At 56.6% G+C, this 69,245-nt stretch overlaps 2 protein-coding genes across 11 annotated transcripts in view; one reads left to right on the top strand and one right to left on the bottom strand.

Annotated features, from left to right (window-relative positions):
- The window catches only part of KRT80 (keratin 80), a 20,298-nt gene extending 475 nt beyond the window's left edge, over positions 1–19,823 (top strand). Inside the window, exons 2-9 of one of the 3 annotated variants that reach the window (XM_060024815.1) lie at positions 5,749–5,957; positions 10,467–10,527; positions 10,806–10,901; positions 17,375–17,539; positions 17,945–18,070; positions 18,699–18,919; positions 19,401–19,456; positions 19,588–19,823. In XM_060024815.1, the coding sequence (XP_059880798.1) occupies positions 5,749–5,957; positions 10,467–10,527; positions 10,806–10,901; positions 17,375–17,539; positions 17,945–18,070; positions 18,699–18,919; positions 19,401–19,456; positions 19,588–19,712 (1,059 nt within the window). In that variant the 3' untranslated portion in view covers positions 19,713–19,823. Of the gene's footprint in view, positions 1–5,748; positions 5,958–10,466; positions 10,528–10,805; positions 10,902–17,374; positions 17,540–17,944; positions 18,071–18,698; positions 18,920–19,400; positions 19,457–19,552 lie in introns of all 3 variants that reach the window. The other 2 variants (XM_060024817.1, XM_060024816.1) reach the window with 2 other exon arrangements.
- Positions 19,824–24,952: 5,129 nt separating this feature from the next.
- Positions 24,953–68,936, bottom strand: SMIM41 (small integral membrane protein 41). Of its 8 annotated transcripts, none has more exons than XR_009521320.1 (3): positions 54,454–54,906; positions 25,282–25,416; positions 24,953–25,190 (listed from the first exon to the last, which is right to left on the bottom strand). XR_009521320.1 is itself a non-coding variant. In XM_060026232.1 (3 exons), exon 1 carries the CDS (start codon positions 68,934–68,936, stop codon positions 68,661–68,663), a length of 276 nt encoding a protein of 91 aa, XP_059882215.1. In that variant the 3' UTR covers positions 24,953–25,190; positions 25,282–25,416; positions 68,521–68,660. The 8 variants fall into 8 exon arrangements, 3 of the variants coding, with proteins under 3 accessions (XP_059882215.1, XP_059882217.1, XP_059882216.1); XR_009521317.1 differs by lacking the exon at positions 54,454–54,906 and adding an exon at positions 41,621–41,674; XR_009521319.1 differs by lacking the exon at positions 54,454–54,906 and adding an exon at positions 41,573–41,645.
- Positions 68,937–69,245: the final 309 nt, after the last annotated feature.

The following is a 69,245-nucleotide window of genomic DNA, read 5'->3' as shown; positions in this document are numbered from 1 at the left end:
CCACGCCCGCCCCCAGCCAATGGGAAGTCGGCACTGCTAACTCCGCAGGCTCTGAGCGGAGAGATGGGGAGGGGAGTGCCTGCACCACCCTGATGTGGGGGAGAGAGGGACCCCGGAATGGCCTCTGAGGGGTGTCAGGATAATAATGTGCTGCGTGGCCTGGGCTCACCCTCCCTCCCAGGCGTGGACTAGGGAGGGGCTCTGAGTGTGACCACGAGGATGCCCCCTCATAAGAATGGCCGATGGGGGCATGGGCTACATGCAGTCCGACTCCAAGGCAGATGGACAGGGCCCACCTTCCTGTCCACGCTGCTGGCTCTGTTCGGCTTCCAGGGTCAGAAACACCGGCAAGGGCTGGGGGCGGGGGGGGGGCAGCACATGTGGGGAGGCCAGAAGGAGGCTGCAGAATGGGGCTGCAGCTGTGGCTTGTCAGGAGATAGGAATGCAAGGGGTGGACGCTGCGAGTCAGAAACAGGTGGCCAGCCGGTCCTCCCTGCACCCACCTGAGTAGAGGGATTGAGTCCCTGGCACCCCACTTCCTGGACCCCACTGCCATGGCCAGCATGCCGGTCTGGGCACTGGCATCCATCTCCGGCCCAGGGCAAGGGCTTCAAGGGCTCCAAGGAAGTCCTGTCTACCTCCCAAAGCCGGTCCTCACTCACCTCCTCCAAGGACCTCCCCTAACCAGCCCTCCCAGCTCTGCTCCCTGCTGCCCTGCCCGAGAATAGTAGCCAGATGGTAACAGCTACTGATCATTAACAGCTCACCATGTGCCAGGAACTGTGCTGGGTACTTTACATATTTATCTCAATTTCCCTCAACCTTAGGAAAGAAGTCATTTTCATGCCCATTTTACAGATAAGGAAAACTCAACTTTCTTGCCCCCCACCCCTCATCCTTCTGCCCCTGGCTGGGTCCTTCTCTTCCCCTTGCTCTCCCAGCCTGTGTCCCTCTGTACTTCCCCTAGGTGGGCACTCACAGAGAGGGGAAGAGGGAAGAAAGTAACTTCTGGAGCACCGGCTTGTGCTCTGCCCACACCACCCGGCGCTCCACAGTGGCTAGTTCCCCTCCTGTGTAGACAGAGCAGCCCAGGGGTGAAGTACCTTGCCCAAGGTCACACAACCGGCAAGGGTACGGTCTGGACTTGAACTCAGGTCTGTGAGACACGAAGCCAGTAGCCTCCGAGGTGGGAGTCATTTCTCCCCGGCCCCCTCTCCCGCATTCATGCGTCCAGACCAGCATTCCTGCACCCACACCTGGGGTGCCTGGGGTAGGGGTGTGGAGGGGAAGTGACAACTGGAGGACAACCAGAGCCTAGGAGAAGAGCCCGCTGCCCTGGGAAGGCAGGTCCCTGCAGGGCCACCTCCTCTCCAAATACAGCTTAATCCCTTAAAAGGAATGTTTCATGAGCTACGTAATTTGTAATTCGGCGCGGATGGGTGGCTTTCTCCCTGGACGCCAGGGCTGGTATCACCCTGTGCCTCTCCGCCATGGGGACAGAGGGGTGTGTAGGCACAGGGAGGGGCCCGAGGGGTCTGGGTTCTGTTCCCAGGGCCAGGGCGATGCCCTCTAAGAGCTTCAGAAGAACTGGAGCTTCCCAATCCGCAGTTCAAGACTTGGCCTTGAGGAGGGTGCTCTTCAGGGTGGGACGCAGGCAGCCGGGGTGCCAGCCCCTTGGGGAAGCTGATCGCTGGGGCTCTGCCCAAGGAGTCCCAGCCGATCCACCAACTCTATGGAGAAGGTCTGTTATTAGCTCGAATCCCTCCTTGTAAAGACCGTGAGGGCCCAAGGGGAAGCAAGCAGAGGTTAAGAACGTGAAACCTGGAGTCGCGTTGCAGGGTTTGCATCCTGGCCTCACCTCTGACCGGCCGCATAACCTCAGGCAAATTGTTTAGCCTCTCTGTGCCTCATTACACATCGGTGTAATGAGCTTGTCAAACGGGATCATTTTTGAAAAGCATTTATAAAGCCCTTACCACGTACCAGGTGCATTCTGTTTGTTATATTAAAAATACCATAAATGGGCCTGGCCCAGGGAACTCCTGAACCCATTTAGTCCCTTCCAGGCAGAAGGGAGCCTGGTAAGAGGGAAGGAAGGGCCCTGATGGAGGGAGGGGGGCGGGAGCTTCGTGGGTAGGTGTGCAGCATGGGGCTGGATAGAGATGCATGAGCCAGGGGGTAAGACGCCATCACCAGTGGAGGGGTGGGCTCTAGGCAAAGAGAAGAGACAGGCAGGGCCACCCTCCAGCTCCACATCCCCTTCTGGGCCCTCTGAGGCACCGAGAGAAATCAGAGAGCACTGAGGAAGAGGAGGAAGAGGGAGAGGGTCGGCGGGGAGACCCCCAGGAGTCCACCAAGGGGCCCTGGAGCGATGCTAATTCTTCCACTTGGAGGCTGTGTTTCCTTGGGCAAGGCACTTACCCTCTCTGTGCTTCAGACTCCACTTCCCTGCTCTGCTCCTGCTCTGAGGGTAGCCCTGAGCTCATGCCAGTGGAAGGACTGGTACAGCTGCAGCCATGAAGTAGGGGAGGCCGAGGGAGGAAGGGAGAGGGCAATGCCAACATCCAGCAGAGGCTGCTGGCTGGGCCCTCTCACCCTCACACGCAGACACCAGAGGGGATGGAGGTGGGACAAGAGGGAGGACTCTACCAGTGGCGCCCAAGGAGGCTATAGAGGGGGAATCCCAGAGGGGTGTTAAAATGGCTGGGGACAGAGAGTCGGGCACAGGGTCTTCCCTTGGTGTGTGTGGCCTCTGGAAGTCACCAGAGCCATTGGGCACCTGCACGAGGGAAGGCACAAACCAGCCCTTCCTGACGAAGAGACCCTGAGGCTCCTTAGGCAAAGCCAAGTTCTGGCTGGAGGCAGAGGATGTGACACCACCCCCACCTGAGGAATAGGACCTGCAAGCCCCAGAGGCATCGCTCCGAACGCTCATGGGCACGGACTGTGGGCCATGGGCTGGGGACGTGAAGCCTCCCAGGCGGTCAGCCCCCCCTCCTCAGAGGGGGGTCCCAGCCCAGCCCAGGCTGCTCAGCTCCCTCCACAGAAAGCACATCTCTCCCCACCCTCATCTGGGCCTGCTTTTCAACAGGGCGGCCCGGGACCCTGGAGTTGGGTCACAGTGAGTTCTGTGCTTCTGAGCCTGTTCCTTCATCTGTAAAATGGGAAGCAGGTAGACCAGGGGCTTGCTCTCTGACGCTCCTCTAGAGCTGCCGCCTGTGATCTAAGGGCAGGGGTCAGCCAGGACGGGGAGGAAGGGGAATGAGAGGGGGGTGCTCGGCAGCCTTGACAGGTTGGAAGCAGTTAACCCTGCACCTCACAGGGTGCCAGGATTTCCTGCCCTCCCAAGGCCTTTGTTCCGAGAGAGGGAGGAGCCCTTCTGCAGGGAAGGTTCTGGGTGGGGGATGAGTTTCCATCCCCACCCACTGAGACAACAAGCAACTCCCCCAAGGGCAACAGGGAGAGGGGGCTTCCCGGGATCCCCCAGAGGCAAAAGTGCCCTTGGACTGGCTGGCCAAATGCACCCCGTCTCCCAGCAGGCAAGTACTAAAGCATAGGGGATCGAGGTTAGACTAAGGGAAGGACTTCCTGGTCTAAAGGGTTTTTTGGTTGCTTATGGGTGGAGGAAGGAGCCTCACATCTCTCCTCCCACCCCACCCCCAGTATAAACATGGGGCTCTTACTTGTCAAAACACAGGGAAGGTGGAGTGAGCAGAAACCTGCCCTCACCCCCACCCAGCAATCCCTCACACACACAAGGAGGACAGAAACTCTCTCGACTGCATCCCTACTGAACCTGTTTGATGGCGATGACATCAAACTGTAGGCTTAAAGTCAGCTTCAAGCAGAATTTACCGGTCCCAGTGGGAGTTAAGGAGGGGAATGACAGCCCACAAATGCCATTGTCCAGTGTTCCCGCTGGTGTTGTCCGCCGCAAGGGTCAAAGGGGCCTTCCGCAGAGCAGCAGAGTATCTCAGGGAAACCCGGGAACGTGGGCAGGACAGAAAGAGAGGCGAGCCCACCTGGCACCCAAATTCAGGAGGAAGAGGACCACGAATGTCCAGCGCGGCAGCTGCCGTCAGATGGGCCTGTGTGTGCAGCTTGGCCACCGAGTTGCTGTAGACATCCTGGACACGTGACCTGACTGCCCTGGGCCCCTATCTCCTCCTCTGTATATGAAGGGTATAGACCCGCTGATCCAAAAGGCTCCTGGCTGTGGTTCTGGCTTTTCAGGATGTGATTCTGGGAGCTGATGCCAGCCGTGGACGGGAGGAGGTCCAGCTACTTGCCTGTGGTCATAGGGAACCTCACCAGGCTCGTTGTCACAACATCCTCATGACAACAACAGCCTGCACTGTCCAGGCGCCTAGCCCCAGCCACCCGTCTCGCCTCGATGGCTTACCCGCGTCCCGGGCTCTGATGCGCTAGGGACCCCAAGAGGCAAGCAGATGGCTCTCAGTCTGATAGGGTGCGTGGGGGATCAGGACAAACGAGCGCCAAATACTGGAGGGAAGAGGGGAGGCGGCTGGGAGCACGTGGAGGACGGCCTGGGATGGTGGGAAGGAGAGTGAGTGCCCGAGAAAGGTCGGGCCTGGAGAGGACAGGCGGGGTGGGGAAGAGGCAGGGGGAGCCCCCAGGCTGTGCTGGGCTGAACTGGGTGGAGGGAAGGAGAAGACTCAGGAGGGACCCTGCCAATCTGCCGGTGGCTGGGGTGGGAGCTGTAGGAGCCCCTGCAGAAGTCTGAGCAGGAGAGTGTGAAGAGGACGCAGAGTTTGAAAGGAGCCCTGGGCCCAGAGCCCTCCCAGTCTCTGTTCTCAAGGCAAGACAGGCCCTAACTAGAGGCAGAAGCCAGCCCAGCAATGGCAGCTTGGTCCCAGGGCCTGCAGAGACCTTGCAGCCAACTGGAGGCCTATGCTGCTGCGGTTCAAACATTCTAAACCCAAACTGCCTGGATTCCGCACCTGGCCCTGCCACTTGCTAATTGTGTGACCTTGGGCGAGCTACTTCACCTCCCTGTACCCTGTTCCGTTGTCTGTAAAGTGCAGCTGAAAATAACACCTACCCCGTCGGGTTGTTTGGGGGTTTAGTGCGTTAAAGATGTCCAGCAGGTAGGAAAAGGCCCGGTGCACAGTGGGAGCTAGAGCAGAGTTTGCTATTTGCTGCCTCAAATCACATCCCCGGGTTCCTCTCTCTGCAGGTGGGCAGGGCAGGTGACATCATCCCTGACTTCTAGCTGGGGAAACTGAGGCTTGGAGGGGCTACAAGTCCAGGGTTGTCGGGAGGATTAGCATTTAAGAACTAACCAGGCCCTACCCTGCTGAGTTTCCGAGGCAAGATGAGACCGGGCTTGCCGAGGTGGGTGGCAGACAGGCCTCTGACACCCCACGTTCCGTGGGGTCTCCCACCCAAGCCCCAGGCAGGCCTGGAGAGCCTGTCACATGTGGGCAGTTCACAGCTTAGGCCCCCTTCCCTCATCTCCTTGGCCCCGGCCCTCCCGTAGGAAACCTTCGCTAATCGTCTCCACCTCCCTGGGATTCTCAGATTCCATCCTTATTTCACCATCTGCAGTTTGAACAATCAGTAATTGGAGATGCCACCTGAAGGCTCTGAGTGAGGGCCCGGGGTGGGTGTGCTCCGCGGGTGTGCTCCGGACAGATGAGCTGCCACTTCGCATGGAGGCCCCCGGAAGGGGCGTGGGCTGGCTGGGCCGCACCTGGCCCTCTCACGGCAGCCCTCCCGCTCTCCCAGGTGCGAGCCCTGGAGCATCGCAACCAGCTGCTGGAAACCCGATGGCGCTTCCTGCAGAGCCGGGACTCGGCAGCCTTTGACCTTGGACACCTCTACGAGGAGCACCAGGGCCGACTGCGGGAGAAACTGCGCGAAGTGAACCAGGAAGGGGGCCAGCTTGAGACCAAACTGCGGCAGGAGCTTGAGACGGTGAAGGCGTTTCAGATCAGGTAGGGGCGCCCTATGGGCATGTGGGCCGGGACTGAGGCTGGGGACCAAGCTGCGCTCAGGTGGGTCTGGGAGCCCAGGCCAGAAAAAGAGGAAACTTCTTTAGAAAACAATTCTTTAGTCCACAGTTGCTTATTCAAGACCTGCAAGGTGCTAGCGGTACTCTATAAATACTGGGAGGATGTGACAGTGAAGCTACAGTGACCCCCCAAATAGTGACCCTTATGACGAAGCCAGTCTCATGCTGGCTGACGGCCAAGCCCTGTGCTTGCTGGCCCCTGGGCACTGTCACAGCTCGCATCCCCATTGTGCCCATAAACACACTGGCTCTCGGCCGCACGACCCTCTGGCAATGGGAAGTTGTGTCACTAGCTAGAGCAACAGATGGGCTCCTGCTTTGAACGTAGCCTGGGATGTTGACCTCTCTTGGGCTGGCAAGGAGCAGAAATGATGGGGTCTGTTTGCACAAGGAAACAGTCCCCTAGAGGTAATGCGTGCCTGACCTCAATAGTGGACTTGGGATCTAGAGAGAGATGAGAACAGCCCCAGCCTTCAGGATGCTTTTGTCACCTAATGGGACACACAGACAGGGGGACAAGCGGCTGGCAAGCAGTATGGCCCAGTGGTTAAGGGCCCAGGCTTGGGCATGACTATGTCCTGTGGGAGGGGGTTACTCCCTGCCCACACCCCTCATTAGCTCTGTGACCTCGGGCAAGTCGCCTCACACGTGAACCCCAGTCTCCTCCCGTGTGGAGGGGGAACGCTGATGGTTGACGCCAAGGCAAGGCTGGTGTGAGGAGGAAGTCGAGAGTTCAGCGTGGTGCCCGGGGCTGATAAACGGCCCCTTTTCTGACCCCTAAAAGGCTGAGTGCCCAGCACACAGCGGTCCTTGACTCGGGCTTGCTGAGCTGATTCAGCCAGTCTAGAAAAGCAGACCAGTTACCCTGGTAGCTCAGAGGACAGGTGACCCTTTCTGACCGGAAAACGGCCACGGCTTCAAGGACAAGGAGGCTGGGCAGAGCAGAGAGGCCGGTCTCCTTGCAAGGAGGCCCCCGGCCAGGGTGAGGGGAGGACAGGGTGCGGTTGAGCCCGCACCCTCCTCTGGCAGGGCTTGGGCCGGACCCCCGGCCAGGGATCTGAGGCAAGGCCCAAAGCCTCCAGAGTCAGAGGGTGGAGGCAGCCTGTCAGGAGTCCAGGGACCTGGCTGGGCTTTTGCCCACCGCCTCTCCGCATGGCCTCCCCTGCTCAGACCACATGCAGAGGGGAGGGTCACACAGAGAGCTCTCCCCTCTCTGGGGACCTCAGTTTCCTCATCTGTGGATCTGGCTGGGACTTCCCAGCCAACTGGCATGATCTACAGCCCTGGCCTGGGCTGGTCCTCGAGGCTGGGCCCCTTTCTGACCTGGGGGCCACCTTTCCCCCGAGCCCTGCCCTCCCAGGTCCTAGGGGAACACACAGGGAATCTGATTGCCCATTCTGACGGTGACGAGGCAAATCATATTGGCGCACCAGAGCCCACGACTCATTTCACTGATACCGAGCAGGTCTTTGGCCCTCAAAGGAGCAGAGGATGGCAGAGCTGGATGGCAACTTGGATCCTCCTTTTATGGGGAAGGAAACAGAGGCCCAGAGAGGGCGGGGGCTTGTCCTCAGTCACGTGGCCGTGCATACTAAGTCCCATCCCTAACCTCACAAGCTCCCGGGGGAAGCCGCTCCCGTGAGAGCAGCAAGATCACATCCACAGAGGCCCTTTGTAACTGGAAATTCTGTACAAACACTACCTGTTGTCTTAATCTGGCTCAGCCCCCCTCGTTTGGCCTGCTGCCTGGTTTTACTATTTAGGCTCAGGGCCTCTCTTCCCCTCTCTGGGTAGGGAACACACCTGAGTTGGGGGAGGTAAGGCTGGAGGGTTTCTGGGTCTGCGGGCCAGAGCCACAGAAGCTGCAGCCTGGCTGTGCAAAGCCCGGGGCCCCCAGGAGCCAGGAGGCGCCAGACCAAGCCCTGACAGGGAGGGGTGTGCCTTGAGCCTACAAGGCCGATGAGATCAGCTTCACTCCTAGAAATAAACAAGTTTGGTTGGGGGAGGTATGGGTGTGACGAGCTGAAAAGGGCTAAGAATGGTTTCGGGAGCCGGTGGCTGACAGACTGGCAAGGGATTGGTGGTGAATAGGGGGACATGGCATCACGTAAGCCTCTATGGGAATGGAGACTTCCGAAAGCTTTGATGTAGCAGGGACCCCAAGGATCAGCTAGCTAACCCCTCTATTTACTAAGGATGAAGCAGAGGCCCAGCAAGGGGAAGCAACTTGCCCAAGCCCACACAGCAAGTGACTCAGGAATGTCGCATACGATTTTGTAAGCTGTCTGGTGCACAAGAGCATCTGTTTGAGGGGGTGAACTGGAATTGAAATGCAGTGGAGTCAACGAGAAGGGGGCTGGAAGGCTGCACAGAAGGCTGGGAAGGGCAGTGAGGGGTAAAAAGGAGGTTTGGCACCTCGGAGGGCTCCCCACTGGACAGTTCTCCCCAAGGTCCTGCACCCAGGCTGGCAGAACTCTGCTATCCAGAGAAGAGGGGTGGGGGGAGGGGAGAGGCTGGACACAGGGCGTGCGTGGGGAAGGCCAGTCAGTGGGAGCTGCTCAGCTTGGGGCTCCCCAGACCCCTGTCCCCAACTCAGGAGGCCCCCAGATTCCAGAGGGAAGCCTCTTCAAGTCAGATTTGTGAAGGATGTGCAGAGAACTGCCCCCTCCCTCGCCTGCAATGAGGGCTCCCGTGGTTTCTTTCTGGAAATGCTGAGACAGAGGGGCCGAGGGCCGGGGTCTGGTGTTGGAGAGGAGGGAGCTTGGGTAATAATAATAGCAGTCGCTTTAGTGGGTGTCACGCACCGTTGTGAACACTTTATGTATGAACTTATTTAATCCGCGCAACATCAACATCATCATGACAAAGGCACACAGAAGCAGCCTGTCCAAGGTCACACAGCTAGTTAGCAAGGCAGTGAGGAATTGAACCCAAATAGTCTGGCTCCGGAGCCCCATGCTTAACCAGCCTGCTGCACGAGCCTCCAAGCCCCTCTCTGTGCCTCGATTTCCTCATCTGTGAAATGGGACCAATAGGCCATCCCTGGCTAGCAGCTCTGAGGGTCACAGGAGGGGGTGCAAGTAAAGCTTCTTGGGCATTTTGTTTGCCCTGGCAGGCCCCAGATTGCAGACCAGTCTCCCTGGCCCTCCCCACCACCCTGCCCCCATGACCCGTACTCTCAGAGTCCCTCCAAACTCTCCGAAGCCGAGGTAGTGACCGGGGAGAGTGCAGGCCCTCAGCACACTGAGTTCCAGAGGCCCAAGTGCCCCATGGGCTCTCACCCCCTGGGGCCTGCTCCCCTGAGTCCCTCAGGGAGGCTGGGGGAAAAGAAGGCCTAGGGGATGGCAGGTCCAGCTAGTCGACGTGGGCGATGGGTGACGCTGCCCCATCTGTGAGGTCAGGGACTGGGGCAGGCGGGTGGCTGTAATTAGAGCTGCCAGTGATTCAGGCATTCCCTGAAGAGGAGGGGAGAAAACAGGAAGCCACAGGATCCCCACATCCGCTGGGGCAGGCAGGGCTGCAGGTGGGAAGCGTGCAGCTGGCCGACACCAACCCCGGGGGCCAAGAATGTAAGGTCAAGGATCCAGGGAGCCCGTCTCCCCATCCAACAGCGTTCTTGTTCTGAAAACGAGGTGGACTGAGTAAGGAAGAGGCACATCTGAGGAGAGAGGGAACCCACCTTTGTGGAATGCTGGTGGGCTTCAGCTCCCACGCACACACGCATGCACCCATGCACATGCACACACGCACGCACCCATGCACATGCACCCGTGCATACCGCGAAAGACAAGCGGGGGGTGGAGTTACCTGCCCCCAAACACACCGGGGGCCCATCTGACTGCAAAGTCCATGCCCTTCCTGTCCTCCCTCTGCGGGGAAGATGGCCTGGTGTCCTGCTGTCTAGCAAAGCAGTGGGGATAAGGGTGGGGCTGCAGGGACAGGGAGAGTTAGGAGAGGATAACGTGCGAGGCAGATGCTCAGAGCAGACTCAACCGAAGACAGCTCGTTTGAAACTGAGACTCTCCGGGGAGGAGATGGGAAAACGATGAGGGAACAAAACGTCAGGGTGAAAGGGCTGCACAATCAGGAGGGGTTTCCTGGAGGAGGTGAATGTGAAGCACAGCCAGGAAGGGGCAGATGCCGCTGGGAGAGGAAAGGCTGCTCATCAAGGAGTGAGCCTGGGAAGTGGGCTGCCTGCTGCCCCAGAGCCAGCACTAGGGTATCGTGGAGGAGCGGGGCTGCATCCACCTGAAGAAAGGGACGACGTTTTCCTAACCGGCACAAGGCACCAAATGGGGCTACAGAGGCCCTGAGCCCCACCCAAGGAGGGTTAAACAAACCCTCGCGGAGTCCCACCACACCCAGCTGAGCAGCGCCTCTCTCTCTCTCTGTCTCTCCCTGCCTCCCCCTTCCCTCCCTCCCCACCTCCCAGGTATGAGGACGAGATCTCCAAGCGCACGGACATGGAGTTCACCTTTGCGCAGCTGAAGAAGGTAGCCTCCCCAGCCTGCCCCGGGGGCTCCTTTCTCATGGACACTCTGCCCTCTTTCGCTCAGGATCCCCAAGCAAAGCCCCCAGAGGCTGAGTCCCAGGACCACAGGCAGAGAGACATGAACCTGTCCCCACCCTTCTCCTTCTGCCAGGCTCTGAGCCAGGTCTCCTCTGGGACTCACCCCCATCTCACCCAGGAAGCAAAGTTCCCCCTACCCCACCCCTGCCCTGGGACCCCTCCGTTCCCTCCCCCATCATTCACAGCTGCTCCCACCCCCAGGACCTGGATGCAGAGTGTCTTCAACGGACAGGACTAGAGAACAAGTTAAAAGGCCTGAAGAGCTTTGTGGTCCTGATGAAAAGCATCTACGAGCAGGTGAGAAGATGGGGCCAGGGTCCCGCTGAGCCGTGGGTAAGGGATGCAGGGGAGGCAGAGGTGTCCAGTGGGTCGTGGAAACTTCAGCAGGCACTCACTGTTGGCAGCCACAGGTGTAACAGTTTCCTAAACCCCTTGCACGCTGCTGTCAATAATCCAGCATGTCCCCTCGTCACTCATTTCATGGGGTGCGGCAGGTTCCCACAAAGCCTCTCTCAGGGAGAGCCCTGCTTTCATGTGTGCTGGAGCGCTGAGGGCATGCAGGGGACCAGGTACATCGAGGGTCAGGAGGTGGCCTCAGGCAGGGAACCAGGAGGCCTTGAACAACCGTTCTAATTGAACTAACCTCTCTCTCATCCCCGTAGCCTAAATTACAGACACCCACAGTTCTAGCTGTGATAGGCCTTCAGTGCACCCCCCTCCATTTTGGGGTGAGGCAGGGAAGACCTATAGTCAGATCCTCTGGTTCCCAGACAACACTAGCTTCTGCCAGACAGAAATGATGCAGTAAGAACTTCCCTGGCAGTCCAGTGGTTAAGACTCTGCACTTCCACTGCAGGGGGCATGGGTTCGATCCCTGGGGAACTAAGATCCCACATGCTGCGTGGGGCAGCCAAAAACAGAGACCCAGTAAATGTAGACAGAGGAGCCTCCAGACACGTTCTCATATGTCCTCAGCTGAGCCTGGGGGAACAGCGGCCCAGCAAGGCCTGTCCCACTGCCAGTGCCGCCAGCAGATGAGCGCTGCCGCTGGACTCCACCCCTCAGCGCCACTCTGCCTCCTGGGCATCCTTTGGGACGTGTGTTCTCCTCTCTACATCCCCCGTCTCAGGGGTGAGGAGGCTGATGGGGCGAGGCTTCAGTTCATCTACAAGCAGGCAGGACCCTCGTTGGGGATGATGGTGCAGCAGCCTGTGCGCCGCAAACCGCTGGCGCCAAGCTACGGCAACGCAGCCCAGGGCAGAGCAGGGGTCAAAGTCGCCACCGCAGTCAGAAAGGTCCGCTGAAATGCCCTAGGGCTGCTGACCACGGCTTCAGGGCTCGCCCTGTGGAGACGAGACTGGGCCTCGTGGCCGCACGTGGGCCTCGCTACTCTCCGGCGGCTCAGCCCCGAGAGGGGCTTCCGTGGGCCTGAGACCCGCCTGCAGCCATGGGAGGCAGCAGAACTGAGAGAACACCCCAACCCTCGCCAACAGCAGGGAGGCAGCCCTCGCGGGCAGGCCGCTCCAATGCCCACCGAGTGGTGTGGGGAGCGGGTGCCCAGGCGCAACAGACTGGGATGGGATAGATCCGTTCATTCACTGAACGAATGTTTACGGCAGGCCCGCTAGATGCCAGCGCTGATATCACAGCAGTGAGCCAGGCGGGCGAGTTCCCTGCTCTCAGGAGGGCACAACTTAGCTAAGAGGGGACAGGCTAATAAGCACCTATGTGGACAAGATCATTTTGGAGGGTGAAAAGTTGCTGATATGCAAAGAAACAGGGTGATGCCTTACTGCAAGAGGGCAGGGAGGCTTCCGCCCCCGAGTCCGAGTGTTGACAGGGGTGCATCTCAGAGGAGACCCAAGCGTGTGAAGGCCCAAACCAGGAAGATCCAGCTCAGCGGAGACTTGAGGTGGCTTCCGCCAAAGGAAGAGCCGTGTGAAGCACCTGAGGCAGGAATGATTTGATCCTGGGAGGGAGAGAAAGCAGCAGCTGTGGGCAAGGGCCAGCTCATGCAGGGTCTGGGGCCCAGGATGGGCTGTGGGCCTTATTCTAAGCATGATGGGTAGCCCATGGTAGGGACCAGCGTGGGTGCTACAGACGGGGTAAAGGTATGGCTTGTGCTGCTGGAGGACTGCTGTGGAGAAAGGGCCACTGTGAACGCAGAAGTGCATTTATTATTATTTATATTATATTATAAATACGATCATGTATTATATTATAACATAATATATTTATAATATATTATTATTACATGTTATATATAATATATATAATAACAGCAGTTATTATTGCTTTGGGAGGCAGTGAGGTGGCAGGTTGACATCGGGCCGTGAGGTTTGAGTTTCTCTCCACACACCTCGTAGGCTGAGAAGGCAACACTGACCCATTGCTAAAAAGATTCCCCACACCAGCGGGTCTCTAAGCTGGCACCGCCTAGTAGAAATATAATGCAAGCCACATAGGTAATTGTAAGTTTCCTAGTAGCCACATTGTTTTAAAAAGCAAAGAAATGGAAAAAAATAATTTTAATGTATTCTATTTAGCCCAGTATATCCAAAATATGATTATTCAACATGTAATCCTTATAAAAAATGAATGGGCTATTTCACATTCTTTTTCCCGTTCTAAATCTTCAAAACCTGGTCTGTATTTTACACGTCCAGCTCATCTCAGTTCTGACTGGCCACGTTTCAAGTGCTCGTGACCTCAGAGAGCTAGTGGCTACTGCATCAGACAGAGCAGGTCCAAGCACAGGCAGGTGCCAGCCATGGCCAGCTCAGGTAGAAGGAAAACATGGCGGGATGTGAGTAGCTCCAGGTGAGGCCAGACTCTCTGGTTTCAACTTTGGAGCAGACATCAGAAAAGCACGGCTATATAGGCCCACCCCAGGGTCCCAGGAAAGAGCCCTCCCCTCTCCCCAAAACACACACACACACCACACACACACACACCCAGGATAAGTTGTGGAAGGCCTTTCCCAGAAGCCAATGGCCATAGGCTGCTCAGGGCCTCATCTACACACTGCAGCCTCCCAGGCAACCCCTTTACTCCTCATCTCCGGGAATACAGGCTGTGAGAGGACCCTGGGGCCCCCATCTCCCCTCAGCTTCCAGGGTACACCCCAGCTCCCAAGTGCATGGGGGCCCGGCTGCATCCAGCCAGAATGCCACCTGCCCCACCCACACACTCTGGTTCCAGGGAGATTAGCTACGGAATCCACTGACAACCCCCTGCCCCCAGGCACACCTCCTAGGGTGCTGATGCCTGCAGAGGACCTGGCATGACTAAGCTGCTTTGGCACCTGCCTTCGCGGTGCCTCGGGAGGTTGCTAGGCCCTGGACACCTCCTCCCGGCTCCATCACCGTTACCAATCACAACAATAGTTTCCTTAGCTGTTGCTTATTGAGCACCTACTACATTCCAGGCACCAGGCTGAGTGCTTTCCAGATGTAATCTCATTTACTCTTCCCAATAACCCTATAAAGTAGGGATAAAGATTAAGAAATCACGAACTTTAGAGCAGCTGGGATTTGAATCCTGGCTTGGCGATTATGTGAACTGGAGCAGGTTCCTTTATTTCTCTATGCCTCAATTTCCCCATCTGTAAAATGGGGAGAACAATAGCACCTAGCTCACTGGCCTGTTGAGAGGATTTATTTTGCTAATATGTCCTAAAACACTTAGAACAGTGTCTGACACATGGTATTTGTTAAATGTTAGCTGTGTTCAGTTCCATAATTATACACATTTTTCAAATGAGAAAACTGAGGCTCGGCTAAGTTTACAGACTTGGCCAGGGTTGCTCAGGTAATAAGATGTGCTGGTACTCAGAGCTCAGTTCCCTTTTCTTTTGGCCGCACCACGCAGCACACAGGATCTTAGTTCCCCAAGCAGGGATCGAAACCGTGCCCCCTGCAGTGGAAGCGCGGAGTCTTAACCACTGGACCACTGGGGAAGTCCCCCACTGCCATTAAACACTGCATTTTACCAAGCAGTACTGGTACCCCCTCAGAGTCACCATCTTCCCGGACCTGGGGGACCACAACGAGAGTGGTCATACGCATGGCAGCCTCCTCAGACTCTGGCTCCTAAGCGAAGCTCTGAACTGTACCCCGGCTCAATTCTTGCCAACTTGAAGGTACCCATCCCATGGTGGCACTCCCACACCACACAAGTCAGCATTGTTATGCCCTCTGCAGCCCGGCAGGGGCTGGCCTGTCTGAACAGGTCTGCAGATGCTCTAAGCCCTCCACTTCCTGCTGCTGTGTACCATGCTCATGCTTACGCTGCCTCTTTCCAGAAAGGATCCGAGGCTGCCCCATCAACTGTGTTTCTCCCATCCTTTTGCCCCGGTGGCGCCCTGTGTTCTGAAGCGCCCTAGCCTTTTCCTCGTCCACAACAAACGCTACCCTAGGCCCGGGCTGGAAGTGTCCCTGGAGAGCTTTGTCTGAAACACCCCAAGTCCACCCACCTACACAACATGGTGACTGAGGGAGCCCCAAGCTACATCTCTGAAACGGTTCACAGCCAAGCTCCGGCAGGGATGTCCGTTCCATCTGGGAGATGCCAGTCTCCAAAGATGACCCAAGGCAGCAGAGCTGGGGCATGAATCCGTAGGCACCGTCAACCTTATTCTGGCATGGGTCGGGGCCTCCTGCTGCCTCTGCTCCGAGATCTCTGTTAAGTCCATCTGCAGATCAGCTAAAACCCTCCATCGGGGAACCCCCTAAAGGGCAGCTGGCCACTGAGCTCAGAGTCCCGCGGGCTCCAGGGTGGAGACAGGCTCCTGCCACTGCCCAAGCTGCCTTTTCCAGGAGGCGATCCCGATCACCAGAGATGCTAGTGGGCGGGGTCAGGCAGCAAGCGGACAGGGGAGGGGCGGCCTTCCTCTGCAGGCCTCGCAGCTGCCCGACCCCGCGGTCTACAGCCACAGGGATACGAGCTGCAGGTCAGCAGCATCCGCAGGTCCAGACGCCAGAGCCTCAGCCACAGCCTCGCTGAGCAGAAAGACAGATGAGCGTCGGGAGGGGGCCCAAAATCAGGAACCAAAATCAGAATGCGGTCACGAGCCAAAACCAAAACCTGGATCTGAGCAGGCCTCCTGATCCAACTGCCACTTTTCAGGAAACGCAGGGGCCAGAGGGAGCGTGTTAAACACCGACACGCAGGGCAGTCGGTCAAGTTCAGACTATGGGCGAGCAACTCGGTGTTTTCAATAAGAAAAAGAAAAAAATAATAACAGAGACAGAGAGAGATGGAGATGGTAGCTACAAAATAAGAGAGACTTAGAGACTTACGGACCAATGACAGTGTATGGACCTTGTTTGGATCCTGAATCAAACAAAGTTTGATCCGGCAGGAGTGACTATGCCGTCCCTGTCCCACCCCCTCCCTCCCCCGGGCTGAGCCCCGCCCCACCTCCCAGGGTGCCCGGCCCCCTTCCCTGCCTCTCTGAGACTCCCCGGCCACCTGCCTCGCTCTGTCTGTAAGATGCTGGCCACGGACACTCTGCTTATGCCCACTCACTCCTCCCCACACGGGCCCCACACGGGCCCAGGTTGTTAATCAGCACCTCCAGGGAAAGCAGCCCAGGGCCCTGGAGGTGACACCTTGCAGCCCCTACAAAGACACCCCTCCCCACCTGCCTTTCTAAACACCCCTGAACCTTCAGGCCAGAAAGCTGTCAGGCTGCGGGGCATGACAGAAAGCAGATCTGGGGCTTCAGCGCCTGTGTCCACCCCACGATGTGAGCTTAGCAGGAGCCGCAAAGGCTCTGGAGTCCAGCCCTGCACTCACAGCTGTTTCCATCAACTCTGTGCGCTGCAGTCTCCTTCCTCTCTGTAATCTGGGACTAACAATCGTGCCAACCTGATGAGGAGGAGATGTGAGGATGCCTGGAGAGCCCTTAGCACACACACAGCCTGGGCTATCATGAGCCCCCAGGGAAATGGGAGCTTTTAACGCTTCCGGGGTCTCTGAGAACATAGGCTAGCATTTTCTGGGCAGAGAAGAGGACAGAGAAGAGGGGGAAGGCAGGATCCCAAAGGACAGAGAGAAGAGAAGATGTTGAGGCTAAATCCTGCTGTGGCCGGGCAAGCCCCTCAGCTAGATGGGGAGGGGCACTGAGCCCCCAGGGCGACCCTGGAGTCACCTCTGCCTTGGCCACTGGCAGGGGAGTGGGGACGCTCAACTGTCAGCCTCTGGTCTACTCCTGCCCTCATCATTCACGGGCTTCCATCCCAACATGTGTTCAACAGAGACATTCCCCTGCCAGATATGGAGGCCTGGAGGGGAAAACGGCTCATCCAGGCCCTCGGGGAGTTCCCGTCCTGGGAGGGCAGGGGTAGGGGAGGCCAAGCTGCCCAATGGTAGAATTCCCTCAGGCCCAGAGGTCCTGGGCCCTTTCCTCCCCCGCCAGGAGAGGAGGAAGGTGGTCTGCCCTAGGAGTGGACAACAGTGTAGACGGGGGGAAACAAGAGGGATAAGGCTTGTAGGGTGGGCCTCTGGAGTCAAGGGTCCCTCCCTGCCCTCACAGAGAGGAAGACCAACAGGTGAGTGGGGGGGGGGGGGCCAAGAGCTGCTTCCCAAGAGTCCAAGCTGGCGAGGCGGGGCAGGGAGGCATCTATCCTCTGAGCATCTCTCCCGGGAGACAGGGAGGAGCGCGCCCTCCCCTCGCCCGGGGGATGAATGCACAATGGGGACTATGTCTGGCTGAGGGTCTGGTGCCCCCCTACCAGCCCTGAGCCCCCAAGTCTGTGCCCCGCCAGGAGCTGAAGGACCTGGCAGCCCAAGTGAAGGATGTGTCGGTGACCGTGAGTATGGACAGCCGCTGCCACGTTGACCTGAGCGGCATCATGGAGGAGGTGATGGCCCAGTATGACGCCGTCGCGGCTCGCAGCCTGGAAGAGGGCAAGGCGTACTCCCAGAGCCAGGTTCGGGGCTCACGAAACTCTGGGAGAGGGGAATGGGGAAACACGGGGGGACGGAGCCCACGGCAGTGAGTTCACAGGCAGAAAGGAGAATGTGAGAGCCCAGCGCTGTGCCCGGCTCCAGGGGTGATGGGGACCGGGCAGGCCCACAGTCTGCACTCTTCAGAGGCTCACGTTGTGCTGCCAGCCAGCAATGCCAGGCCAGGTGTGGGCACGGCCCGTGGGGCTCAGTCTAGGGCAGCCAGGAGAGGCCATCCAGAGACGGATGTGGTGGGGGGAGGAGGGGCAGTGGTGGGCCACAGAGGAGGAGGTGGCGCGGGGGTGAGGAAGAAGAAGAGGCCAGGGGCCAGGGTGCCGGGGGGGACACACTGAGCGGCCCCTCACTGCCGCCTCCTCCACAACCTCCAGGTGGAAGAGCGGGCTGCCTGCTCAGCCGAGGCTGGGAACAGCCTCCAGAGAAGCCGCGGCGAGATCGCTGACCTCAAAGTGCACATCCAGAAGCTCCGGTCCCAGATCCTCTCCACCAAGAGCCACGTGAGCGTCCGAAGTGCCCACCTGGGGGTGGAGCAGGGAGGGGCGCGGGACACACGCTCTCGCCCACTCTCACGCACGCACACAGTCACACATGCGGAGTCCAAGCAAGCCCTGGCCGAGTGACCCTGGGCAAGTCACTTAGCATCCCTGGACCGCAGTTTCCTCATCCGTCCTCCTAAGATGGCTCTGCAGATCACATGAGCCTTGCAGATAGAAGTGCTCTGTAAACTGGCCGGGGCTGTTGGCACGCTGGAGGGCCCAGCCACATACACCCAGAGCCCACTGCCTCCCTCCAGGCCTCCTACCAGCTACACGGAGAGAAGGGAGGGGAGGCCTAAGCCCCAGCTTCCAGCCAGAGAAGTGTCATCCCTTAAGGACAGTTGAGACAGGCTCCTCTGGGGGCCTGCTGTGCTTCCCCCTTTGGTGGCCTTGGGAAAGCGTCTCCGTAGGTCTAGCTGAATGCCCTCTTGCTGCAAGGCAACCCACTACCACGCTCAGGAATGCCGTGCTAGGTCCTCCCTCCCCATGCACACCCCCACCAAGGACAGAGGTGGGCTCCTGGCCCTGGCCCGGTCTCTCTCTCCCACCTTTGCTCACTGACCCCTTCCCTCTGTCCTCCTGGCTGCAGTGCATGAAACTGGAGGAGAACATCAAGGCAGCCGAGAGCCACGGTGAGCTGACCCTCCAGGACGCCAAGGCTAAGCTGGCCCAGCTGGAGGCCGCCCTGCAGCAGGCCAAGCAGGACATGGCGCGGCAGCTGCGTGATTACCAGGAGCTGATGAGCACCAAGCTGGCCCTGGACGTGGAGATCGCCACCTACCACAAGCTGGTGGAGGGCGAGGAGAGCCGGTAGGAGCTGGACCAGCGGGGTGGGGCTGGGAGCGCGGGAGGACTGTAGGACCAGCCCCATAGAAGGCCGGCCCTCTCCACCCCCTCCCCGCCCACAGCATGATTCTATGAGCCTGGCACGCCTGGATTCATATCCTGGCTCAGCCACTGAAACAAACTGGTACCTCGGCCCGGTTCATTAAATTCTCAGCTTTCCCATCTGGAAGATGGACCGATCATAAGCATGGCGCGCGTGTGGTGCAGAGGATTAATACGATCCTGCGAGCAAATGCCTGTCACAAATTAGTGCTCAGTAAATCACAGCCATTCATGCAGAGCCCAGAGAGGACAAGCTGGCTAGCCAGGCTCACACAAAAGGGCAGCCCAGAGCTGGGAGTGACAGCTAAGAATCGCCCTCCTCATGCCAGTCCCCAGGCCCCCAATCCCAGGGGAGCTTAAGCCACAGGCTCCCTTCACATCCCACCATTTCCTCCTCCCCCAGGATGGACTTGCCCTCAGCCACTATGATCAGATCCATGCAGTCCAGCTCTAGAACTGGTGAGCCCGCTTGGCCCAAGAACCCATGGTGGGAGGTGGACAGCGGGGGGATCGTGGCCCTAAAGGCATCATACTAAATGGCTCCCAAACCTCCAGCCCGTACCCTGCCCCACCCCTTATGTTCCCTGTAGCTGCCTCCAAGCATGGCCTCTCGAGAGCCCCCTCCTGGAAAAAGAAGACCAGGGGAGACCTCGTGATCAAAATCACCGAGACCTCGGAAGAGTTCCTCTCGCAGGAGTCAGAGCTCTCACAGTAAGGCTGCTGCCCGGACCCCAGGAGCCCCACGTCATTCCCCTGCGGCAGGAGGAATACAAGCTAGACTCAAGAAAGCAGCTTGGAGCCTCTAGGTCGGGAAGGAAGGCAAACCTGACCCTGAACTAGGAAGAGGAGGGTTGGAAACAGTGACTGCCTTTCTGTGGGTTGCCAGGGATCCGACAGGACTGTCACCAGCTATTCAAAGTCACTGGGCTCCACATCAATATCTCACAGTCCCACCCTTCCAACCTCTGGCCAGAGGTTTTCCTGACTGGGTAAACTGGGATCGGGCGTCTGTTTTTCCTGCACCTCCTCGCTCCTCCCCACGACAGAGGGCTCTGAACCAAGGTCCCCCTGACCCTTTGCCCAACCCTTGCCCTAAGCTCACGTCTCAGGTCTTGCCTTGCCTCTGCCTCGGAACCGAGGCGATGCCCTTTTTCCCCCAGCCCTGGCCAGCCACGGACCAGGGGCTGATGGGACTGCCTGGGCACCCTCCGCATCTGGAGTTCCTGGGGAGGCTGGGTGCTGAGGACCCCGGGCTTTCCTGCACCACCTGGGCTCCCTGGAGACCTGACAGTATCAGGAAGGGAGGGGAAGAGGCTCCCTGGGTGTTTGGGACCTGAGCCCGGACCTCTGAGGTCAGCGCAGACACCTGTGCCCCTTCCCTCCTCCTGTGGGTCCCTCCCAGCAGGTCACAGTCAGACGTGGACAGGCTGCCCAGCCAGCTCCCAAGCCCCTTCTCTAGAAGTTATTCTTGCCGTGACGAACTCCCTGGCGGGGAGGTGGGAAGCGGGGAGGCCACATGGCAACCGGAGATCAGGCAGGAGAACTGGACCCTCCTTTCTCCTCCCTGCCATCCTGGGGTTCACCACCTTGCCTGGGATCTGAGCTCTCTGCCTCCCACCCAGGTGTTTCCCAGCCTGAAACCTGGCTTCGGTGCACCAGGCCCTTGAGACCCCTAGCCCCACCCCTGCCATGAAACCCCAGGCCCATTTCCCGTGAACCCCACTCCTGGGCGTCTCTGTTCTCTGCATGGGGCCAAGCAGCCTGGCCCTCGCCTCCTCTGCACCCACACCTGTGGGTTAGAGCTCCTTCCCTTCTCCCCACTCCGTGCCTCCTCCCTCCATGCCCGCCCCCGTGCCACCGGGGCGGGAGGGTAGATGGGTCATGAAGAAGGCACTTTCCACTCGGGTCTGGGAGCTGCTGAGCCCTTGAGGTCGGGCGGGAGGGCCCCGATAACAACCAAAGAGAGATTGTGCAGCGATCCAACAAGAAGATTTGGGGCTCCTCTTTCCTCCCCTTGGCTCTCACCTTCGGGGGCTCCAGCCTGCCACTCCATAAGCCACCTTCCTTCCCTACCTGCCCCTTGCCTCACCTCCTCTTCTAGCCCCAGTTTTGATTCATTCATCTTGTTTTCCAGGAGAGGGTGGCCCAAGGCTCTGGCCCCCTCCTAGGTCTCAGGGTCCTCCAGGCCTGTGGGGGGCACTGAAGGGCAATGACTCTCAGGCTTGAGGGAACTCAGACATACACTCATCCCTCAAGTCCCAAAAGGGTGCTGATTGCTGTTTTTCTCTGCCTATTTATTGGTTTCCAAGGGAGCAAATCCTCAGTGGGGATACAAGATACAAAAAGTATATATATATATATATTATTTTTTCATAACTTATACATCTTTTAACTTATTGCTTCTCTTCCTGTTTCTGCATAATCAGTGCTATGTATTATACTATCTGGAGAGAAAACACATCAGCCACCCCACCTGACTGGCTGACTATAATGGGGCAATGCCCCCTTCTCCCCGCCAAGGGATGAATAAAGTGCTGAGATTTGTCCATGGATAAAGCTGTGTGTCTGTTTTTATCTCCCCTCTCAGGATTGGTCAGTCACTGGTCAATCAGGTTGACCACAGGACTTTGGAAATTCTCCAGTTATGGGGAAAGGAGTCCAGGGACCTAGTTATACCTTCAAACCAATGCAACTTGGACACAAAAAGTTCTCCTGCCCCACCATCCGACAAGGAGGCTGTACCGGTGTGACCTATGTTCCCAGCGCCTCCCGATATGCCCAGGCACCACGTGGCCGCCTCAGTAAGCACAGACACAGGGGATTCCCTATGTGACGGCGTTTCCCCCTCAAGCACGTCCGTCTGATCGTGCTGGTTGGCACAGCCCAGAATATTTTCTGATAGGTACAGGCCTAATCCTGCCCAATCAAATTCGAGATCAACAAACAAGGATTGAGGGCCTTATCCAAGCCCAGCCCCGTGGTAGGACACCTATGAGCATTCCCCACCCCGCCACCTCGAGAAGCTCGCTGTCAGGTCAAGAGAGGTACTATCTGCTCACGGCAGCCAGCCGAACTTCCTCTCCAAGTGAAGAAAGCAGGGGAGAGGGGCTTGTTCAGGGAACCCGGGGATAGGAAGAAGAGATGTCTCAAGGACAGGAATCTTGGGGGTGAAGAAGGGCCTTTGAAGCATTCGTGTCCTGGCTCACCCACTCACTGGAATGAAGCCTCAAACAGAGCCTCACTTTTCCCATCTGTAAAATGAGCATACAGCTTCCCTACTTACCTAAAAGGGTGTTTGGGGATCTGACAAGATGGCTGGGTTCACTCCTACCAGGAATAGCACATGTCTTGCTTGAGCACTCCGAACAGCTCAACAGAGGTAAAGGATTATTAGTGATGTCGTTATAGTTATTACAGCGGACGTTATGGCTTAAAGACAACCCCCTAGTCGAGAGACTAAAATCAGGCGAACAGGCCTGAGGCTGGCTCTCTCAGGGCACAGCACAGCCATGCCCTTGGGCTGGAAGACTAGAGACTTCCATTCAGGGTTTATCCATTCTCCTGGGGCCCCTGAGGGATGGGCTCCACTCTCAAAGCTCAGAAGAGACGGTGGATAAACCCCATTCCTATTCAGGAAGGGCCTGGGAACTGAGACCAGCTCTCTTACTTATATCATCTTTGTTTTTTATTGTATTAATTTCTGAATTACTACTTATCTTTGTTTTCTATTCTGTTAATTTCTGAATTATGGATTTCTGAATACTAATTTGAATTTCTGAAACTGAATTCATAATATTTATAACATAAAAAATGACCTATCGTTATTTCCTTTCTTCTACTTTCTTTGAATTTATTATTTTTATCAGTTTTTGACTTGTTGAGTTGAATCTTTAGTTTTCCATCTTTCTTCTTTTTCAATATAAGATTGTCTAAAGACCATAAATTTCCTTTTATGTACTATTTTGACTGCTTCATAGTAGCATTTTTTATTAGCATTTAGTTAAAACGGTTTTATTCTTTGACTCATAAGCTGTTTAGAAAGCTCCCCACACGAGGGTCACGTATTTCACGTTTACTGAGCACATACTTGGTCTGTGCCTGGCCCTGCTCTGCATGCTTAGGGAGACATTAAATCCAGCCAGCATTTATCTCTGTATCCTGGCCTCCCTAATCCTCTACTTTAGCCATGCTTCCATTGCCTACTTTTGTGCCTTTTATCCTCTAAACTCCTTGTGGGCAGGGATTGCACCCCATTACGTCCCCAGGGCCTTGCACAGTGCCTGACCCGTAGCAGGTTTTCAATAAAAGTAAAATTAATGAAAGAATGAATGAATGATGTACCTCCCCAACCGAGGTCTCCTAGCCTAAAAGTCCCATGAAGGGAAGGGCACATCTCCTCAGCCTTTGTGTCCCTGGTGCAAATGTAATGCCTGGCAAGTTGAGTGAGCACAGTTAGTGCACAAAGACAGAGAGAGAAGGGAGAGGGATAAAGAGAGAGAAAGAGGAGGAGGAGTGCAGAGAGGGAGGGAGGGACAGAGGGGAGGGAAATAATGACTTCCCTACCCAAACGAGGACAATCTCCTGCCCCGCTCCTGCCAGCGGAGGATCCTGATGAGTTGCCAGGAAGGCTGGAGTCTGACTCCCCCTCCTCGTGCAAGCTCCCTCCTTCCTCCTCCTTCCCACTCCCGGCTCCAGAGTGATTCAGTGAACACCTAGCCAAGGGCACAACCCCTGGGGCTTCCCTGGTGGCGCAGTGGTTGAGAGTCCGCCTGCCGATGCAGGGGACACGGGTTCGTGCCCCCGTCCGGGAAGATCCCACATGCCGCGGAGCGGCTGGGCCCGTGAGCCATGGCCGCTGAGCCTGCGCGTCCGGAGACAGTGCTCCGTAACGGGAGAGGCCACAACAGTGACAGGCCTGCGTACCACAAAAAAAAAAAAAAAAAAAAAAAAAGGGCACAACCCCTGCTCTGAGTACAACAACAAAAATAAGCCCCTACCTGGGCTTGGCTCCTTGGTCTCTGGTCCTCCCAACTACCTGTGAGATGGGCTGGACAGGTATCATTAGCAGAGGCCCAGAGAAGCCTAGCACTGTAACTTTGGTCACCCAGAAGATAAGAGGCAGCATGTTGGTTCCCTGGAACCATTTTTCACCTGTAGACTACCTGCCACAGGGACAGTAAAATGGCCAAGCCCGGGAGTTGGTGAAGTGCAGACTGAAGGTCCCCATCTTCAAACACAAAAGGTGCTGGGGCTGAGTAGGTACCCAACAGCTGGTGCCCAGCCTGAGCCCCCAGGCACAGTGTGGAAGATCAGGGCTCAGGGGTCTTGGGCCAAGACTAAGTCAGTGCCCTGGTAGTCGCAGAGAGATCTTCCTCTAAGGGGCTCCTGGGACCAGGGCCTAAGGCAGGCCCTGTGTGCTGGGAGCTGACTACACGACCTCCCTTCCTGCCTCTTCTGGTCTATGTAGGCCTGAGGAAAAACAGCTGGAGGGGAGGCAGTCTCTGTGTTTGGGAAGCTCCAGAGGCTGATGGGGGGAAACAGAAACAGAGAGACGGAACCAGAGATACCCGGGCAGAGCTCAAGACCTCAGCACTGGGGCCTGCAGAGCAGCTGGGGGACTTAGTCAAAGAGGGCTTCCTGGAGGAGGGGAGGGAGGCGGCTTGGGAGGAAGGGTTGTCTGGTCTGGCAAAGAAGAAGGCAGTGGGAATGGCCTGGGGGCGGGAGTGGAGCAGGCTGCCAGTACCAGGCTGAGCAGAGGAATGAGGAAAACTATGGGGGCACGGGTCATAACGTGGGGTAACCCCTGAAACCCCCACCAGGAGATAAGCCAACAGGGGCAGGCACTGTGCCTTATTCAACTGTGCGTCCCAGCGCCCAGTAGGGTGCCAAGCACACAGTCAGCGCTTACTAAATGCTGAATAAATGAATGACGGCGAGAACGGCAGGCGACTGCAGCTACCGAGGGATGCAAGATTTACTCGTGAAGGACTTTTCGAGCACCCGCTATATGCTGTGCCCTGTGCTAGGTACAGCAGGGAGGAATGGGGTAAAATGGGGTCCTTGCCCTCAAGGGGCTTCTGGCTTCTGGCCAGGATCCAACTCGTGGTCCCCTGTCATGGGGAATCCTCTGTTGTGGCCGACCACGTGACTGATCCCCGTGGGACCTCGGGCAACGCTGGAGTTGTTTCTTCATCTGCAAAATAAAGGAGTAGATGAGTACTGCTACAGATCCCTCAGGGTCAGCACCTTGATGGTCCCCTTCTGCTCACCCGCTGCACACTCACCTCAGTTCCCTGGGCAACACGCCCTCCTTGGAGGCCGCAGTCAGAGGAATTGAGAAGCGGCCAGCAGAGCAAATCCTGGTTCAGGCTGTGTGGTCTTGGGCAAGCTCTGGGAGACAGAGTACCTGTCTCGTAGATCTGGTGTGAAGAGATGATGCATGATAAAAGAACTTAGCGCTGTGCCTGGTACATGCTAAACGCTTAAAAATAACAATATAGCAAATATGCTAACTGTGGGAGCCTTTCCCCTTATCCCAATGGAGTTGGAACTTGGCCAGGAGTGGTTAGGCAAGATCTGCCCAGCCTCCCTCGCATCTCCCTCCCCCCAAACCCGCAAGGAGAGGCCAGGGGCTCAGAGATGTGTTGGAGGGCGGCTGAGGATTAGACGAGGGAAGGGAAGGGGAGGGGCCCAACCGTCCCGCTCCCGGCAGAAGCTGACCGGCCACATTCCGCTAGGGAAAGGTCAGCGCCCGCCCGACTTGCGCGCACCTCGGCAACCACTGCCCTCTGCCGGCCGCGGCGAGACCAGCACGTCTTAGGAACCTGAGCCTGCAGAGGCTTCCGCTCCCCTGGGGAGGGTGAGGCGGGAAGCAGGGAGGGGGTATGCGGTTCCCAGCGCTGAATCCATAACCCAGATCCCCGCACATTTAGCGCAAATCTCAGGCCTCAATGCTCAGAGGCTCCCGGGGCTGAGCCCTCAATCTGGGGCCACAGACTAAGCCATCTCCTCTCCCCACCACCACGCCCCCGATCATCGCCCGCCCGCAGGAGCAGGCTCAGCACCTTCCACAGAGAGGCTGCCGCAGCCCACAGGCCTCAGAGACCCTGATCCCACCTGGAGTACTCAGCCCCCAGGTGTGGCGCCTTCTCATTTGTCAACCCAAACATCACCTCCTCAGAGAGGCCTGCCCATGTGAAAGAGCCCTCACCCCCACTACCTGCACACTGCTTGTTATTTTCTATTTCATGGTTACCCTGTGCTGTGTTCTTCAGAGCATTTAGCGCAACCTGCTTTGTCTGTCGATTTTCCCTTCTTTAATGTATCAGCTGGGATCTGGTCAGGAAAAGAGAAACCAGGCTAGGCATTTCAAACAGAGAGGATTCAACGCAAGGAACTGAAAGTGTGGGTATTGAAGGTGTAAAGAACAAAGGAGGAAAGCAGAGGTATTCTAGAAATCAGTAAACACTGAGGCGACATCATCCCTAGGGCTGAAAAGGCGGCCTTACCCAAACCCAGGAGTCCCCAGGGGGCTGGTTCTTGCACGTGGGGCAGGGAATGGATGGGTAAAACATTTTCCTTCTACTGGGAACAGTTGGGACTTAAAGACCGGGTGATTATTCTGACGAGATGGCCAAGGCCCATGTGGGCTTCCAGAAGGTGTACTGCACGTGCGTCCTGGTGGAGAATGTGTAACCCCTGCGAACCCCCGCTGGAACCCTCTGTTCAGAAACACAAACATCTCCCAAGAATAAACAAGTGAGACGACATCAAACTGAAAAGTTTCTGCACGGCAAAGGAAACCGTCAACGAAATGAAAAGGCAACCTACGGAATGGGAGAAAATATTTGCAAATCATATCCTTGTTAAGGGGTTAATATCCAAACTATGTAAAGAACACATATAACTCAATAGCAAATAGCAATAATAACTAATAATGACCTACTGTATAGCACAGGGAACTCTACTCTGTACTGGCCTATAAGGGAAAAGAAAAAGCGTGGATATATGTATATGTATAACAGATTCACTTTGCTGTACACCTGAAACTAACACAACATTGTAAATCAACTATACCCCAATAAAACGTTTTAAAACTAGCAAATAACAATCATCATCATCATCATCATCCAATTTAAAAGGGAGCATTGGAACTGAGTAGACATTTTTCCAAAGAAGACATATAGACGGCCAACAGGCACATGAAAAGATGCTCAACGTCACTCATCATCACGGAAATGCAAATCAAAACCACAATGCGATATCATCTCACACCTGTCTGAATGGCTGTCATCAGAAAGACAAGAGGTAACAAGTGTTGGCGAGGGTGTGGAGAAAAGGGAAACTTGTGCACTGCTGGTGGGAATGTAAATTGGTGCAGCCACAATTGGTGTAAATTGGTGGAAAACAGTATGGAAGTTCCTCCAAAAGTTAAAAATAGAACTACCCTATGATCCACTTCTGGGTATTTATCTGAAGGAAACAAAATCACTATCGTGAAGAGATATCTGCAGTCCCATCTTTATTGCAGCCAAGATATGGAAATAACCTAAGTATCCAACTATGGCTGCGTGGATAAAGTTGTGGTATATACACTACTTAGCCATAAAAAGAAGGAAATCTTGCCATTTGCGACGACATGGATGGACCTTGAGGATATTATGCTAAGTGAAAGAAGTCAGACAGAAAGGCAAATACTGTATGATCTCACTTACACGAGGAATCCAAGAAAATCAGACTTCCAGAAACAGAGAACAGATTGGTGGTTGTTGGAGATGGGGCGGGTAGTTGAGGAAAAAGGAAAGAGAGAAAGAAAGAAAGAAAAAAAAGAAAGGGAGAGAGAGAGAGAGAAAGAAAGAAAGGGAAAAAGAAAGGGAGGAAGTGGGGAGGAATGAGAGAGAGAGAAGCAACACCTCCCCCACTTTGATTGGTATATTTTTGTACGATAATCATTTTTTTCAAAGGGAGAAACCTGCCTCTCCCTCTCCCAACTAAGGCACAAGAGTTTGGCGGATATTACCGTAGCCACTCAACTTCTGTCCCAAAGAGAGCAAGAAAGAACCAGAACACTCCTGCCATCTCCTCCTCCCCGCCCCCAGGCCTCCAGCCCTTGACAGGTTTACGGCAGCTGCGGCCCAGCTGAGGCCTAAAAGTCAGGGACCCCCCTGTCATCAGCCCCCATCACCAAGGGATGCGTGCCACTCAGAGCCAGCACTCAGCATTCACTTGACAAATATTTATTGACGCCTACAGTTCACCAGGCATGTTGCAGGCTCTGGGGAGCACGAACAAATGTGCCCAAACTCCTGCTCACATGGAGTTTACATTCTCATGGGGAGAGACAGATGAGAAAGAAACATGTTATAAAAGATACAGTTGGCCAGATGGCAATAATAAATGGTATGGAGAAAACTTAGGTCGCAGTGTGCATAGGGAATATTGGGGGTGGGGGGAGTCATAGGAGGTCAGGGAAAGCCTCACTGAGAAGGAGACATTTCATCAAAGCCCAGACAGGGGTGAAGCAGAGAGCCACATGGACGCTTGGGGAAGAGCATTCTAGCAGAGGAAACAGCAAGGGCAAAGGCCCTGAGGCAGGACCCTGCCTGGCACATTTGAGGACCTGCAAGGAGGCCAGTGTAGCAGCAGCAGTGGAGGGACAAGGCGGAGAATGGGAGGAGACTGGTCAAGCTGGGGGCCAGGCTGTGCCCGGCCTCGTGGGCATTACTGGACTCCAGCTTCAACTGAGTGAGACGGAGTGTTCGGGATGGAGAGTCAGATCCTGACTCCTGTGTTAAGAGGCAGAGGACCAGAGCAGAACAGTTAAATCTGGAATTTTCCCAGCCCAGTATTTGACAAGAAATAAGAGAGAGAAAGAGCCTTCTCTGCCAGCCTTTCCTTTACCCCGTAATTTCCATTTTGGAGAATCAAAGGACAAGCCGTAGGACACCTGCCCCCATTAGAACCTAAGCTCCTGGAGGCAGGTGCCACCTTGTGTGACGTGCTCATCACTGCACCCAGAGGGTCTCACAAAAGGGCCTGGCATTCAGCGGGTGCTCATTAAAGATCTGGGGAAGAAATGTGCAGACGTACCGTGAGGGAACCTCCGGAAACTTGTAATAGGCTCCACGGCCAAGGTGTGTGTCAAGGACGGTGCTGGGCACCCAGCCGACATCGCCCCCTTTTCAGGAGAGCTTGAGTGCCTTGCCCAGGGTCACCCGGAGGCCGAACGGGAATCAGTCGGCAAATCTGCCTGACTGCAGGGCCCTCGCCCCCTTCTCACTGCCACAGAGGCCCAGCACACCCTGTCAGGCCAGTGGGTCACGCCCAGCTCCCTCTGGCTCGCCCAGGGCCTTCGAACACCAGCCCAGAAGGCTCCAGAGGGGGAGGGGGCGTCCCTTTGCCTGTCCCTCTGAGGGTCTGTGAGTCTATGGGTGGGGGGGGTGGGAGTCTGACCCTCCGTGGAGAGGGTGTATTTCTGTCCCACTGGGAATCTGGCCCTCCTGGCGCAAGGTCGGTCCTCCGGATCCCACCTCCACCCGCCCTGCTGGTGGGACTGTACCTGTGTTTCACCCCCGCCCGGCCAGTTCCCATCCCGGCGGACCTGTCTCGCATCTCCATCCGCGGGCCCCGAGCGCCCCCAGCCGACCGCTGCTCCGCCTGCACGTCCACGGCCAGCAGGAGCCCGAGGGTGTCGGTGCAAAGGGGCGGTGCAATGGGAAGTTCCCCGACACCCAGGAACCACAGGGGAGTCCCATCTTGGATTGAGGGGGGATTGCCTGCCACACACAGTAAGGGGACAGGGCACAGACCTCACAGATGCATCCTCCCGGCCCTGGGACTCTCCTGCAGGCTCCCGGGAGCATTTTCCGGGGTATTGGGGGTCTGGGCCTTGAGAGAGGTGGATAGAGAACACCAGGGGGTGGGGCAGGACCGAGGCTCCCGGCTCCAGACCGCAGAGGGTCCTCTGCCCCTGCCTGGGACTGAAGAAAACCCAGGCTGACCCCCACCCCCAGGCTTAATCGCTCTTATCCCCTGCGTCTTCCTCTTGTCCAACCCCTTGCCAATCCTATCCCCCCCCAAAACGGCTTTCCTTCCAAATTCTCAGAAGTCCCAGCGCCATCAACAAGGCCGTCGCACAGCCCATCTTGGCACTGAGTCAGGAGCTTGAGAAGGGGACAGGAGGTGGGTGAGCAGCAGGGCAAGGTCAGCCTTTGGAGAGGACGACATACGCACAGGCTCACAGCGGTGTGCACACGTGAACGCATGTACACAGCATGTGCACGTGGGTACTTATGTGAGTCACATGCTCACACACGAGCGTTGCACGCACACCTCCATGCCTGGGCCCAGGTATCCACACCTACAAGCAGGCGTCCTTAGATAAACACAGACTGATACAGGTCTGCCATCGAAGCCCACAACTGCACACTTGGGTACACACACAGCCCTCAGTCGATACTCATGTGCACACACGTCTACACGTGCCTGGAGGAGAACCAGACTCTGGAGACAGAAAGGCCTCAGTTTGCACTCTGGCTTGGCTTCCCGCTCTCTTGCTCTGTGATCTTTTGTGTGTGCAGCTTTTCAAAGCCTCAGTATCTCTGTCCATAAAGTGGGTAATAAGGATGCCTGTCTATCGGGTTGTAAGGGTTAAAGGAGCTAATGAATGCATCAGGCCCGACACGTAGTAAGCGCTCAGCAGTGGCAGCAGACAGACCCCCATCCTCGGGCCTGCGTGTGACGGTGACTACAGGGTAACCAGAAGGGTTCCCATCTAGGGATTGAGGCAAGGAGGCCCCCAGCACAGGCACATACGTGTGCACACACGCGGGGCTGCTCTGTGTTCCTGCTGTTTGTGCGGGCTGCCTAGCGACGAGCTGTGCTGAGGAGGGCGTGGGCCCACACGGGAGCCTGGCCCTCCCACCCCAGCCTGTTGGGACAGGGCCTGCCCAGGATTCATTCCTGCATTCCTGCTGCCTTCCCTCTTCCTCTTGGCCACAGACAGTTGGGGTACAAAATGGAGGATTTAGGGAGCCAGTCACCCTCCAACCCACCATAGGCTTTGCCCTGCCCACAGTGAGTTAGGGGTGCTGCAGGGTTCCTCCCTGACACAGAGGGAGCCTGGGGTCCCCCTTGGGGCTCTCCAGCTTGCCTGACACCCCCTCTCCATCTCCTCACAAGCCCAAGGCTGCTGAGACTATACCCCTGGTGGGGTGAGAGGTGGCAGGCCCTGCCCCCCACACACACACATGCCCCCCCTTGGCCTCCTGGGAAAAGGAAGCTGGCCAGTATCCCTGTGAGCTCCTTTCCCAAGGACTCTAAGTCCCCTCACAAAACCCTGCCCCCCAGGCCACTCCCATGGCCACCCTAGTGCCCGGGGCTGGTAGGGAGAGGAGCTCCGTCACCTGGGTCCAGAGCAGAGAACAAGCTGGGCTCATAGGCCGGCTCTGCAGACCACACAGCAGGTCACCCCTTGAAAGTGTGCCTTTCCATCGCCAAGCCCCCAAACTATCAGGCCCCAAAGGGATGACTGGGACTCTTCCCCTTGCCTGTCTTCACCCCCAGGTGGGCAGGGAGAACCTGGCAGGAACCACTGCCACACTCCATACAGTGACAGTGGCGTACATGCTGCCATGCTGCAGACAGTAAGAGCCCCTTTCTTTGGTAAACTGGCCCAAAGGTAGCGGGTGCCACCCACCCAGGCCCTTCCCCTTCCAGGTCCCTTCAAAACAGGTCAGGGCACCTCACACCTCAGGTGTAGGGTTGTATGACAGTAGCACAGGCATCCCAGGGGTGACACCCAGCCGCAGAAGTGTAGCCAACCACCTTATTTCACAGATGGAGAGACTGAGGCCCAGAGAGAGGAGGGGCCTTGCCCTAGGCCCGCCGTGGAGCTGGGCCTCCTGACGCCTTGCCACCCTCTTTAGAGACAGCCGGGGCTCTAGCAAATCTCCCACTCGGAGCTTTGCTCTGTGTCCTGGGACTGCCTAACTGGTCGGGTAGAAAGAGAAAGAGGGGATGCACACCCCCAAGTCAGCTGATCTTCTATTGCGAGGAGCAGGCTTCAGGAGGCGTCTTCGCAGGGCCCAGCCTTAGGGCTGACAGGAGTATCAGTGCCCAGACAGGCTCCCTTCTGGAACTCCAGGGGCCTAGAGCATGCCAGAATGAAGCGGTCACTGGTGTGACCACAAACAGGCCTGGGTGTGGAAAGGGGAATCCTGAACATGTTCTGAGACCCATACCCTCTCCACCACTGCGGCCCTGCAGTTGTAAACCCCAAAAAATGTGGAGATAAGAAAACGGAAAAAGAGCGCTGGACTGGGAATTAGGGGCTCTGGGCCTGGTCCTGTTTCTGTCACTAACTCATGGGGGGAAGTTGAGCCTCAGTTTACCCATCTGTCAACTGGCATTGGGATCTGTGCTCTCCCTGCTTCCGCCACCCCACACTGCCAGAGCCGGCCCCTCTGGGATGGGATGGGGTGCAGGCGACCACGAGGCCCCTCCCTGGGGAGTGTTGCCAGTCTGACTGGGGAGGTGGGCAGGGACGTTCTTTAGCACTGTCCCGGGCCACTGTCCATGAGCCTCTCCTATGGTCAGCGCTCACGACAGTACTGGGAGGTCGGGTCATCGCTTTCGTTTACAGATGAGCAAACTGAGGCCAGAGCCGGGACTCCAGCACAGCTCTGGCTGCCTCCAGCAGGACAGGGGGAGGCCACCGGAGAGGGGGGGCCCAGGGCCCTAGCCACCCACCATCAGAGCAGGTGTGTCATGCCGCTGCGGGCGGGGGGGGGGGGTCCCCTGGGCCCAGAAACTCAGGAACTCGGGATCTGTGTCTCCCGCACCGTTCCACGCCCACCCCCACGGCGCCCGACGGGGACAGGACCCGGTGTGGCGCCAGATACCGGGGAGGGGCTCCGAAACCTCTGTTCTCGTGGCGCCAACAACTGGTGTCCGCCCGCCCGCGGGTCAGCGTGTCTGGGCAGGGAGGCGGCTCGGGGCCGCCCGGACCGGACGGGACGCGACGCGGGCGGCGACGCCACATCTGAGCCCCGCCGCCTTCAGGGGCGCCCCGCCCGGGGCAGGGGAGGAGAAGCTTCCCAAAGCCGGTCGGGCCCCGCCCCCTGGCGGCCGCCGCAGGTGGATGCAGGTCAGGGAGAAGGCACCGCCTCTCGGGTCCCACTACCCCGATCAGTCACTCATCAAACACTTCCTGCTGGGGGTCCTGCAGAGGAGAAAGCTAGAGCCTGGTAGAGAGGCCTTGCCTTCTACCGTCTTTGACCTGCCAAGCCTCTCAGCTAGCCCGGCAACACCCCCTAGGCCACACCTGCGAAACCCTCTGCACACCCTGCAGCCAGGCTGCAGAAGTGGCCTCCAGTTTCTGGACTCCCCTTGCCCAGAAAGTGGGCAGAGCTGGAGCCCCCTCTTCCTGACTCCGAGCTGCTCACACAGCCTCCAAGCACACCTGTCATGCTACCCTTGATGCCCACCCCTCCTCCTGCCTACAACCCAGCCGGGAATGTCCACCCAGTCTTTGCCTGCCTGCTCTAAGACCCCTCAAATACCAACAGCAAAATGCTTATGTAGCAATTACTATGGGCGAACACTTCTTCCTGCTTTATAAACATCATACATTTAACAAGCCTGCCCAGAACAAATGCTGCACCGCCCCTGCCACACACACACACACACACACACACACACACACACACACACACACACACACATTTTGTGACTGTCAGGAACTCCATGTTCCCAGGTCTGGGCTCATGTGGCTTTCCTATCCGCCCCCCCCACCCCCCGCCGCCCACCACTGCCCCGCACTGGCAGCTGTGCTTCAGAACATTGAGCACTGCCTGTCCTTCCCTCTGCTGAAGCCCCCTCCGCCGCCACTGTGCCCCATCCTCAGGCAGCTCTGTGGGCAGCAGGTGCTGGGGAAGGAACAGAGACTCTAGTCCCAGCCACTATGCACCGCTGTGCGACCCAGGGCGGCACAGGACCCTCTCTACGCCTCAGGTTTCTGAGCTGCAGGAAGAGGTCATTTCTAAGGCCACGTCAGACCCCATACAAATGTGGGGTTTTGTATACAGTAAGTGCTCACTAAATGCATGAACAGCTGTTCACAGATTGTGACCCTGCTCTCAGCCCCCCTTTGAGTCCAGGACCTGGGAGGAACCGTGCCCTCTGCCTCCCACGCCCTGGCCTTCCTGGCTTCTAGAACTTCCTGATAGATCTTGGTCCAGGCCCAGAGGAGTCCATGACAGGAGAGGGTGATGATCTGTGAACAGGCCTGGCAGTCTCCTCTGCCCCCTAACCCTCTTCAGGGCCTGGCACCAGCACACAGGCCAGAAGAGAAAGCTAGTCCAAGTTCACATGTGTTCAGAATCCCCCATTAGAGCTCTATGAGCCAAAGGTCCCCATGGGTTGGACCTACAGGGTCTACCCTGGAGTTTCCCATCTGTAAAATCAGGAAAAGTCAGCTGACCATGGTTTTCAGCATGTACTTGAAGAGCTGCCCTTAACAAGCTCGTAACACTTATTGAGCACCGACTGGTGACAGGCACTGCCCAAGGCATTGGAAAGACAGGCTGCTGTGGGACGCAGAGAAGATGCTGGCAACCAGCTCAGATGCAGAGGCAAGGACAGAACCTGAGGCAGCAGGTTCTCTTCCAGGAGAGGGGAGCACACACAAGGTGTGAAAGGCGAGGGCAAGGCCAGCTGGCTGGGGAGGGGCAAGGAGAAGGGCCTCCCTGTGGGGATTCAGAACGGAGCCTCGGGTTTCCCCAAACCCCACAGGTGGAGGACAGGAGAGAGCATCTGCAGTCCTGACCTCCAACTTACTGTGGCCTAAGCACCGAACAGTCACATCCTCCAGCGGACAGGACAAGAAAAGAGGGGGTTAAACACACAGCAGAAGAGACCAGAGCCAGGCACCAGGCAGAACTTCCTGCTAGAACTGTCTGAATTCCAAACTGGCAAGAGACTGAGGGGTTCCCTGATCCCCAGGGTTTTCAAGAAGGGGTGTCACCAAGGGGCTTCAGGAGGGTCCTTTCTACACCACGGTAGAGGGCTGGGGGAAGACCTCTCAGGGCCGCTCCACGCAGGGGAGGCTGGGAATAGGACAGCAAGGTTCAGCCATTCCCACATGTCTGGCCTTGTTTTCTTCACACGCAGAAGTTACTTCGTCAGCTTCCTGGAAAACCTCTGTGCAATCACTGATGGAGAAGCCCTGCCCCAGGCCTCTCTCTCTCTCTCCCTCCACCCTCTGTTCTGATGCAGGAGCACAGACCCGACCGCTCCCAGCACAGGCTTGGGACCTGGCCCTCACCCTGTCCTCTCCCAGCTGGGCCACCAAGATGCATTCGCCAGCACAAAACCCAATGCACCCCCAGGCCCAGGCCCAGCCATATGGGGAGGGAGTGGGGAGAGCGCACAGCCTGTGCCCAGGAAGTGGGGCAGGGCTGGGGGTCAGCAGTCCCGGGCTCTAGTCCCGGCTCTGGGCCTCAGTTCCGCAAGCTGCACAGTGAGGGGCTGAACTAGATAATATCCAAGGATACTCCCAGCTCCGACTGTTCTAGGACCAACAGGAAGACACACTCCCTTCCTTCACCTCGCCCACAAGGGGGCCAGGGCCAGAGCAGGGGCTGCCTCCAGACTCTGCCCCGACCAAGCTGTGTAACCTCTCTGTTGAACTCACTTGCCAAAGTGTCCTGGCAGAGGGGCTGTTGCTAGGGTCAAATGAGATAATGCTGGAAAACTGCCCTGGGAGCATGGAGTCGGCGCTCCCACCTTTCATCTCCAGGGTGAAATTCCAAGATGGTGCATCTGGCGCACACAGGATGACCAGCACAGAAAGATACAAAACACAGTGCACTCAAGGGCTGGGGAGAGCATGGCCAGGGGGTAGGCTGGGGGCTTCCAGGGAAGGGCTGCTTCTCAAGGGAGGTGCTGGTCGGGAGCTGGAGATGCGAGCTTTACAGACAGGGAGACGGGTCTAAGGAGGGGGCACCTGCTTCCTCAGGCCGTCTCCTCGCTGGGAATCAGGCAGGCTGAGCCAGACCGCCCCACCTGGAGAACTGACCAGGAGAACTGCCCTGCGACCCCAGCTCCCTTGAACAGAGAGGGCGGCCCTTGCCAAGGGAGCCCAGCAAAGTCTCCTGGGCTTGGAGAAGGGAGCCAGGGCTGTGCGGTGTGGCCTTGGCTGTTAAGAGTCTATAAGTGAAGGGACGCTCCATGGGGCTTAAGATCCTTGGGGGAATTCACGACCCCTAGCCCACCTCCCTCAGTGTGCAGAGGAGGAAACAGACTTGGAAAGGAGAGCTCGCTTAGCCAAGGCCACACAGCAGCGAGCTCCGCCTCTGAGCCCTGACTGCCTTTTCTGCCCGCCAGGAGGGGCGGGCCAGGCCTCCCGACTCCAGCCGCCCTTACCCGGGTCTGGGGAAGGTGTCAGTGTCTCCATGGAGGCCAGGGGGTCACTGTTGGGCTCAAGGCCAGGACTGGGATACCGCAGAAGCCAGCTTCTTCCTGAGAAGGGCGGGGAGGCCCGGAAGCAGGGAGGTAGCCTGGCCCCCACCTGGCAGACAGCATTTGTTACCTTGTAAGGTACTTTCTCTTCTCCCTCAAACAGCTTCTGACCAAACTAGGTGGGGCTGTGGGTGGAGGAGGTGAGGCTTGTTCTTGGAGCCGTGCCTACTCACCCACCCAAGGACACCTGAATAGCCCTCCCTGGGAGCAGCAGGGTCCCAAGCAGCCCCCTGGCCTGTCAGAGAGCCAGACAGCATACAGGCACGTCTGAGGACCCAAGCCTGGCCTGGGAACCACGATCCCTGGGTTCCCACCCTCGCCCCTCCGGGGGTGGGGGGGGGTGTCTACCTGCGCTTAACCTGCGCTGCTTCCCCCTCACCTCTGACTTACAGCCAGTCTGGCTCTCCTGCTCTCTCGCACTCACACCCAGACACACACACAGAACCTGCAGGGGGAGGTGGGGGGCAGGAGGCGGGAGGTTGGTGGCTGTGTGGGAACCGTACTTTCTATCCCTCCCTGAGGGCAGTGAGGCCTGGTTCCCCAAGGAGGGAGCTGCCCATCAAGGGCCCAGGGCCTCCTGCCTCTTGCCCAGAGGAAGCAGGCTGGGCACGGCCCGGGAGTCCAGCAGGGCCATGTCTGTCTCCACCTTCGGAGGCATGGAGGGATGCAGGACCCAGGGCCGGTGGCTGGGAGGGGCAACAGGGCTGCTCACTCACCGGGCCCTGTGGGGCCCCTGCCTGACTCTGAGTGAGGAGTGGTGTCCGGGGGTCCCAGTGACAAACTGGACGAAAGTGGAGGACCGGGACCAGGCCCCCATCACTGATGTCCCACACCTGGCACAGGGCAGGCCCCACTGATCACCCGATGAGGGGCCTTAAGGCCGGCTGGCCTCTCACTAGCTCTGTGACTTTGGGCATCTATGAGCCTCTCTAATCCCCGGTTTTGTCTCTGTAACGTGGGAGTGATGGTTTCCTCCTCCCGGAGTTGTTTTAAGGGCCCGCTGGGCTGACAGTTTGGGTAGTACCACATGATGGCCTGCCAATGGCCTTTACTGGGCAGCTGAGGAAGGGTCAGTGTGCTCCCCAGGGTCTCTGGCTGTGTCTGCGGACACCAAACCACTTCAGCCCCTCCAGGCCCTAACCGGACGGAGCCCCAGGGCTACAGGGCACTTGGTCACCGAGGAGCACCTCAGGAGGGGCTCACAGCACCACCGGGGAGAAAGCACTGAGGACAGGGCCCATGCCAGGCAGGGCCCTCCGCCCCCCAGGTCGGCATGTCCTGGCCCCAGTGCCATCTGTGTGTCCGAAGTGCCACCAGGCCCGCTGGGCCACACCCTGGTGACTCAGGGCTATGCCATGGACCCTACCCAGCCAGTGCGAGAACAAAGCCACCAGCTCAGAGCCTCGGCATCCAGGATGAGTCACACGCAAACACACCCAGCCAGGTACCCACATGCCTCCCAGCTGGCCCCACCCCAAGGGATCTGCAGTGGAGAGCAGAGGCAGCCTCTCCCGCTGATGAGGGAGGGAGGGGGCTTGGGGTCAGGGGGTAGGGTTAGGGGCATGCCTGGGTGCAGCTGACTGACAGACAGACAGGCCTCGGGTCTAGACCAGGACCATCAGCCCACCTCTGGGCCCCCAGACTTCACTCACCCCAGGGAGCAGACTCACAGGCCTGACCCTGGGATCCCAAGTCTGGCCCTGAAATGTGTGGGAACTGTGACAAGGTGAGACGGCCAGGCCTTCCAACTATCACTCTGGTTAAGGCCAGGTGAGGAGTGGTTTCCCCACCTTAGCCTGGGAGTCAGGGTGGTCAGGAAAGGGGCCAGGGCTCACCCTGATAAGACCCTCCATCTCCCCGACCACCAGTGGCTCAAAGAAGGAACAGAGGTTCCCAGACAAGTGTCCAGAGTGAGGGAAGACGCCCAGGCAGGAGGGCAGGGAGCAGGTGGGTGGCCTTCACGGGCAGGGAGGAGCCCCAAACCCCAGGCCAGCCCAGTGTGGCATGGGGCCCCTGCTTCAGCTAACACCCAGGCCCTAGAGAGTCTGGGGCTCAGGTGCAGAATGCCACCTCCTTGGGCCCCCGCCCGAGCACAAACGGTGGAGGAGGTCCTGCCACCACCTGGAGTCTCCAGCTGAGGCCTTAGCCGAGCGCAGTTCACCGGAAAGGGAGAGGACAGACCCAGCAGGACACCACAGGGCAGACAACCAAATCCCTAAAACCCTCAACCAGCTGCGGCCATGCCCGACCCCAACGCAGCCCAAAGTAACCCCAAACTGTGCGCGACGCTCACCCGGGCTTGCCCCACCCCCACCCTGGACCCATGGCCGGATTGACACTGCGCTTACCCCAACCCTAAGGCCAAGTGTGACCCGCACCCAACCTTACCCCCAATCAACTTCACTCCAAACCTGGGTGCTTCCTTATGCCCAAAACTTACCCCCTTTGCAAAACTCAGCCCTAAAGCAATCCCATCCCAAACCCCGGCTCTGACCTGCACCCACTCTCAGACTTTTGCCCGAAATTCCAATGTCAGCCCAACTGCAGCCCCAAACCTACCACATTCCTCCAAACTCTGCCTTCCCAGGCCCTCCCTTAATCCCAGTAGCACCCCACGCCCTGTCTCTACTCTCACCACCGACCCTACCCCAAGATCCCCAAACCCCAAGCTCTCCACAAGCCCACTTCCACCCCACCCGCCCCCATTAAGCCCACCCTGTGTCCATTTTCTGACAATCAGAGACCCCTGCTGAGCCCTGGAGTGTCAGGTGGGGCATACATCCAGGGTAGTGGGTCAGGTCCCACATGCCCAGGCTGGGAGTCGAGGTAAAAGGGCAGGGGCTGTGGACAGGACGTGCCCCCAGTAAGAACGGCAAGCACTCTGCCAGTACCGTGAGCCCTGCACCCAGTGGCCCCATGTGAGGACTTGTGTGGGGTGGGGAGGGCGTCATTCAGACTCTGGGCCTGCCCTAGCACGCCTGTCCTCCCAGCTGAAGTGGGGGCTCTGCTCAGAGCAGTCCAAGGGCTCACTGTGCCCACCTGGCCCAGAAACCCGCCGCAGTACAGCCCCCAGCCCACTCCTCTACCCCAGACCCTGGGGTACCCACACCTCGGGGAAGGGAGTCAAACCCAGGCCCCTGAGACTTGTGCCAGCACCCCTACCCCCTGTCCCTGGTCTATAGGCCCAGTAGGCTGAGTTCGAGGCCCTCCCTCTGCAGTCGGGGGGAGAGGGAGCAGGGATGCCTGGCTGGTATCAGCCGCCACCTCCTGCCCCCAGGCCCAGGCCGCATTCCCAGCAAGCCAGGACCTGCCACCCGGTAAACAAGCGCGCTCAGCACCTCCCAGACTCCAAGGTCGCTGCTGCGGCCAGATGAGGTCTCTCCCTCAGCTCCAGCCTGAGGCCTTCATGCTGCAGTTCCTGCCACGAGACTCCCCAGGACGTCTCTCAAGCAGGCCCAAGCACCCCGAACCCCTCAGGCCGCCACAGCCTTCTCTCACCCACTCAGCCCTGCACCCCAGAGACCCTGCACCCATGGTGGCAGCATGATCCTGAGTGGGTCCTTTCCTTAGCCTGCCACTCCCTGTCAGAAGACCTGGCCCTGAGTGGGCCCGTCAGGAGCTGCGGCTCCACGTCCCCCACCACAGTGGGCAAGGGAGACCCTGAGAGGTCGTAAGGCATCACACCTCACCTAGGAGGGTTAGGGGGTAAATTCCTTGCCCCACGTCAGGCCTCAGCCGGTCCAGGGTTCGCTCCAGAAGCCTGGATGAGCGTGCGGGGCCTCTGGAAGCAGTGGGAGCTAGAAGACGCAGGGGACTCAGGGATGGGGAAGGCAGGACAGGCCCCCCGGGACAGGGCCTCCCCAGACCTCGGCCCTGGAAGCTCTTGCAGTCATCCAACCTGATTCCCTATAACGCAGTCCAAGGGGAGAAGGAGCTTCTCCTCCTCTCCGTCCCTCCGAGCACCAGCCAGGTCTGGACCCAGGCGCCTCTGGCCTGGCGCCCACTCTTTCCCACCCCTGCTGCTCTCACTGGCTCTGACCCTGCCCTTCCCGTGCTCAGCAGAGGAACCCAGCCCTCCCTTGCCTGGGGGTCCGGGCTACCCAGAGTCTCCCCACAGCTCCCCTGCTGCCCGTGGAATTCACGCCAGGACTCCCACAGAGTGTCAACCCACCCATCCCAGCAACCAGACCCCTGCTGCTCTCCACCTGCCCCTGCCCGGGCCACGCTGGCCCCTTTCGCTCTCCAGAGAGGCCATGCGGTGTCAGCCTCCTGGCTTTGCTCAGTTGCCCCACAGCCTGGAGAGCCCCCCCTCCGCTTCCAGACAGGAAGCAAACCCTATCTGTCCCTCAAGCACCAGCTCAAAGGCAGCCAGGACTCGTCTCAAGCAGGCCCATCTCCTGCCTGCCGCGCCAGGGACAGAAAGCTGTGGCCGGATGGTCTGTGCCCTTGGGAAGCAGGAGATCAGGGGTGGCAAAGACCCAGCACAAAGCTGCAGGACAGGGGAGGTGGACGTGCCCTCAGAGACTGAGCACAGTGGTCTGGGCCTGGGCTTCCCGGAAGGGGACTCCTCTTGGAGGAGATGGGGCTGTGATTTCACGGTGGTCTTGTCTGACACCTCCATCCCTCCCCACCCGGCTTCAGGCCACTGGGTGGCAGCTGGGGGCTAGCGCTTCCCACCTGGAGCTCCAGTTGTCACGACAGTTTTGTGACATTGATGTTACTGTCCCCATTTTACTTACTGGGACACTGAGGCTACAACAAGGTAAGGGACTGCCTACGTGGCAGAGTGGGAATTAGATCTCAAAGCCCACCCTCCAAAGAACTAAAGACTTGCCACAAGTGGGTGTGAGTAGGGTCCCCGGGGGAAGGGCCAGGAGGGTGGCAGAGCCGAGGCCAGACTTTCACCTAAATCGTTGAAACCCGACAGCGGGGTCCCCGGGCCTGGGGGAGCAGCCAGTACCCCAGGGCACCTCCACAGCCCGTAAGCGACTGATGCCCCGCCCCACCCCTCACATTCCAAGTGTCAACCCAGCACCGCGGAACGCACCCACGCACCTCAAACCCGCCCCCGCTTCCGCCCCCACTGTCCACATGCAGACCAACCAGACCGGCCGCACCAGCCCCGTCGCCACCGAGAGAGGCTCCAGCGTCTCCCCGCCCCCACTCGGAGCCGGCGTGAAAATATTCCGTGGCGCACTAGCGCCCCCAGCTGACCATTGTGGGACAGGCAGGGCACAGGGACCCAATCCAGGCACCAGGCCAGAAGGAGGAGTCCTGCGTGCCCCAGGATCCCTGCCCGCCCACCATTCCTCGACCTCGCTGAGCGCCCAGGGTCAAGTCGGAGGGGGTGAGCAAGGAGCAGAGAAGAGGAAAGGGCGGGCCTGGGGACCGCATTAGCACAAACATGGAGGGGAGAACAGCAGGGCCTGAGGCTGATGGGTGGGTGGAGTGTGGGTTTCTGCCTTGGACTTGGTGATGAATCAGGGCCGGGGTGGAGAAGGGAGAGTCGAATGGGCCTCCCGGATTTCTGGCACCGGCTGGATGATGGTCAGAGCTACAGGTGAGAACAGGTCTGGGACAGTGGCTGAAGGACTTGTCTTGGTCTTGTAGGCCTTGAGGGACCTGAGCGCCATCCTGTGGAGACCAGCAGGAGGTGGTCTGGAGAGTCCGTGGACATGGCAGGGAGGCAGGGACATTCATTACAGCGCTGGTCCCCTCTCTGGCTTCTGACCCATCCTTGGGCAAGTCTCTCAATGGGCTTGGTGTGGATTAGCTGCTCCTAGGGTCCCTTCCTGTTCTTGTACTTGTCATTACCTGCCCAGCCTCCCTCTGCCTGGGCCTCAGTCCCCTGCAGAGCCCTCCTAAGAACACACTGAGGACACAGATAGTATTAACTCCGTTTATTGAGCACTTACTAAGTGCTAGGCACTGCGCTAGGTGGCCTCACCAGCCTGGGGGTGAAAACTGGCCACTTTGACATCAGTGCCCAAATCAGAGGGGCTCCTGGGCCCCACCCATGTGGTCCCCAAGGTACTTCCAGGGCCCCCAGGGATGCTGCCTTCCCCACAGACAGGCACATGTAAAGGCACCCTGCCTCAGTGGCCAGTGTCATCCGTGAGAACGCTGCTCTGGAGAGCTCTCCGTCCCCCACCCGTGGGCCGCTGAGTCTCAGACCTCAGAGCCTTACGTGGGTCTGCGGCAGGGTGCTGAGGACGAATAATTGGGGGCGGGAGGCAACGCTTCCCTCTCTAACCATCACACTCCCCAGGCCTCAAGGTCACACTGTTTAGGCCCAGAACCTCAGAGGCCTTCAAAAAAATGAGGCTCCAGGCTTCCCTGCTGGTGCAGTGGTTAAGAATCCGCCTGCCGATGCAGGGAACACGGGTTCGATCCCTGGTCCGGGAAGATCCCACGTGCCGCGGAGCAACTAAGCCCGTGAGCCACAACTACTGAGCCTGCGCTCTAGAGCCCGTGTGCCATAACTACTGAGCCGGCGTGCCGCAACTACTAAAGCCCACACGCCTAGAGCCCAGGCTCCGCAACAAAAGAAGCCCCCGCAATGAGAAGCCCCTGCACCACAACCAAGAGTAGCCCCCGCTCGCCGCAACTAGAGAAAAGCCCGCGCGCAGCAACAAAAACCCAACGCGGCCAAAAAAAAAAAAAAAAAAAAAACGAGGCTCCTTCATCCCCTGAACCCCTCTCTCTGAAGGGACCCCACAGCAGCCCTCCAGGCTGGTGCGACTGGCCCTGAGCCTGCTCCATCCACTGTCTCCCTCCCCCCCTCTTGCCAGACACCTCGTACACAGACCTCCATCCTCTTGCCAGCCCAGACACCAAATACACCCTATACTATCATTACTATGCCCTATACTGTACCATGTCCTCTATGCTATACTATATTCTATATTATTCCTATCATAGTAGGAGGTGGAGACTGAGGGTCAGAGAGGTTAAATTATCCGCCCAGGGTCAGACAGATAGATTGGAACAGAGGCACATCCCACCCCGACCACTCAGGGTAATGCCTGGCATAGTACGAGGCCCTTTGTGAGCTGACTCCTGCCTGCTGGCCTTTGCAGACCTGGCTCCCAGGTGCCTTCTCGGTGAGGCCGAGTGAGGTGCCCCTTCTCTGTGCTGACCCCACATGTAACACTTTTCATTCATTCATTTAATAAACAATTATGGAGCAACCACTACGTTCTAGATGCTGTGGGGAGTATAAAAACCTGGCCCTGGCCCTCCCTTCTCTCCCCTCTCCCTCACCCCTCCCACCCTTGACGAGGGAGCTTCTCCTGTTGCCCTCAGGCCTCCCCAGCCCTTCCTGTCTCTCTTACAACCTCAGGGAGGTGAGGGCTTCAGCAATACTTAATTTGCATTTCACTTAGAAACGTGACCACCAGGCAGGGCCACCAAGTCCAGCCTTCAACCAGGGTCCCCTCTGCTGCATCCTGTGTAGCAGGTGCCCTCAGCTTTCATATCTCCAGGGCTCAGGAGCTCACCCTCTCACCAGGAAGCCCAGCCCATGCTTGGACAGCTTAGCCAGACACCATTCACCTCCCTGTTAGTCCCTGCCTGGACTTCTCTGAAGCCACGTGGAACACAGCGTCTCCCTCCTCCATGAGATGGGGGCAGGGGGGGACAGAAATGGTTTACTAAGCACCTGCTCTGTGCCAGGCACTTGGGGTGCAGAGGCAAACAGTATGCTCGGTTCCTTGCCCTTCGGTCACGTGACAAGTCCCTGCAATACAAATTGAAAAGGAAAAGAACAGCGAATTTTATTGAGCACTTACTATGTGCCAATGTTCCAGTGCACTTTATGTGTAATAAAATCATTTAGTTGCCCCAAAAGCCCTCAAAGCTGGGCTCTGTTAATTACATTCACCTATGCATTGGCCCAAAGTCCTGCAGACCCTATGGTGAACCAGAGTTCATGCTCAGAGGAGCAGGCTGCTGGAGTTAGCAACTAACTGCCTGTTTTAACTGTTGGCCAGAGTTTCGCTTCTCGGTTTAAAGGGTTTCTCTCTTCCATCATCTCCAAAATACAAAATGCCTCTTCTCCCCAAAATGGCCCGCGCAGGTGGGAAGAGGCACAGTCCTCTGGCGCCATCTAGGGGCAGAAACATGCATTGCAGAGGCTTAAGTGCCGCCGAGGTGGGCGCCCCCTCCTGGTAGGGACCCAGAGGGACTAACTGCAAAAAAAAAGATCCTATTAGGACGTCAGGCACCTCCCACCTCCCACCACGTGGGTTGAGTACTGTAATGATGACTGCACACCTGCTTCATCTAGTTGCCAATCAGAAGTCGGCTCCCTGTAGAACTGTGTCCCTAAAACGTTATTGTTTCTTTGCGGGGGGGTGGGGGGGTGGTCCCAAGCCCTTTTTATATGAACACAGGTGACTTTAAGAGTTCTGCAATCTGATGCTCTGACAGACAGCTTCATACAGTCCCTGAGCACTGTTAGATTGTCCCTGATTCTGGAGTTAGGTAGACTTGAAACAGAGACCTTACTGGGGGATGCATGTAAGGGGGTATCACTCACAATACTGGCAACATTCTTTTCCTTAGGATGGGGGTGGGTACATGGATGTTCATTTTACTATTTGTTAAACTTTGTCTATAATTTTTTATAGATATGAAATATTTTATTTAAAACGTATTAATTCTTTTAGACAAACTTCCCAATGTTTGAAACCAACTCTATTATCACCCAGTTGTACCCACAATGAACCAAGTGAAACAACCCTGGAGGGAGGCCCCCAGGGAAATTTCAGTTTCTGACCCCCACACCAGCCACCCAGAGAATAAAACCAAGCCCCGAGGCCAGGAAGCTGCATGCAGCTCTACCCTGAGAACTCTGCCCCTTGAGCTACCGAAGCTTAATGTGAAAGAACTACAATGGGTGTTTCACTCATTTGAAAAATAGTTAGTAAGCACTTACTATGAGCTAAACATCGTGTGAGGTGCTGGGAATCCAAAAGTGAGCTAGGCATGGCTCCTTCCAGCAAAGAGATGACCCTTTCAGAAATGAGTTCTGACCATAAACAACAACAGGACAAGATGGGGAGTGGGAGCTGCCATAAGAGGGAAGGAGGAATACAAAATGATCACCTCTACCTTGGAAAATCTGGGAGGGCTGCCAGGAGGAAGAGGCATAGAGCTGGGCCTTTAAGAGCACTAGAGGTTGGCTGCTGGAAGGAAGAGACTCATTCCAGAAGGAGGGAACAGGGTCAGGAAAAGCCCAGAGGGAGAGGATCCAGGGGTAGGTTTAGGGAACAGCAAGAAAAAGATGGATTTTAGAAAAAGAATCCTGGATTCTCAGGCGGGACAGGTAGTTTGGTTTGCCATAGTGGCAGGCCTGGAGTGGGTCTAGACTTGACTCAGGAGGAGTGGGGAGCCATGGCAGGTGTTTGAGCAGGAGAGTGCCCCATCAGAGTTGCAGCTGTGTGCTAGGTGCTCGGAGCAGGGAGCAACTGAAGCTGATCAGTGAGCTGGCGGCGTAGGCCTGTGCTGGGAGGGGCGAGCAGAGGGAGAAAGGATTGCCCCTTCGGGTCTGTCTCTGTCAGTGAGTCTGTGCAGGGTCAGGAGTCATGTGGCTGACCCTCCCGCCCGCCCACCCACCCCACCAGAGGAGGTGGGAGTTAACCAGCCCAAAGCAGTGTGTGCGCAGCACCCACTGGGCCCTGAGGGGCCACAAGAGATGCAGGACAAGAAGCCCAAGCCCGCCCATAGGAGCCAGGGCAGCTCCCTGGAAAGCTGCCTCTTCGAGGTGGAGCTTTTAGGAGCCCACTGAGCCCTTTCTTGCCACCCAAAAAATCCCCCCCACCCATCTACTCGCTAAGGACTGTTCTCACCACAAAAGATGCATTGCTTAGATCCAAACTTTAGTCCTTGTGGTAGATTGAATGGTGGCCCCCAAAAGACATGCGAATCTGTGAATGTGACCTTATTTGGCAAAAGTGTCTTTGCAGATATAATTAAGGATCTTAAAGTGAGATCATCCTGGATTATCCAGGTGGACTCTAAAGCCGACGACAACTGTCCTGATAAGATACAGAAGAGAAGGGCCTTCCACAGCGGTCAGGTGGTTAAGACACTGTGCTTCCACTGCAGGGGGCGCAGGTTCGATCCCTGGTTGGGGAACTAAGATCCCGCATACTGCGTGGTGCAAAAATAAAAATTAAACGAAAAAAATGTTTTTTAAAGTTTCGGTAAAGGAGGCATGGATACATAGAGAAGGATAAGGTGATATGAAGGCAGAAGCAGAGATCGAAGCAATGCAACAAGAAGCCAGCTGTTATTGTTATTATACTGATGCACAGAGAGGTTAAGTGATTTGCCAAGGGTCACACAGCTTCTGAGTGATGGAGCTGAGATCAGTAGCCAGGTTCCTGCCCACACCCTGAACCATTACAGGAGCCTCTCCCATCAGCTAAGTGCTCCCTGCTTTGCTTCTCTCACAACACTGCTCTGTTTCCTTCTTTCTGAGGACAGCCTTGTAACCAACGTCTTTCTGCCCCAGCTGCTGGGAAAATCGAGTCAACACTAACACCCAAGTACAGCAATGGGACTACCCTCCATAGTCCCACCAGCTTTGTTTTCTTCCCAATTAAGGGGCCCTATTTTTCTATTTTATCATTAATGATAGCCTGCTTCTTTCTAGAGAGAATGCGGAAGGCATTCTTAAAGACGTGTATTAAAGCATGTATTAAAGACGTAGCAGTAAGATCAACACAGAGAACTAAAACGCTGGGCCCGCAGGAAACAGAGATTATACAAGGCTGACCGAGTGGCCACAGATGCTGTGATTAAGCGTCCGGGCAGCCAGGGCGGAAGAGGAAAGCTGGTCTGTTACTATCTGCAGGAAGCAGCCTCCTTTCTCAGTGGGAACAGAGATTTTCCCTTATAATAAACTCAAGTGAAAGTTGCTCACATGGTCCTTGGTACAGGGAACGCTGAGTGATGTGATCCACTGACTACGTCCTGAAATACTATTTTTGCAGCAAAAGGAAAGTGTATTTCGTGTGACTCTTGGCCAACGCCAAGGGCACCGCACTGAGCCACACTCAGGGAGGGAGAGTTATCCAAGAGAGAGACCAGCATGGTCCAAGGACAGACTGGCCAGAACTCGGAGCCCCAGGCCCGGATGGATGGCTCAGCCCTTCAAAGCCGTGCCCTAAACATCCTCCACGGGCTTCGGTTTGTGAAAAACCGTGTTCCCCGAGAGCAGGGTCTAGTCTTCCCGTGTCCGCAGTGCCGCTCCTGGCTCACTGCCCTCAACAGCTGAGCCGGTTGGAAAGGTGGGCAGAAGGCTGGTTGGGGTCGGCACCACGCCCCCTTGCCTAGTGCGGCCACGCCCCCTTGCCTAGTGCGGCGGACACTTCCTTCGCCCCCCCAGGTCTGCTCTCCCCTTCTGCAGAAGCAGTGGAGCCCTGATTTGTCACTGGGCACATGGGCGCCCTGGTGTTTCCCAGCACCCCGGGCAGCTGGCCGTGGTCGTGCAATAGGACAGCCAACAGGATGTGAGTGGAGGTCATGAGTCCAGCCTCCACTTTGGGGAGACACCCTCTCCCTGTCTCGTCCCCTCCCGCTGGCTGGAAGCCAGACGTGGGGTTGGCAAGTCAGCGTGGATGGAGCTCGCCTATCAGTGTGTAGAGCAGCAAGACAGAAAAAGCCTGAGACCTGATGCTGTGCAGCTGCTATGCCGGTCCTCGATGTTCCTACCAGGACGGTTCGGGACAGAAAGCCAAGCTCCATCTGCTTAAGTCACTGACATTTTGAGTCTCTGATGCATGGAGAATGGATAGCCCAACTAATACCCCAGGGAACCTGGGAACTCGGGTGAAAAGCCACCGTCTTTTGTCCCTGGGTGCTGGGTTCAACCAAGCAGTCTCCCTGAGGCTGGTTCCCAAGGAGAAGGATGGCTGTTCCCACTGAGGCTTTTCACGCATTACCTCATCCTCACAGCAACCTTGCAAGGACCTACACGCTGTCCCTGTTTGGCAGATGGGGAAACTGAGGCTCAGAGACATGACCAAACCTGCACAAGGGCTCAGAGGCACTGAGAGGGGGAGCCAGTCTCAAATCCAGGTCTGCCTGCTCCAGAGTCTTTGCTGCCCTGACAGAAATGAGAATTGTTCACCACTGAACCAAATGCAGACACGCTGTTCTCTGAGCGGGAGAGACCCGTGTCTGCAGGAAATGCCTTGGTAAGCCTGCCTGTCGTCTGAGCTCAGATCCCCCAGGTCTGCGTGACGGGTTGTGACAGTCGGTCGGCAGGGCTCACCAAGCACGGTGGGGCTTCGCAGCCCTACTGAGGCCTGGTTCCCCCAAAAACCCACTGAGTGCGGGGCGTGGCGGGGACCCCACGGGAGAAGGGCCCTCGTGTGGGCAGTGACCCAGGCTGCAGTCAGCTGCCGCAACGTTTCAACTTAGTAGCATAAATAGCACCCGGTTTATTGTGCTTACAGAGTCCAGGGGTCAGGGCGCTGGGACAGGGTGTGTTGGGGGTGGAGGCTGCGGCCTCAGTGTGGAGGACCCGAGGGGCCGAGGGTGACTCAGATGGACGTCCGGGGCTAGAATCATCCTCACTCCAGCTTCTTTCTTCACGTGTCTGGACCAGACGATTCAAAAACTGACCTGGGCTGCCACTGTCAACTGGAGGGTCCACGCAGGCCTCTCCACGTGGCTGTTCACAGCAGGACAGCTGGGTCCCGAGAGGAAGTGTCTGGAGAGGGTCATCGGGAAAGCAGCGTTCCCAGAGGCCCAGGCCAGCGCTGCCTGGTTTTTATGACCTAACCTTAGTTGTCATATGGCATTGCGTCCACTGTGCCTGTTGGTGAAGTGTTCCCAAGCCTACCCAGTTTTAGGGAGGGGACATAGACCCCACGTCAACGGCAGGAGTGTCAAAGAACTGGGGGCCAACATCACTAATCATTAGAGAAATGCAAATCAAAACGACAATGAGATATCATCTCACACCAGTCAGAATGGCCATCATCAAAAAATCTAGAAACAACAAATGCTGGAGAGGGTGTGGAGAAAAGGGAACCCTCTTACACTGTTGATGGGAATGTAAATTGATACAGCCACTGTGGAGAACAGTATGGAGGTTCCTTAAAAAGCTACAAATAGAACTACCATACGACCCAGCAATCCCACTACTGGGCATATACCCTGAGAAAACCATAATTCAAAAAGAGTCATGTACCAAAATGTTCATTGCAGCTCTATTTACAATAGCCCAGAGATGGAAACAACCTAAGTGTCCATCATCGGATGAATGGATAAAGAAGATGTGGCACATATATACAATGGAATATTACTCAGCCATAAAAAGAGATGAAATTGAGCTATTTGTAATGAGGTGGATAGACCTAGAGTCTGTCATACAGAGTGAAGTAAGTCAGAAAGAGAGAGACAAATACCGTATGCTAACACATATATATGGAATTTAAGAAAAAAAAAATGTCATGAAAAACCTAGGGGTGAAACAGGAATAAAGACACAGACTTACTAGAGAATGGACTTGAGGCTATGGGGAGGGGGAAGGGTAAACGGTGACAAAGCGATAAAGAGGCATGGACATATATACACTACTAAACGTAAGGTAGATAGCTAGTGGGAAGCAGCCGCATAGCACAGGGAGATCAGCTCGGTGCTTTGTGACCGCCTGGAGGGGTGGGATAGGGAGGGTGGGAGGGACGGAGACGCAAGCGGGAAGAGATATGGGAACATATGTGTATATATAACTGATTCATTTTGTTGTGAAGCTGAAACTAACATACCATTGTAAAGCAATTATACTCCAATAAAGATGTTTAAAAAAAAAAAAAAGAACTGGGGGCCATATTTTAAGCTGCCTCGTCCCATAACACCTGAGGGTATCTCTTCAGTCGACTTACCTGTATGATTCCAGAGTGTTCTAATGTCAAAAAATAACTCCCCTTCCCATAGCTGATGCCCAGAATTCCCCTGGAGAGATTTAGTCTTTGATCTTGAAATGACTTTATTCTAAAACAAGCCCCCCCCCACCGCCCAGCCCCAGCCGCCATGGGGACTGTGCTATAGGCCTGACCCTCCTTATGCCTCAGTGTCGGCAGGTGGGCTCACCAGGTCTTTCCAGAGAGCAGCAGTGGCTAAGAGAGGAAGAGGTAGCACCTGGGCCATTGTGTTACACCAAAAGTCCATCCTTACTGGATGCCCGGGAAGGGGGAGGGAAGGAAAGAAGGGGGGGTCCTAAGGTCCAGGGGTAAACTTGGCAATGTCACCATTTAGCTGGTCCTCTCACAAGCGTCTGCCTCACCCCCACCTATACCCACTGCCCCACATCCCACTGGCTTCTGAGAAACAGGACTCCTGGCCAACGCTGTCCTTCTGAGGGCCCCTCCCCACTCCTATCCCCCAGTCTGGGGTGGCCCTCTCTCTTTTAGAGCCAAAGGTCTGTTAGGAGCAGATTCAGCATTGTTTTCCATTCAAACCAGCCTCCTCTGAATACTTACTGTATCAGCAGTGTAGGAAACAAGCCAATCTAGGTTAAGAAAAGGGGGTGGGATTCAGGGAATTAGATGCTCATAAAAGCATGGGTGGAGGCAGGAAGCTGGAGGCTTCCAGTGGAATTGTTGAGTTCAAGGACACACCAACATACCACCAAGTCACCACCCACAGAGCGGGAATTGCTTCAGCAATGGCCCCCACGGCACCCCCGCCTTCCAAATCCTGCACAGGTGCATCTCTTTGGCTCTACCTAATGCACTCTAGCTGAAGGGAGTCTGAGAAGGGCGGTTTCTGGCTTTCTGGCCTCCACAGTGCAAAGGGCGCATTGAAAGAAGAGGGAATGGATGCTGAGATCCAGGGCACCGTACCCGGCACAGATGACAAGGAAGGAGTTTGCTGGACCCATGCCCCTCTTCTCAGGCACCTGCAGGAGGTAGGGTCTCTCATCTCCCCAGCACGTGTCCCCTGATTTATTTTTCCTGCTATTGCTGTGTCATCTCTAGAGCCATCAATCGCCCTGTGGGCTTCCTGACCTGATGTAAGATGACATCCTCTCTGCTGCAAAGTAAAAGGAGATGGGGTGACACTGGCTCCCTTTGCCACCGTGTCCCTTAAATCTCCCCCAAAGGCACATTTACTCCATAGGCAAATTTCTTTACTGAAACATTTACATAAAAGGGAATTACCTCTTCCGAGAGAAAATGGGTAACTCTCCAACTGACTTGGACTTTCCCTTGTGGCTCACTAAGGAATGTACCTAAAGACGAGGGCCTTTCCAAGGAAGGGACTTCCCTACACAGTGTACCCCCCTCCCACCTCTCCCTCCCTCTCCCTCTCCCTCCCTCCCTCTCCGTCTAGCATCTGCCTCTTCCCGCAGGATCCTCCCCCCTGCACCTTCCTTCCTAAAGCCGCAGTTCTAGGTCCTGCAGCCTTAAAGAGTGTCTCCCGCCTCAGTGGGGTGGGGAGAGGAATCAGTACCTGGCTGCCTATCCCTGCAAGCCCTGGGGGGTGGGGGATGGCTTGGAGGAAGTGGGGTGCAGTCCAGCCCGACATTGACTGGAATCCTCCCATTGGGCTCCTTTTCATGATTCCCATTAGAGGGAGCTAGACACCCACCAGTGCCTTTGCAGGAAGCTCCAGCCTAGAGGGGCACGGGAGCATCTCCCAGGGACCAGAAGTTTAGACAAATGAGATTCAGAGGAAGAGCATTCCCACGTTTTCCAGGTGCCTGTCCTGCTCCAGAGGTCATCGGGTCCCCATTAATCCGTCCAGAATCCTTCATTTCTTCCTGGTCCCCCAAGGCCTAATGGAATCAGAAGAGAAGGGCTCTGGCCTGGATTACCTTCTTTGGTTCAGAGCTTCCCTGGGAAGAAATGAGGGTTCTTTCAACTTCCCTAGCACACTTTCAGGGTGTCTTGGGAGCTTAGACAAGGGGTTTTAAGCTGAGACAGACAGCCCTCCCTCATTCCCACCACTGCATAAGTTAGGGGGTACGGGGGGTCGGGGGAACATGGTAAGGGGAACATGGGGCAAGGAGAGTTTTGCCGTGGGGCTCCTTGGAAAGTGGCTTCCTTGTCCTCCTAAGAGAGCCTCCCAAACCCATCCTCCCTCTCTGCCAGGACCTGGACGGGAAGCCACAGCCCAGGGAGCTGCTGTGCCCTCTTGGGCCACACGAGGGCGCCAGTCGCAGGTGGATGCTGCACCACATCTGCCTGGAGAGAGACCACTGACTCCCCAGGCCTTGACAGACTGAGCCCACATCAAACCAGCGCTGAAGTCCATCCTTCCTCTACACTGACCAGTTGGTGGAGCGGAAAAGCTCCCTTCACTGCTTAGCCCAGTGAGAGTGAGGTGTGTCCTTGCAGGTGAAAGCTTCCTGCTAACTCCAGGTGCTTCTCAGGACTGTGTTCCCCAGTCTCTTCTGACCCCACCCCCAATCACCACCCCTACTACTGGGCTAGACGTGGGGAGTGCAGATAGGAAGGAAGCACAGCCGGACTCACAGAGAGACAGACAAACTGTCCCCAGAGTGCTGAGTGCTGCAGTACAGCTGTGCTCTTGTGAGCGTGACCTGGCAGGTGTGGGTTCCTGGGGTGGGTGCTACAGAACCCCAAACAAGAGGTGTGTTTGAGCTGAGTCTGGGGTTATGCAGGTAAACAAGTGGCTCCAGGCTACAGGACCAAGGGCGCCCAGGCATGAAGGCAGAAAGATGTCGACACAGGCAGGGAGCTACAGGGAGCTGGGGTGGCTGGAGCAGAGGGTGAATGTGGGGACAAGATGGGGGATGCAGCTGGACAGGTGCACCTAGACGGGGTGGAGGCATAAACTAGGTTAAGGAGACTGGACTTTATCCAGAGGGAAATGGACAATCAGGGAAATTATAGGCAGTAACGTGATTACAAGGCAATGCTGGCCAATAGAATTTTCTGCAGCGATAGAAATAGTCTGTATCTGCACTGTCCCATATGGGAGCCACTAGCCACCTGTGGCTACTAAGACTAAAGAACTGAAGTTGTAAATTCTACTTGATTTTAATTAATTCAATTGTAGCCACAGGTAACTAGTGGCTACAGTCCTGGGAGTGCAGATCCAGAGGAAGGACTGGAAGGAAGATTTGGAGGCAGGGACATCGGTTAGGAGGCTATGGAAATGGTCCAGGTAAGGGCCTGAAGACAGTGGCAAGGACATGGAGAGGAGGGCACAGATGCTAGAGGTGGATGCCAGGAGGACTCCCAGGGTGACCTGGCTGATGGGAGGCTTGCTGTATCATCACTGAGAACAGGGACCCAGGATGAACAGGGTGGAAGAGATGGCAAGGTCAACTTTGGACAAGCAGAAATTGAGATGCCTTGGGACATCCAGGTGTATGGGCATCTAGTAGGTAGCTCTGTATGTGGCTCTGGTGCTCAAGAGAGAATTAAAGCTGGAGACAGAGATCTGTCAGTCACCAGTGGTCACAAACTGGCAACCCATGGGCCAGCACTGGCCGCAGGTGGAAGTTAGGATTGGCTCACACCATTTTTTAATGGATCCTACATTTTAAAATCAGTAGAATTCACATAAAAATCTGGATTTCCATCTCCTCTTGAACAATCAGAAGATCTGACACCATCAGGCCTGAATCCCTCATGCAACAGCCATCTCAGGTCCCTTAGAGGGTCACCCTACGTTTCCCACCTAGCCCTCGTGGGCACTGTATTTGGTCACCCGATAGCATGTTTGGTAGCTATGGTAGATGGTTTTGAAAGAAACTCACAACAATCCCCCCATCCCACAGGCCCCTTTACCGTGGTCTTTGCCCCTTCTTTCATTAAAAATCTCTCAATTTCCACTATTTTAAATCCAGCCACACAATCAACACGACAACCACCAGCCGTAACCACAGCAGCCAGAGTTACACTCAGAAATTAAAGTTCAGAACGTATAACATGGTAAAAACATACCCAGGGGCTTCCCTGGTGGCGCAGTGGCTGGCGGCCCGCCTGCCGATGCAGGGGACGCGGGTCCGTGCCCCGGTCCGGGAAGATCCCACATGCCTCGGAGCTCCTGGGCCCGTGAGCCATGGCCGCTGAGCCTGCGCGTCCGGAGCCTGTGCTCCGCAACGGGAGAGGCCACAACAGTGAGAAGCCCGCGTACCACAAAAAAAAAAAAAAAAACCATACCCAGGTAAGCTCAGATTCATCTAACAAAACATCTCTCAATCAATGCAGCCAACTTCCCCACAGAGCCAGCCCATCAGGCCTTCGAGCTTCCGAGCCTTGGCCCCCGGTCCCCACTCCAGCCAACAGCCCAGGCCACCAAGCCTACTCTCTGGGCCAGTTCATTTTAGCCAACAAGGTTGCTGGCAGTAGAGATTGGTCAAACCAAAGCAAACAAAATAGCTATTCAAGGACTGGGCTTCCTTCGTGACAATCACGCTAAAGGGAAACCAGCCAAGATCTATTGTGTTGCAGGAGCCTCAGAGCACGGGGAACTCTGGGTAAAATAGTTGTGGCACACTGAAATTCTTGAATCACATTTGCATCCTGTATAAAATTCTTGTACATATTTGGCCATTGCTCCATGCAGAGATTTGTTTCACATAAGTAGTAGTTCCGAAATGTGTTTTTTTTTAAACTCTCTTTGGAAAAAGAAGTGAATTTAAATTTAGTAATGTGGCATTACAGTCCTTGGAAATAAAATTAATTTTATACTGTTGTTCTGACTAAAGGAAATGCACGATCCGAAGAGCCATGATTTATGCTTTTTTTCCAAAGTTCTTCTTCTCTTCCAAAGGGAAGGTTTTCAATGTTTCCCCAAAGGATGTTGGTTGGAATGGTGGTCCCATGGGAGGCTCCTTTAAAAAAAAAAAAAAAAAAGAGGAGGAGGGGGAAAATCAATTCTTTGGTCAAATCTGCTGGGACGTGCTCTGTGCTTCTCTTAGAGTCATCATAATATTGGCATAGCAATGCCTCTTACAGGAACTGCAATAAAGAAACAATTTTCACTTTGCCGAACGCAATAATCCCCTAATTTATTAGACCACAGAACCCTATTTTCAAGCAACACCCATTAAAGTCCCTTGAGGCTGGAGGATCATGGAACCCACTTTAAGAAACACCGCCTTAGCCACCGGGGGAGGGGAGGTGGGGCATCAGCCTTGCTTTCTACCCAATGGTTTTGAAATATTCATCATTTCTCCCAAGTGACAAAGGACAAACTATAGTTTCTACTTTTAATTCATTTCTCCAACAATTCCTATAATATTTGCTGTCTGATAAAGACATTTTTAATGAAAAGATACGTTCAAATTTGGGACCACACAGGCAGCACGATGTTCCTATTCACCTGCCACCTGTGCCTTTGAAGGGGCTGCTTCTGCTCCAGCCGTTTCCACAGCCTCTGGACCTCGCTCCCAGGTGCTGGAACACGCTGTTCCAAACTTCAGCCAATCACACAACCCTGCCCTCTCCACCCAGCTTGCACACAGGAGAAAAAAATGTGCTTTTTTTTTTTTTTTGCAAACGCATGAAGAGTGATATCTAAAGAACGGACAGTATTGAAAGCATTTGGAGTTACTGGATTTCCTCACAAAACCTCATCGTTGCTAAATCCAAAACGTGAGCATGACGATATCCAGCAGTCTGCCGACTATCCCCCTTAAGCTTTGCCGTCATTTCTCTAAAGCTTCCGTTCATGCCAGCAGCGTGTCCTATGATCGAACTCCAAAGTGCCTCAGCTGGGTTCTAGCGCATTTCTGCGAGCTAACACATCTTTCACTCGAGAGAACTAAGGGGCTAGAATCCATTTATACTTTCTCCCTCCTCCCCACGCTGTGATCAAAGAAGAACTCTAAATTCAAAATTTTAATTCATTCAAAAATCGATTTCCTCATAGCCTTCTGTGTGCAGTGAATGGGACAGCAAAAATCCCTATCCTATTGGAGCTGACATTTAAGCAGATGGCTCAGGCAGAGAAGTTTCCAGCTAACGTGGTAGCTCTTGTCATGACAGCCAGTCCAAGAAGGAGGTAAATCTACTTTTAGCTGGGTTGTTGGGTTCTTTTGTTTCGGGGGGTTGTTGTTTTTTGCAAATCTTTATTTATTTGGCTGCGCTGGGTCTTAGTTGTGGCACGTGAGATCTTCGTGGGGCATGCGGGATCTTTTTTTAGTTGCAGCATGCGGAATCTTTAGTTGTGGCATGTGCACTTACTTGCGGCACGTGGGCTCTTAGTTGTGGCATGTGGGCTCTTAGTTGCGACATGTGGGATTTAGTTCCCTGACCAGGGATCGAACCCGGGCCCCCGGCATTGAGAGCGTGGGGTCTTAGCCACTGGACCACCAGGAAGTCTCAGCTGGCTTGTTGTTTTGCAAGGAAGGGATTCAAAGTCAAATAGGAGGGTTCACATGGGCTGTCAACTGTGGATGAAGAGCTGCTGTCATAGTGGTGAGGAGTCCAGGCTGCTGTGGGGAGAGAGACCCTGGCAGAGAAATGCCCTAGGATCTCCCCCCGTCCCCGTGGAGGGAGCAGAGACCCGGGCTATGGACACCTCCATCACAGACCCGTGAAGCCTGGGGGAGCAGACGTGCACAAGGAAAGTGATTGCAAGAGGAACACAGAAGGGACAGTGAGGTGAAACATTAGGGACCCTCAAGTGGTACCAGGGACCGAGTTAGTTAAGTCAGGTCGCCTACACAGCTTGGAACCCTAACTGGATCCTTTGCTAAAATACATCTTCAGCCTCCAGCAAAGTTCAGTGTGATCTGCGCCAGGGGAGGGCGGCAGCCACGGGCAGGGACAGTATTCCAGCAGAAGCTGCGCCACTTTCTGGCCATCGGGGGATTCTTGGAGGAGAAGAGCATCAGGCAACGGAGGCTCCAGCCTGAGAGCTCCGGAGTCCGGCCCCCTAGGCATCCCTCTGTCCCCAGACACCGCTCCCCTTCCTGTGGGGCATGCCCCTTGCCACGCCCCTGCACCATCATCGCTGGGTTGCTCTCTGGTTGAGTGGAGCACATTCTTTGGTGGTTTCCTGAGAAAACGTACGAGAGAGGTGCATGTTCTGGGTCTCCGTGGAAGAGCAGGTCAGCCTCTCACTCATCCCCCCACCCGACCCCCTGACCTTGGCTCTCACCATGGCCCTGGTCCCTGGGCCTCCTCGCTGTTTTCTCCTTAACTGTTTGCTCCTTCCTCAGGCTCCCAGCTCCTGCTGTTCTGTTGTCCAGAGGGCTTTTCCCCACTTACCTTTATTGCTCTTTCTCACTCTGGTCTTTACTCAAATGTCACCTTCCCCATGACCCCACTAAATACTTCAACCTTTCCCCCGCACTCTCTGTGCACCTCCATTTTGTTATTCTCCACAGCCCTTCTTACCACTTGTTATGAATTGCAACCCCCAAAAAACAGATGTGTTGAAGTCCTAAGCCCCAGGACCTCACATGTGAACTTATTTACATTGCAGAGGTAATTGGTCAAATAAAAGTGAGATCACACTGGAATAGGGTGGGCCCCTAATCCAATATGACGGGTGTCTTTATTAGAAGAAAGATATTTGGAGTCAGGTGCACAGGTGTCACGTGGAGAATGCCACATGACAATGAAGACAGAGGTTGGACTTGCGCGGGTACCAGCCAAGAAACACCAAAGGGTACCAGCAAGCCACGTGAGCTCGGAAGAGTTCCCGACAGATCGCAGAGGGAGCATGGCCCTGCCGACGCCTTGGTTTTGGACTCCTGGCCTCTATAACGGTGTGGCTTTGTTATGGCAGCTCTGGGAACCCAATATGCCATCTGATATTCTCTGTTTTAAATTACCTGTATTAGTTATCATCCGCCTCACCTCACAAGAATGCCAACAGCACAGCGGCAGGGACTTTTATCTGTTTTGTTCGCTGCTGCATCCTCAGGGTCTAGAGCAGTGCCTGGCACAGGTAAGTGGTTTATAACACTAGTGGAATGAATGAATAAATGAAACCTATCATGCCTCTGTACCACTGAAGACTGGGTGCGTGACTGCCTCTACCTCTCCCTTCCCACCCCTGTGTACCTTCTGTGAAGCATGGGTGACCCTCCATCACACCACCCTTTAATGCAACTCCAGTCACCTGCCATCCACCCTACCTGAGCTACATGAACCCACCCTTAGACTTTGGTGTCACCTGGAACTGTCCCATCCGGGTCAGCGTCAGGGCTGGACCCAGGGTCTGGCTGGCTTGGGTGCAGATGTCCCCCAGAGCATCTGTTATAATCTGAGAAGTGAGAACAAGTGGGAGTCAAGAAAGAGCCCTGGTGGTCCAGTGGTAAAGAATCTGCCTTCCAACGCAGGGGACGCGGGTTCAATCCCTGGTCGAGGAACTAAGAGGAGGAACTAACATGCCGCGGGGCAACTAAGCCTGTGTGCCACAACTACTGAGCTCGCACGCCTCAACTAGAGAGAGAAAAACCCTCATGTCGCAACTAGAGAGAAGCCCGTGCACCACAACAATAGATTCCCACGTGCCTCATCGAAGATCCCATGTGCCGCAGCTAAGACCCGATGCAGCCAAATAAATAAATAAATCTTTTAAAAGAAAGCCCAGGGCCTGGGGCAGGGGAGCAGCCTCCTTCACCCGCAGGGCTGAGGGCTGAGCTGGAGGAATAGAAGAGGAGCAGAAAGGGAATCAGACCTGGAGGGGGTCAGGGCTGAATGGTTCAGGACAGAGGCTGTGACGACGTCAGGCGGGCAAGGGCTCTTGCTGTTGGGTGAGGCTGAGACACGCGGGTGGGTGGGTGGGTGTCCCGAGAAGGGACACGAGACGTGTAACTGAACACTCGGATAGAGACTGCCAGGGGCGAGCCCAAGCTGGGGGAATGCCTGAGAGGGACCCCCAGGCCTGAACAGGGGAAAGAGGCCAGCTGGGCAACGGGACGAGGAGGGTCAAAGGCCCAGAAGACACGGTGGAGAGCGGGCAAAGGCGACGAGAAGAGGGAGCAGAGACCCAAGAGGGCGGCAGCTTGGGGACCTCATTCTGGGCTCCATCCTTGGAGCAGTGAAAACCCACGCTGGCAGGTGGCGATGGGGGCGTCCAATAGGGAATGGCTCGACAGTCTACTCCTTTTTTTTTTTTTTTTTGCGGTACGCGGGCCTCTCACTGTTGTGGCCTCTCCCGTTGCGGAGCACAGGCTCCGGACGCGCAGGCTCAGCGGCCATGGCTCACGGGACCAGCCGCTCTGCGGCATGTGGGATCTTCCCGGACCGGGGCACGAACCCGCGTCCCCTGCATCAGCAGGCAGACTCTCAACCACTGCGCCACCAGGGAAGCCCAGTCTACTCCTTTTTAAAAGACCGCTCTGGTGCCCATGGAGAAGGGGTGGACTGAGAAGCACCGACGGACGTGGGGCTGTGGGAGAGGTGAGGCTGGTGGCCAGAGATGGAGCAAAGCTTTCTAAGGGGTAGAATGGACCCCATTTGGTGATGGGTGGCTGTGCAGGGGAAGGAGGGGGTGACTCGAGGACAACTGCTGGGGAGGAGGTGGTCCCCTCGCGAGGATGCTGCGCCCGGAACAAAGGACTTCCTCCCTGACTTCCGCGCTCCCTCTCGCTCATGAAGCTCCCGCCACACCAGCCTCGTTTCAGTCCCTCAGACATGCCAATCTCACTCCCACAAGAGGACCTTTTGCCCCGCTGTCCCTCTGGCAGGAACACTGTGCCCCAGCCCTCAGCCTGGCTGGATCCCCGTCTGCCCAGGTCTCGACGCAGATGCCGCCTCCTCGGAGACGCTTTCCCTGACCACCTCCACCTACAGTCGGCCTGCAGGTCTCTGCCCCATTGCCCTGCTGTGTTACCATCCGCAAATGACCATTTCTTCACACGTCCGTCAAACAACCCCGCCCACTAGCACGTGGGCTCTGTGGCGGGGTCCCTCTGTCTCATTTACCACGTATTCCCCAGTGGCTGCCAGCGGAGCTGCTGAGGAAATCATCACAGAACGGACTGGTGCGTTAACGCGGCGTTCAGGACCCGGGTTAGGCTGGGGCTGCAGCTTTCAGAGCCATGGCATACAGATGGCGATTTAAGCTCCAGGAGAGCGGGGGGCACCCAGGGCAAGAGGGCAGGGTAAGAGGAAGGCCTCGGACAGTCCTGAGACGCTTGGCATGCAAGCCCTGGGCGAGGAGATGGGAGGTGCTGGCACAGGACCTTCAGAGAGAGGTGAGACTGGGACGAGGCAAAGCAAGACCTCCCCAAGGGCTTGCGGCTGGGAGCCAGGGAGCCTGGATTCAACTCAGGCAGGCGCTCCAGGGACCTGGGGCCCATTCCCTGAAATCCACATCACCTCGGGGGTTCCCCAAAGTTGGTGTTATCCTTACCCCACTTCACTAATGAGGAAGAGGGTTTCAGTTACCCAGTGAGTGGCGGACCCAGAGTGTGGACCCACTATCGCAATGGAGACCACGGTTTCAGCGTCTTCCTCCCGAGCTCTCACGGCAGTCACGGGGACAGCTGTGAAGAGGAGAGGTCGGCAGCAGGTTGAGTGGCCAGGAGAGCAGCTGAGACAAGAACTGAAAAGCAGGTTCAAGCAACCATCGGGGGGTGGATCGTGACCGGTCAGCGCCAGTGTAGACAGGAGCCAGGCTGGAGAGGAGGGAGTGGGAGGTGAGGACGCAGGGACGGCAAGCGGGGGTAACTTTGGAGACGTTTGACTGTAAAGATGAAGCAAGACACAGGGTAGTAACTGGAGGCGCCCTGGGTGCACAGGAGGGTTATTTTAAGGTGGAAGAAACCTGAGTGTTTTGAAGTTGGAGCCAGCAGAGAAGGAGTGGTTAAAGGAGCATTAAAAAAACTAAAGCGAAGGGGGTGAGGTGCAGAGGTGGAGAGAGCTTCCAGCGTGGCGGAGCATCCTGGTGCCTCCTTTCTGTGAGAAGCAAGAGGTGAGGGCATCTGAGCAGAAAATGGGAGATGAGGGGTAGGGTGGGAGCAGGGGCAGAGTGGAGAGTGGGCGTGGTCCGCAGTAATTCAGCAGAGCTGCCCGAAGCCGCAAAGGGTCCTGTGCGGGTCTGGTGACCATTCTCGGCGCCATCAGTCCACCCAGGGGTGAGGTGTTCTTTGGGGGCACTTGGCAGGCATCCAGGGCTGAGGTTGTGCCAGGAGGGCTCCATGCGAGGGGTGAGGTCAGGCAGTGGGCAAATGGGATTGGGGCAACGCACCACGGAGTCTGACCTGGAGGAGAAGGAAGTGGGGGTGGGGAGGCGCTGAGGGATAAGGAGGAAGTAGGGACAAATGAAAATGTTGAAACGCACAGAGTGAAAGAATAAAGGTGTGACATAGAGCACAGCAGCATCTGAAGCAGGGACTTCACAGACGGAGTAGTTTCCAGCCGTGTCAAGGTAAACAGAGGAACCGGGTGTGGGAGATGAGGCTCAGCCCTCCGGGCAGGACGCGGGCCTCACAGGATCACTGCAGCTTGGAAGGGAAGCACAGTAGCCACGGAGTAGGATGAGGTCTTCCGTGTGTGTGCTTTGTGTTGTTTCGTTTCGCCCAGGTGAGCCGTGTGTGTGTGTGTCTGTGTGTGTGTGTTAGAACATTCACACACGCAAAGGAGTAGACTATAGAATGGAAACCCATCCCTGTCCCCGCAACGGCTTTGCCGGCCCAGAGGGACCACGTTCCCCCTTTCTTCTGCATGGGGGCTCTGCCCCCATCACGCAGGCTTAGGGCAGTGGTGGGGAGGGGTAGCTCAGGGAAGCCATGTGGTCCAGAAAGAAGCCTTCCGCCCTCCCTCCCTCCAGAACTGCGGGGGGTGGGGGGGGCATGGACATGCCCCAGTTCCAAAATCCTTTGTTCCCCGACTCCCCAAATAGCTGGCTCCCCGGCTTCCCTCCCACCTCTCCGGGCGCCCCTCCTCCACGGCCCACCATGTCCTCTCACCCTGCCCTTAAGGGGTGTCCTGCTTGGCCTGCTCCCTTCTCCCCCCAACCTGGTCCCTTCCCACAGCTCCATCTTCTGCCTCTAGAGTCACCATGGCCTGGAAGCCCCCCTGCTGAGCCCCAGCCCCATCCACTGATTATCCACCTTGGACGCCCCCAGCGTGCTTCCAACCCAACACACCTGAGCTGGACGCATCACCGCCCCTCTGCCTGCGGCGTCCCCATCTGCAGCAGCCATGAGCCAGTCTATGGGCGCCCAGCCTCTGTTCACCCCAGGACTGAAACAGGATTAGATTTGGTAAGGCGACAGCCCTCTCCTTTAGGCCTTGTGGTTTGGGGTGTCTGAGTAGAGCACGTGACCAAGGCTTAGGACATTCCATACTGGCAGCGCAGTACCTCCGGGGTAACACACAGTCACAGCTGCTCCCAGGGTTTGGCCTGAGAGACCTGGGACCTAAGGGACCCTAACCCCGCCTCTTTCATGATAGATATGAATCTGAGAGGCCGTGAAGCCAACATCCCCTCTTCACATGGAGGCTGAGACTAATAACAGGCACACTTACTGTGCCAGGCTCTCTACACATGGGGATCTCATTTCATCCTAACAAAACATGTACTAGCTCGGCCCCACTCTTCCCCACTCCGAAGAGGAGGGATTTGAGCCACGAGGGGTTAAGCACCTTGCCCAGGTCACACAGCTAGAGAATGTGGTACCAGCTTTCAAATCCAGGCACCTGATTCCAAGGCCTTGCTCTGACCACTAGACCACCCTGTCAGAGGCTGACAGAGCAACCAAGCCACGGGAGGCATAGAGGCCAGGCCTGCTGTCACTGTCAGACCTGAGTCAGGGCAGACCTGAGGCCAGGACTGCCGCTAGCCTTTGCAGTTACGTGCAGTATAAATTCCCCTCTGCTCAAGCCAAATATCTTTTGGGTTTCCTGTAAATTCAGACCAAAAAAGTCGTAACTGATAACACGGCCCCTCAGTGGGTGGCAGGCATCACCACCCGCTCAGTAATTCAGTCCAAGAGCTGGGGCTTCGTCCTCCCTGTTCCCTCTCCTTCATCTCTCACATCCAACTAGTGACCAAACCCTGAATCCCAAACATCACTTGGATCTGTCCCCTTTTCTTTCCACCCCAGTCCAGGCCACCATTTTTTTTTAATAAATTTATTTATTTTATTTATCTAGTTTTGGCTGCACTGGGTCTTCGTTGCTGCGCGCAGGCTTTCTCTAGTTGCGGCAAGCAGGGACTACTCTTCATTGTGGTGCGCGGGCTTCTCATTGCAGTGGCTTCTCTTGCTGCGGAGCATGGGCTCTAGGCACGCGGGCTTCAGTGGTTGTAGCATGCGGGCTCAGTAGTTCTGGCGCACGGGCTTAGTTGCTCTGTGGCATGTGGGATCTCACCAGACCAGGGCTTGAACCTGTGTCCCCTGCACTGGCAGGCAGATTCTTAACCACTGCGCCACCGGGAAAGCCCTTTTGCTGGGTGTTGATCACAGCCTCCTTGCTGTCTCTCTACCTCCAGCCTGCTCCCACCCACAGACTTACCCCCCATTCCCTAAGATCCAGATCTTACCATGTCACTTCCCGGCTTAAAACCCTCCAGAGCCCTCACTGCCCCCAGGGTAAATTCCACTCCCGTCCAGGCTACCACGCCTCTGGTCTCCCGTCCCGTCCCTTCACACCCAGCTCTACTTACCTGCTTCTAGGGTACCACCAGCCCCACACGCCACTGCGCGTCTGCCCCAAATGTTCTTCCTCCCCTTCTTCACTCCGTGAATGCCCATTCAGTACCCCTTCCTCGACAAGCCAAGCCAGTCACTCTCTGCTCTTGGCTCCGTCCACACTGGGCACTTCTCATTGTCTGTGTTAGCTTCAGTCTTTTTTTTTTTTTTAACAAACTTAATTTTTATTTTATTTATTTTTGGCTGTGTTGGGTCTTCGTTTCTGTGCAAGGGCTTTCTCTAGTTGCGGCAAGCGGAAGCCACTCTTCATCGCAGTGCGCGGGCCTCTCACTATCGCAGCCTCTCTTGTTGCGGAGCACAGGCTCTGGACGCGCAGGCTCAGTAGTTGTGGATCACGGGCCCAGTTGCTCCGCAGCATGTGGGATCCTCCCGGACCAGGGCTCGAACCCGTGTCCCCTGCATTGGCAGGCAGATTCCAAACCACTGCGCCACCAGGGAAGCCCCTAGCTTCAGCCTTGTAAGCATCAGTCTTTACTGGACTGTGAGGTCCTTGAGGGCAGGGCCTCTGCCCCATTCATCTCATCCCCAACCCCAGAGCCAGCCCGGCACAGAGCAGTCACTCAATAAACACTCATGGAAAAGATGAATAAACGAAGTGTTCCCAGGAGCAGGGTGGGGAGTGGGCGATTCTATACCTTTTCTCTAGGAGTGGCCAGGTTCGGAGGAAAAAATAACAACATCACACGATGATCACAGCCTTTCATCTACAGACAAGCACACTATATATTTGATCCTCCTGCCATTGTTGCTTCCATTTTATGGATGAAGATACTGAGGTTCATGAAGGTTTACAGCGTAGAATTCAGTGCACACGCTCACAAAATCCACTCTTTTTTTGACGCACAAGCTCTGGCCAGACTATGATCGGTGGTCAATAGGGCAGCTGAATGAAGACATGTTATTGCCCACACTGGCCACAGGGGGGCAATCGATTGCTGGCGTGAGAGTCACTGCCCCACTCCTACCCACCCTTGGAAAGCTCTGGATCTGGGTGTGGAAAGGGAATAGCCAGCACTGAGGAGGGACCAGGGGAGAGGGGCCATGGCTGGGGTTTGCTATTTCAGGATCTGCCAGAAACAGTCCAAACTGGAGCGGGGCCCGGGGGCTACTGCTAATGCCAAGAGTCAGGAACTGGAAACATAGACCGTATACCCCAAACTTGCATTACCAGCATATTTAATAACAAGCCACAGGAAGAGATGGGGCAGTGATGGGGCACTGTTGGGGCACCCAAGACCTCCAAATGGGGGACAGTGACCCACAGCCCTCAGCAGGGACAAGTCACTGGCCTGTCAGACCACGGCCACCCTGCATCAGAGATGGGACAGGGCCCAGCAGGCAGGGGGCTGGTCAGCGTCTGCGGGCACTGAGCATCCTGGGGGTGTGGCCTCTTCAGTGCCCAGGACACACAGCAGTTGCCCGGGGGCCCATTCATTCCTGGAGCGCTGACCTCCCAGACCCACACCATAAGCAGTTCAGGAGGTTGGATAGAGCAGATCAGAGGCAGCAGCTGAGTGCAAAGATCCCAAGTTGAGATCTCACGACAATCCAGGTTTCTCCCAGGCTGTCGTCTGCACCGCACACGGATCAAAGGTAGCAGGAGTTCCCCGTACAGCCAGTGCGCTGGAACGGGAGCTCTCTGGGAGACAGACCACACAAGGCTCGGGAATCTGTAATAGACAGCCACCCCTGTCTTTGCTGGGAAGGGAGCCAAGGAATGACAGACCTTTCCAGCTCAGAGTGAGACTCAGGGGCTGGAGGAAGGTTAAGTCAAGATGTCCACCCACCTGTGGCCCCGGCGTTTCCATCAAGGACAGCACAGGCTAATGGAGCTTGCTGGTGACCAGATGCCTGGCCTCACTCCACGGCACTCAGACCTACAGCCATCCCCCACCTCTCCCTCCCAGCCGGAGCCTGAGAAATGCCATGACAGCAGCACCCATTTCCCAGTTTTCTAAATTATTTTCCTCCCCACTCAGTCTGACAGCCTTGACCAGGGTCAGAGCTCCACAGCAAACATCTCGGTATCTTTCTCCAGGAACACTGAGGTCTCCAGCACATGCCACGGGCCAGCTACCCAAGCACTGAGCTGAAGGGATAGCGAAGGCAGGAAGCTGGATGAAGAAAGCGTTTGCCTACCCCATCTTCTCTCACCCCACCGGGACACCCCCAGCCCTGCCTGGGTGTGAGCAGACACCGTGATGCTGGGGGCACGGTCCGTCCCTCCATCGAATCTCTCTACTCCTCTAACACCACCCAGACTTGAACCCAAAGGCCAACCCAAGTCATCACCTTGACCTCCGATCCCTCTGCTCTGTCCACTTGGACTTTTTTTCCATAGGTGTATATATTCCAGCTGACCCTCTGAGCTCACCCGCACCCTCAGGTTCGGGCCAGGAAAGCTTAGCCCAGCTGGCTGGGGAGTTGCTGAGGTACCTGGAAGGCTATTCCCAGCAGGAAGAAGGTATCTAGCAAGGCTGCCGGGAAGTAAGGATGGGAAGGAGGACACGGAGCGGGAGGGGGGGAGTTGAGGTTCCAGTCCCGGAAACCATATGACAAATGTGGTGTGAAGGTTCATTCTTTTGGGAAGAGAGGCCATATTCTGCATCAGCATCTCAAAGAGTGGTGAGAAATCAGGGAAAGAGAGGACAGAGCAAAGAGGGCAACCCAAGGGGTCCTTCTCACTCAGGGATGCCACCCCACCCCCTGAGCTTGGAACCAAGCAGGAGCCCCGGGGTCCAGTTCCGGCTCTGTCATCCACTTGAGCATGTCACTTTCTTCTCTCTGAGCTTCCCCATTTGTAAAGTGAAGGGTTCACAGCAGAACTGGAGACTGTCCCAGATGGGGAAGGAGAAAAGAGCATAGTATGGAGATGGGAGAAAGGATGGAAATGCAGCAAATTCAGCAGAACTTATGGGCAAGGGGGTGGGCGAACCTGGACACAGTAAAGAGAGGGCATTCCAGCCCCTCCCCCAGGACACAGCAAAGGGAGGTGGGGAATGTCCCCGGGCTGGCCCGCCTCCCTAAGGCCAGGAGCAGTCACAAGCGCACACACACACACACACCCCTGGCCAGCCCTCTCTCCAAGGGGGTGGGATCAGCATGCCTGAGGTGAGAAGTCCACAGCTCAGCAAGGCCAGTGTGGCACAGCTGTCCGGGATTAGCACCAAATCCTGGGCTGCTCTGTGCAGGGATCACACGTCCTCAGCCTCACAGCTGCACCCTGCCCACTCCGGCCCCTCACCCCTCATCGGCCCCTCCTCTCCAGCACTCACTCCCTTCTCAGAGGGAAGCTGGGACCCTGCCTCTGCCCTGGCAGACAGGGGAGGGGCTTTAGAGTGGGAGGGGCAAGAGAGGTCAGAGGCACCCCTGGTGAACAGCTCCACCCACAGAAACCTGGGAATCCCTTGGTACACCACTGAACAGAGGAGACAGACACAGAAGGCTTCCCTCGCCAAACCCTATGGCTCTGCCCAAGGCAGCCTTGGCCTAGAATTACCTTGTCTTTAGGCCACCCAGGCCCTTCCCTCCAGATGGTTCCTGTCCTTGGAGAGGCAGAGGCAGGAGGGCCAGATGGAGCCCCTACAGCTGGGAACCCTCAGTCCCAGCTTCCTGGAGCAGCGTGCTCCTGAGGCCCCCCAGCTGTTAGGAATCTTGTCACCTACCCCCCCACGCACACCCCAAAGCCCCTTGCTCTGGGCCACACACGTCCCCCCACCTGAGCAGGGGCTGGGGGGAGGAGGCCCCAGCACACCTCCCCATCCCCCAGGGTCATCCAGGCTCCTGGCTCTGCCCTAAAACTCGATCCACACTCCCATCCCTGCCCCAAGAGGGAGGCCACAGTGAGGAATCATACCCAAACCTCTCTCCGGGGAAAAGGCTTCCTGAAGGAGAGGACAGGAGGAAGCAGAAGCCGGGGGCCTGGGTTGGCTGAGTTCCTGTGGCCGTGGCTCTCCCCAGCCTCCCAGTGGGATGACACAAAGTTGGGCCTCAGCACTAGGTGGGGCTGGCGCAAAGCGGGGTGGCGTGGGTGCAGGGAAGAAGGGCTCCCCCGCACACCGTGGCCCCCCCAGACTCCCTCCGCTTTGACCCGCCCTGCTTCTCCCTCTCCCGCAGTTACACAGTGACCTAGAAAAAGGCCGTGGGTCGGGGCGCCACTGGGCTGGAGAGACGACCGGGAGAGGGAGGGAAGGGCAGCCCCTCCGCTCAGATCCCGGCACCCCTGGGATAGCCGCCGGCCCACCCCGTGGGCTTCCAGAGCTGGAACGGGAGTCGCTGAAAAGCTGAGTCTGTGGCTGAGCGCAGAGAGCCCGGCCAATACGACGGTTTCCAGCCCCTGCACCCCCACTCCCAAGGCGCTGCAGCTCTCATCTGGGCGGGCTCTCACCTGTGTGTGCACGCGCGCGCCAGCATCGCCGGAGGGCTTCCCGCTGAAGCCGTCTGGCGCTGGGGGCCGCTCCCTCGAAGTCGGGCGTGGAGTCCGCGGGCCGCCGGGGGGCCGCGACCCCCGAGCGCAGCCGGACGCGCCTACGAGTCATCCTCGCCGCCACTGGCGCCGCCGGGCTCTCCCTCCCGGGACGCGCGCAGCTCTCGGGCCAGCAGCGCCGTCAGACCCTGGGCGCGAAGCAGTAGGCCGGCGCCCAGGAACAGGAGCCCGCAGAGCACGAGCAGCGACAGCACGCCCAGCACCGCCGCCTGCACGGCGCGCGGCCCCTCGGGGGGCTCCGGCAGCACCCCCGACTGGTTGCAACAGGAGCTCAGCCAGGCGGCCCGGGCTGTGACGTCCGCCTGCGAGCCGTTCATGCTTCACGCCGGCTGCCCAGATGTGCTGGCGACCGCCAGATGTGCGGGAGCCCGGGGCCGGCGGGTGGGCGGCGGCCGCGTCAGGGAGGGGCCCAAGGGGCGGATCGCAGGCACCGTGCGACCCCACCCCCTGCGTCGGAGCGTTCAGGCCCTTTTTAGACAAAGGGCTCCTCCAGTGTAGCTATGGCCCAGAATCCCAGGGCCGGTGTTACTTCTGCGCTCAAAGGCCCACACAACCACGCACGCACCCAACCGGCCAAACCCAGGAGTCCTGTCCCCAGGGCTCTCCCTCCCCCTTAGCAAAGGTCA

Source organism: Delphinus delphis, chromosome 11 (genome assembly GCF_949987515.2).
Source record: "Delphinus delphis chromosome 11, mDelDel1.2, whole genome shotgun sequence".
In the NCBI taxonomy this organism is placed as follows: domain Eukaryota; kingdom Metazoa; phylum Chordata; class Mammalia; order Artiodactyla; family Delphinidae; genus Delphinus; species Delphinus delphis.
Note: the sequence above shows the minus strand (reverse complement) of the source record. Positions and strands in the feature narration are given on the sequence as shown.

What these genes read in the sequence shown, in the direction of transcription:
- SMIM41 (XM_060026232.1), bottom strand. Translation starts at nt 68,936, where the DNA reads ATGAACGGCTCGCAGGCGGACGTCACAGCCCGGGCCGCCTGGCTGAGC.